General features: G+C 42.7%; 1 protein-coding gene across 7 annotated transcripts; it reads left to right on the top strand.

Moving 5' to 3' along the window:
• The first annotated feature begins 31,712 nt into the window (after nt 1–31,712).
• Nucleotides 31,713–60,989, top strand: PRPS2 (phosphoribosyl pyrophosphate synthetase 2). 7 transcript variants are annotated; one of them, XR_004960632.1, is made up of 8 exons: nt 37,271–37,489; nt 38,701–38,884; nt 45,892–45,990; nt 46,885–47,009; nt 56,550–56,723; nt 57,702–57,861; nt 58,718–59,527; nt 60,881–60,989. XR_004960632.1 is itself a non-coding variant. In XM_036271337.1 (8 exons), the coding sequence occupies exons 1-7, from the start codon at nt 37,365–37,367 to the stop codon at nt 58,808–58,810; spliced, it is 960 nt and encodes a 319-aa protein (XP_036127230.1). In that variant the 5' UTR covers nt 37,271–37,364; the 3' UTR covers nt 58,811–58,853; nt 59,407–60,869. The 7 variants fall into 7 exon arrangements, 6 of the variants coding, with proteins under 6 accessions (XP_036127231.1, XP_036127232.1, XP_036127233.1 ...); XM_036271337.1 differs by lacking the exon at nt 60,881–60,989 and having other exon boundaries at nt 58,718–58,853; nt 59,407–60,869; XM_036271338.1 differs by lacking the exons at nt 37,271–37,489; nt 60,881–60,989 and adding an exon at nt 31,713–31,932 and having other exon boundaries at nt 58,718–60,869.
• Nucleotides 60,990–61,580: the final 591 nt, after the last annotated feature.

Raw genomic sequence — 61,580 nt, 5'->3', positions numbered from 1 at the left:
CGAGTTTAACAAGGTATAAATTTGGTGTATGAAATCTCACAGCCATTTACTAGGATCCTTATTGATGAATTAGTTTTGATTTGGCAGTTTTTGTTTTTCCATTTGTGGGCCAGTAATTTTCCCTCAGTCCTCCAAGGTTTTCACAGGCGATGTATGAATAGTGGGTAAAGGATAAAACAACCCATTCTGCTCTTTCAGCAATTGTGAGAGGAAGCCAAATACCTCACTTGACAAAGGTAGCAAAGAGAGTCATTCCTTGTCAGGGCCTTGGAACTGTCGTCATGGGAGCCACAGAGACCTGGGTTCAAATTCCAGTGATGCCACTTTTCAAGAAGCCACTTAACCACTCTGAGGTTTAAAATGGAGATCATAATGACTGTGCAACTAGATTGTCATGTTGATAAAAAGAGGGAATCACATATAAGCCTGGTGCCACTGTTACTGGGCCCTGTGGTATTACTTCCCTGAAATCAAATGACTACAGAGAAGGAAGGTACTGGGTGGGGTTTTCCACTCGGCCCTGCATGGGTCTCCGTGGGCTCGCTGCAGAGCCCAGCAGGAGGATGTGCGGCTTCGCCTTCCAGGTCACTGCACATCCAACCCAGAACAGTGGGCCGGCTCCTTGGGAGAACCTCAGTAAATGGTTGTCAGATAAATTAATGGGACTTGTCACTACACTCTACATTCTTAAGAGGGAGTGTTGTATTTGGGGGATGATCGAGAGGCAAGAGCTAGGAAGTTGATAGCAGAAGTAGCTAGAGCACAGCCACTTAATTAACCCAGTCACCATTAAGGTTGCCATTAGTCCATGTGACATCTTTGTGCAAATTAGAAAAAGAAATCTCTTCCTGGAGATACTTTAGGTGTTGGACATTTGCTGAAATAGACTGAATTTTTTTTTGCCAAGGCAATTTATTATTGTCTGCTAGGAAACTGTCATAATAAATATATAAATTAATTATATCTACCTTGTGCATTGTAGATAGCAGTGGTATTTACTTTTTGTAGCAATGACTAGATATTCAAAGTTGACACACATGTACACACACACACACACACACACACACACACACAGTCTTGCTCAAGAGTGAAAGTAAAATTTAATTCATGACCTGCTCTTCCCTGAGCAGCTGAAAGGTATAAAATCTCAATCCCAGTAAAAGAGATTTGGGGCACCAAATTCAGAATAAAAAATAAAAAAAAGCAAACTCAATGTTAAAAAAAAAACCCTGTATTTTTTATGAAATTATTCTTTCTTGAACCTTTTTTGTGCACAGACAAGCATTTGTCCCTGGTTTTATTTTTAACCTTCCTGAAAAAAATACATTTTAGTTTTTATTCCTGTTAAGCTGTGATCATTCACAAAAGACAACAGAAAGTAGCCTAGTCTAATCCAGTGGTTTTCCCAAGTGACTAAACATCATAATCACCTGGGAAACTATACAAAAAAAAAGCACAAGAAAGAAAAAAATGCACAGGCCCAAGCTTCTCACTTCAGGTAGGTTTGGGACCAATTGGTGGAATCAAAGAATAAAATATGAGGAGAAAAGCCCTGGTCAGTTCAGTTCAGTGGTTAGAGCATTGGCCCATGGACCAAAGGGTCGAGGGTTTGATCTCCAGCCCTAGTCGGGGTCATGCAGGAGACAACCAATCTATGTATTTCTCTCACATTGATGTTTCTCTCTCTCTCTCTCTCAAAACTCTATCTAAAGATCAATGGAAGAAGATCCTCTGGTGAGGATTAACTACACAAACACACACACACACGAAGAGATAAGATGGTGATGTCAACTGGAGACATTGAGTCCTTCTTCTCCCAACTCCCATTCAGTTTCCTCTCTAGAGTCAGCAGGCTGCTGCAGAACCAGGAAGAGCCAATGTCCCACTTCAAAGGCCAGCAGGCAGAAAGAGCCCATGTTCTAGTTTGAAGACTATCAGGAAGAAGAATCCTCTCTTATTTGGAGGTGGGTCAGCCTTCTGTTCCATTCAGGCCTTCAAGTTGTTGGATGAGGCCCACCCACATTAGAGAGTGCAATCTGCTTTACTCAGTGCACCCATTTAAATGTTAATGTCACTCCCCAAAACACCTGCACAGAAACACCCAGAGTAATGTCTGACCAAACGTCTGGGAACCACATGTCCCAGTCAAGTAACTCATAAAATCAACCATCATAAGATGCTGTGGGCAGGTACTGAGAGCCCTTCCAGTGGAGTTGCTTCCAGTTACATCACTTCCATTCCCAGTGTCAAATTTAAACTCCTGTGATGGCCATTTTTAATTGCTTCTCCTGCCATTGTTAGTCCTACTCCTTTCTCAGCCCCATGAGTGACCACAGTTCAAGTCCTGCTGTCTCTCACTGAAAAGTGAGACTAAAAAGAACTTATCCATAAACATTGGGTTAAATTTTTCAATCGCCTAAGTGGTTTGGCTTATTTTAGAGCTAGCTTTTGCAACATTTCACACAACTTTTCTTTATCAGGAACAGAGTGTACATACTATGTTCTAGCAGAGAATGCAGAGGTAGTAAATGTAACTAAATCTTCCAAGGTAGCTGGTGCATGGATACTCCCCAGGAAGTGTGTTATCTGCCTCTTTGTATTAACCTAGGGAGACCTCTGACTCTTCTCCCAAAAGCACAGTTAGCACTAGTTGCACAGTTGAGCCTATGTATTCCTATGCCTGAGATGAGGAAAACAATGAGACAGTAGGCAAAACAACCATAACAACTGCAACTAGAAAGAGCTGAGAGCAGAAAGGTTTTCTTTCCCAGTAGCTTACCTGAGGATCACGTTATCCCACAGAAGAGGCGATCTGACTGCATAAGATGAACTCTCGGCAAATGGAGCCCAGTAACCAGGGAGAGGAAAACCAAACAGAAGTCCTAGATCAAGTAGCTTCTAGTGAACAAAAATAGGTGGAAGAGACATACCACCTCTAACCGAAAAGAAAATGAAAGAGAAGACTTAAGGGAATTCAATGTTAGCATTAGAAAAAGACTTTCTGGAACTAAAATAAAACAAAACGGGATTTCCAAGTTTTAGAAGAAAATGTGTATGTTTTGTTCATTGCTCTATGTCCCTATTCATTCCACATTTACACAAGTATTCAATGACTAGATAAAATTCAACAGATAAAATAGAAGAGACAATGGGAACCCATGAGAACAGAATTAGTGGCCTCAAAGTGGATTAATGATACTAAATTAAGGGAATGAAAAGCAAAGCCACAATGAGATACCATTTCACACCCATTAGGATGGTGGCTATTATTAAAAAACAAAACAGAAGATACCAAATGTTGCTGAGGATGAGGAGAAATTGGAAATCATCTGCATTGATGGTGGGAGCATAAAATGGTACAGCTACTTTGGAAAACAGTATGGGGGTTCCTTAAAAAATTAAACATAGAACTACCATATGACCCAGAAATTCCACTTCTGGGTATGTAACCATAATAAATGAAGGCAGGGATTCAGTTAGATATACGTACACCAATGTTCAGAGCAGTATTATTCACGATAGTCCAATGGTGGAAACAACCCAACTGTCCATCGACAGATGAATGGATAACCGGCTGTTATCTGATTGGATGAGGCCCACCCAAATTAGGGAGATCATTCTGGGTTCATTCTCTCTATACAATGGAGTATTATCTAGCCTAAAAAAGAGGAAAAATATAACACATGCTACTACATGGATGGACCTTGAGGAAGTTACACTAATTCAAATAAGCCAGACACAAAAGGGCAAATACTGTATGATTCCACTTAATGTGAGGCATCAAGAATAGTCAAATTTATAGAGACAGAATGTGGAATGGGGCTGGAGTTGAAAGGGATTATTGAGAAGATGAAAATGTTCTAGAGAAAAGATACCAAAGCAGAATTTGAAGAACAAGATAAGAAACATGAAAACAGGAGATTGGGGAAAGCTAATACATAAGTAACAGGAGTACTAGAAGGAGTAAAACAACAAAAGGGAGGTGAATAATTAAAGAGATAGTAGAAGGATGATTTTCCTGTTCTGAAGAAAGACAAGTCTGCAGATCGAAAGGGCTCATGGGGTCCAGATAGGATTAATGAAAAATGAAAGGCCCTTGCTTAAACAGCATCTTGATGATATTCTGAATTCCAGAAGCATAGAGAAAATCTTATAAGCATTGTTCAGACTGAAATAATACATTACCTACAAAGGCAAAAGAATCAGACAAGCAACCAAGTTCTCATAAACAACATTAAAAATTAGAAGGAAGTGAAATAGTATCAATGGACCACTAACATAAAAGAACTACAAAAAAAGAAATAAGTAAAGAACTACAGTTGAAGAACCCAATAGCCAGCCAAGATGGCATAGCAATAGGTATATGAATAGCAAGTATGCTGACTGACCACTTCTATGTTCCAGGTACTCTTGCATCAACAGTATAGATAATACTCATTTCAGCCTCACAACAATCCTATGAGGTAAATACTTTTACCATTCTACCATTTCTAAAATGAGTTGTCTTTATGAGAGGTAGAGAAAGGGCAGGAGAAGACAGGTTTGCAGAGTGGAGCATTGTGGAAGACCAGCAGATGGAAGAAAATGCATGTTGTAATGTACATAATATATATCAAACATAAAGCATAAGGCATTTTACTGCAAATGTATAAAAACTGCATATACATATTGGGAAGATTTGATCTTGACCAGTCAACAAGTCATTTTATTCTTGGATTTCTGTTATTTCAATATATTTTCGGTAATCAAGAGTTCAGAAAGAACAGAATGCTGACTTGGGTGACAGACTGCTAGGTTCCAATTCTAATTATAGTTACTTAGTTGCTGAGTGATCTTGGGGCAGCTCTGAGGTATAAATTCCATTTTGGAGTGTGTTCCACTTTGAAGCAAAGGATTTGGGTCTTCAGACTCCTGCTACCATCAGTCATTAGCAGTGGCTTCAGGAGAGACATATATGCTATGATGTCTCTTGTGGTCAAGCTGTTGGAGCTCCAGTAGCCGTATTGGTATACCTCAAAAAGAGTTTACAGGTGTCCATAGTTAGAGGCAAGGTGCACCAAAACTGGAGAAGTAGCCTTTAGAACCAGGAATGTGTATCCAGTGACATTTGAGCAGAGTACTAAAATATCCATGTTATTTTTCTCCCATAGCAAAAAAAAAAAAAAAAAAAAAAAGACAGAGGGAAGCTGTTGGAAGAGTGAAATTAGGGGGTGCTAATACTAGTGAGAAACAAAGTAATTTCTACTTGGTGGCTCCTCCATGCTTAGCATGTTAGCTTTTTGCTTTAGGGGTTAAGATGCTGCTCAACCTCCAGACATAATGTGCATGTTTCAAACAAGAAGAAGTAGGAAAGGGTGACAGTCTTCCAAAAGGTCTTCCCTGCTAAGGCTTTTATGCTTCTGTACTTTGTTTTTGTATGGAAAATGAGATTCCCCCTTTCAGCTCATTAGCCAGAACTGGAAGAAATGCTTACCCCCAAAGCAATCACTGGCCAAGGGAACAAGATCTGCCAGGAGTCCTAACTTTTTGAGATCAAGGGCTGCCACCAGTGACCTGAGCACACCACTGTTCTATCAGCAGCACTGATGGCTGATGGGTTGGCTCTCAGCAGTACCAGCCACCTCCCTGTACCCTGATTGAGGTCATGTGAGTCAGGAGAATTATCTGATCCATATAAAGGGCAAAGAGTAGAAAGAGAAGAGGATGGGAGCTTGAGGAAGCAAGCTATGGAGAGATTGGCAGAGGAAGAAGCTCCCATGGAGGAGTCTGGAAGAGGAGCCACAGAGAAGGAGGAGAACCCACAAAGTCTGATCTCACAGGAGCTGAGGGACAAAAAATGTCCCACTGATGTTGTACAACAGACCACTCAAACTTTGTGCCTTCAATCAGCACGCACTTAGTATTACAATGTCTCCTGGTTTGGGGAACTAACTGGGCTCAGCTGGGTGGTTCTGGCTGAGGTTTCTGATGTGACTGCAGTCAGCTTATGGCTGAGGCTGGAGTTGTCTTAAAGGCTTCCTCACTCCCCATGTCTGGTGCTGGGGCTGGGAAGATGCAAACAGCTGGAGCCTGGAACAGCTGAGCAAGCATCACTCTATCTCTATGGTCTTTCTACAGTGTCTCCTCCTTGTGACTGCTTCACAGTAGTTCAATCTCTGACACCTTCCCCAGGTGTGTTATCCAAGGTCATGTCACCTTTTATGACCTAGCCTCAAAAGTCATGAAGCATCACCTCCTGTTGCATTCTCATGAGAAGCGAGCGACGAAGGCCTACCTCTATTCAATGGCTCTTGATGGGAGCCAAGGCAAAGGATTTCCAGGCAAGTTTTCAAACCATATCTGAGTCACTTTTGTTTTAAACTACTGCTTGCTTGTCAAAACAGGGCAAGGATACAATTGCTGGAAAGATCCCAGGCCAAGAACACAAATTTCTTCAATGTAACTACAGGGATATAAAAAATCCATGAGTAATCTACCCACAGGAGCCCAGGCACACCTCCCACTGGAGGGATTAGCTTTGCTGAGCTTTATTGTCCCCAGAGTCACCCAGCTGATCACTCAGTCCTGAAGTTCAGGTTTGCCATTCCCCCAGGGTTTTTCGTACCTTCTAGCTTGCACCCCTATCTCACCAAACATTCTGGAGTCCTACCCAAGCTGCCCAGCTCTCGGGTGCAAGCTACTGATAACAACCCTGCACACTGTATTTTCAGCAGTGTTGACAGCAAGCCTGAGTGATCGAAGGTCACTCCTCCAGCCTAGTTTCTGCTAACTGCCCCTGGCATGGGAGCTGCCTACAGCCCTCCCAGCACCGTCTTATCTAAAATCCATACCCTGCCTGATTCCAAAGGTTTGAGACCGCTCCCATGATCAAGCAAAAGGCACAGAAGGGTAATTAGAGAACAAAGACACCCATGTAAGAGGACAAAGGGAGCTGAGAATTATCCTGCAGCTCTGAGTTTCCTGATAGTGAAGCCAAAAAGGCAAATCTTGGCTTCTGTATTTTTTTCATTCTTCAGTGACAAACTTTTTCCTTAAGTAAGCTCATTGATGACAACAGGGTAATGAGTAGCGAGCATTTGGTTACAAAGTCCACATAACACCTTTAACTACAGTTATGCAAGAGTCATTGACTGTCTGAAAGATGGATTAGTCTATTGATCCTTTATAAAGATTAAAGATATACCATGCCCATTAGGCTGTCTCTTCCAATATTATGTGTTTTAAATGAGTCTTAGGTTCCTTCTCTGAAAAATTGACTGAGCATCTTCAATCTGTCAGAAACTGTGTCGGGTGCTACAATAGCAGTCAATTTATTCTGGAGTCCTTCCTCTAAGATGGTACTTCTCAAACTTGAGTGTGCAACGGAGTCTCCAGGGAGCTTGCTAAAACTCTGGGCCCCATTCTCAGGGTTTCTGATTCCCTAGGTCTGGGGGGCCCAGGAATTTGAATTTCTAACTCGTTCCCAGGCGATGATGCTGCTGGTCCAGGGACCACACTTTGAGAACCACTGCTCTGAGAGTCACTGTACAGATAGATAGTCCAAAATGGTTTTGAAGTCTCTTATATGCTTTGGAGGTGAGATTTGAGAGGGAAGGAACAGTAGACCACACATGCATCTGAGAAAGATTAAGAGTCAGTCTTTATTTCCAGCTACAAGGGATCTCAAATAACTTCATGAAAAGCAAGGGAAATGGTGGGGCACATTGTAGGAGGTGTGGGAATCTTTCTCAGCCAAGAATTTGGAATCTTTTTACAAAATTTTTAAGGTCCTAAAGTTACTGCCAAACAGAATGAAAGAGATGCTATTGGGGCCTAAAACCATTTGAAACATCTGTTTCCTTCTCATAGCTTAGTCCATATAAGAACTCCAGTGTTGCCTCTAAGAATATTCTAGCTTTATGAAGAATATCATCTTGATGGATTTGTGAGACTGAATTGAGTGCAAAATGCTGTCAGAAGCATGTGGAATTGTCATGTTAGGGTGAAAGACAAGCTCCTTGAAGCTTCCAGAGAGGGAAAGCAGAGAATAAACAACCTCACACAAAAGAGCAGGAATTGAAATAGTTTGAAAGGCTTGACAGCATAAGGGAAGCTAGAAGTATATAAAACAAAGCCTTGAGCCCTGGCCGGTTTGGCTCAGTGGTTAGAGCGTCGGCCTGCGGTCCAGAGAGACCCGGGTTCGGTTCCCACTAAGGGCATGTACCTCGGTTGCAGTTTGTCCCTGGCCCTGGTCGGTTGTGCGGGTGGCAGCCACTCGATGTGTCCCTTTCACATCGATGTTTCTCTCTCTCTCTCTGTTCCTCTCTCCCCCCCCCCCCACTCTACCTGAACAAAAAATGGAAAAATGTCCTTGGGTGACGATAAAAAATAAAAAATAAATCTTTAATAAAAAACAAAACAAAACAAACAAAAAAAAAAAACAAAGCCTTGAAGATGTTGAGACAAAACAGCTTCCATTCAAGAATTCTGCAGCCAGCCAAGTTGAAGTAAAGCATAAATGCATGCTAAAGACATTTCTAGACTTGCAGAACCACAAACGCACTTTCTATGCCCCATTTCTCAGGAAGCAACTGGAAGAGAGGCTCCCCACAAATGAAGAAGAGAGTCCAAAAGAAAGAGAAAGAGATGTGGTTACAGGAACATTTTGAACTGGTGATAAAGGTGAAGCTGGGAACAGGAAGACTGGGCTTAAGACAAAGCAGCTGCATTTTTAAATAATATTCTTCATGTATTTTAAATAACTGAGAACGTCTCTGGAACCGGAGTCTCAAACTTTCATGTGAATCATCTGGAGGCCTTGTTGAATCAGTGCAAGCTACCTGGGCAGAGATTGTACAGTATCAGTTGTTGAGAGATAATGGAGGTTAATTCTGAAAAAAAGGGAAGCATTGAAAGGTGTTATATCTAGGGAGGAAAAATGGGCTGGGAAAGGTAGGGACTTGGAGGGGAGGAGTGTGCAGTGTAGGACACGATTGTAACTAACTAACCATTGTAGGCAATCACAGAAGATTTGGCCCTTGAAAGCAGGCATCAGCAACTATGGCCAGACAGCCAACTGTCTATTCTTGTAAATAAGGTTTTATTGGCATGTTCTTGGGCTACTTTCCCACAACAAGGGCAGAGTTAAGCAGCTGGGACAGAGTCCCTGTGGCCTGCAAAGACTAAAATACATACTAGTTGGCCCTTTACAGGAAAATTTGGCCAACCTGTGTTTTAAATCATCAGTGTTTAACTGATAAAAATAAACACTAAATGAAAAAAAGTAAATACCGCCCGGCCGGTGTGACTCAATTGGTTGAGCATTATCCCATGCTCTAGGAGGTTACTGATTCGATTCCTGGTCGGGACACATGCCCTGATTTCAGGCTCGATCCCCAGTGGGGTACATGCAGGAGGCAGCCGATCAATGTTTCTATCTCTCTCTCTTCCTGATCACCAGGAGAGATGGAGCTTGAAGTGGGAGCAGTAGAATAGGGACGCAGACACCAAGGTGGGGTCTGGCTATACGTGATGGGAATAGAGCCACCCAAACAAATAGGAGAAGGCATAGGAGTTGAGGGGGCACAGTGTGTGAGATTAGTGGGGGGAGGAAAGAGGGTCTCTTTCTAGGGGCAGCAAAGATAAACTGCACTTCCCTTAACATACTAACCTAAGCCTGTCCAATTCTTACCTAGGGGCCATTTATTTTTGTCCTCAGAATACTTTGATTTAGTATGAGCATTGGGTTTATGTTCATTTTGATTTACAAATTCCTGCCATCTAGTGGCAAAATTATAACGTATTTTCTCTTTTAAACATGCCAATATTTGCTCAAGACTCAATGATCTGATCCTTAAAATGTGAATTTTTAATAAAATAAATGCCTTATGCAGCCCTGGCCAGTTTGGTTCAGTGGTTAGAGCATCGGCCCACAGACTGAAGAGTCTCGGGTTTGATTTCAGTCATGGGCACATACCTGGGTTGCAGGTTTGATCCCCAGCCCCAGTCAGGGTCATGTGGGAGGCAACCAATTGATGTGTCTCTCTCACATCGATGTTTCTCTCTCTCTCTCTCTCTCTCTCTCTCTCTCTCTCTCTCTCTCTCTCTCTCTCCCCCCTCCCACCCCCCCCTTCCACTCTAAAAAAATCAGTGGAAAAATATCTTTGGATGAGGATAAAAAATAAAAATAAATGCCTTATGAAGAGGAGATGTCTGAAAATATTTGATGCAAAAGTGAAATGTAGTTCAACCAAAAATTTCAAGATCTGGTACATGACACACACAAGAAAATGAAAGAAAACAGACACCAGACAAAATTGATGGCTGAGCTCTATTGTCAGTGTGTTATCATCCAATTAGGTTCTCTCCTAAGAGAGAAGGGCAAGTATCATGAATGATCTACGCACTGTCATCATTATAACTATCACCTATGAGAAGGGACCAATGACATATCTTTTTCCATCCCTTTACTTTAAGTCTGTATCTTTTAATATGAAGTGAGTCCCTTGTATATAGCATATGTAAGGGTCTTGTTTGCTTATCCATTCTTAGCCACTGTATGTTTTTTTATTAAAGCATTTGATTTATGTGCATTTAAAGTAATTGTTGGTAATATGTATTATTGCCATTTGATTATTCATATTTTTATCTTTTCTTCTTTTTTAAAGTTTTATTTTTTTATTTTTGGAGAGATTGGAAGGGAGAGGAATGTGAGAGAGAAACATCAATCACTGTCTCCTGCATGACCCCTATCAGGGGTGGAGCTCCTAACCCGGGCATGTGCCCTGACTGGGAATCAAACTGGCAACCCCTCAGTGCCTAGGACAGTGCCCAACCAACTGGGAATCAAACTGGCAACCCCTCAGTGCCTAGGACAGTGCCCAACCAACTGAGCCATACCAACCAGGGCCCTTCTTTTTCTCCTCCTCCTCTTCCTCTTTCTTCTTCTTCTTCTTCTTCTTCTTCTTCTTCTTCTTCTTCTTCTTCTTCTTCTTCTTCTTCTTCTTCTCCTCCTCCTCCTCCTCCTCCTCCTCCTCCTCCTCCTCCTCCTCCTCCTTCTTCTTCTTCTTCTTCTTCTTCTTCTCCTTCTTCTCCTTCTTCTTCTAGAAGACCCTTTAACATTTCTTATAATACTGATTTAGTAGTAACAAACTCTATTAGCTTATACTTCTCTAGGAAGCTCTTCCTTCAATTCTAAATGACAGCTTTGTTGGATGGAGTAATCTTGGTTGTAGATCCTTGATTTTCATCACTGTAAATATTTCTTGCCACTCCCTTCTGGCCTGAAAAGTTTCTCTTGAGAAATCAGCTGACAGTCTTATGGGAACTCCCTTGAAGGTAACTAAATGGTTTTCTCTTTCTGCTTTTATGAGTCTTTCTTTATCTTTAACCTTTTGCATTTTGATGATGATGTGTCTTGGTGTGGGCCTTTTGGGTTCATCTTGTTTGGGACTCTCTGTGTTTACTGGACTTGTATGTCTATTTCCTTCACCAAGTTACAGAAGTTTTCTGTCTTTGTTTTTTCAAGTAGGTTCTCAATTTCTTGTTCTTTCTCTTCTTTTTCCCATGCCCCCATGATGCGAATGGTGGTACACTTGAAGTTGTCCCAGAGGTGCCTTAGGCTATCCTCATTTTTTTTTTTTTTTTAGATTCTTTTTTCTTTCTGTTTTCCTAATTGGGTATTTTCTGCTTCCTTATTTCCAAATCACTGATTTGATCCTCTGCTTCATCTACTCTACTATTGATTCCCTGTAATGTATTCTTCATTTTAGTTAGTATATTCTTCATTTCTGACTGATTCTTTTATATGTTTTCTATCTCCATTTTTATGTTTCTTATCTTATTGTTGAAGTTCTTACTAAGTTCCTCTACTCTTTCCCTAAGTTCCTTGAGCATCCTTATAACCAGTGTTTTGAACTCTGCATCTGGTAGATTGCTTGTCTCAATTTTGATTAGTTTGTTTTCTGGAGTTTTGTTCTGTTCTTTCATTTGGAACAAGTTTCTTTGCCTCCTTATTGTGGCTGACTCCCTGTGTTTGTTTCAATGGCCACTGGACTTGATAGAGTAGCTTTATGTAGTAGGTGTCCTGTAGGGCCCAGTGGAACAGCATCCCCAGTCACCCAAGCTGGGTGCTCCAGGTTCTCCCCTGCCCCTCCCATGTGGGTTGTGTACATGCTCATATTGTAGTTAAGCCTTGATTGCTGTTGGCACGTCAATGGGAGGGATTGACCCTCAGGCTGATTGGTTGTGAGGACTGGCCATGACCACTGGAGAATCTGCTGTGCAAGGGCTAACCCCACTGAGCAGAACTCACTTCAGTGGGGCTCAGGTACTCATCAAGTCCACTTCTTGAGTATGTCATTTGTAGAGGTGGTTGGGAGGTGATTTGACATAGTCTGAAGCTGTCCACTGGATGTGCTTGCTCTGGGGTCTCCCAGGAAGTGCAGGTCGAGGTCAGCTGCCACCTGTGCTCTGCCTGGGGGCACCTGGCATGAGCTACAGAGATCTGCAGATGGCTGCTACTTGTGCTGGGCTTGAATGTGCTCAGGAGAGGCCAAGCTTCAAACCAAGGCTGGCTTCTGCTAGTGCAGGGCCTGGGGCCACTTAGCAAGTGGTACAGGGCACACCAAGGCCAGATACTACTTGTTTGAGAGATTTTAAGAAAGTTCGTAGCATGAGCCAAGACAGGCTATTTGTATAAAAAAGCCACTGGAAATAGCTTGGGTGGGCCCATAGTTGGGGGAGTGGGGTCTCAGCAAATCACCAGGGTGGGGCAAACAGTGTGAGCCAGGTTTATGAAGTCTCAGTTATGGCACCTGCCTACTGGCTCTGTAGGGGAAGGGCTCTTCAAAGAAACATGGTCTCTGCCAGCAATTCTGTCTGGGAGAAAGCTGCCCCTCCAGCTCTCACCCTGATGCCGGGCAATCCAGTTCCCCCCAGTATGTCCCTGGCACCTTTGGAGCTGCTGCCCTAATGCTGGAGCTCAGATTGAGTGAGTCTGAGTAAGTCCTACAGGCCCTTTAAGAGGAAGCCTGGGACTCTAGAAGCCCTCTGTCTCACTCAACCACAATGCCTGCTGGTTTTCACAGCCAGAAGTTACAGGGACTTTTCCTCCTGGCACTGGGACCCCTGGTGTGGGGCTGGGACACTTCACTCCTCATAGTGGACCTCCACAGCTGAGATATCCCTCCCGATTTTTATCTGCCACATGTGGGTGTGGGACTAGACCATTCTGCATCTCCACCCCTTCCACCAGTCTCAATGTGGCTCTTTATGTCCTTAGTTGTAGAACTTCCATTCAGCTTTATTTCAGGCAGTTGTGAATGATGATTGTTCTGTAGTTTAGTTGTAATTTTGATGTGGTTGTGGAACAAGGTGAGTACCACTTTTACCTTCACTGCCGTGTTGCCTGGAAGCATCTTGACTTACTTTTATATATTTTAAATTAGGCAGTTGAAAGACCCAATTCTACATTCACCTACTTTGCAATCTCCTTTTTTGGTTAAAACTAAGCACAATGAAATATTTGTCCAAGTCACTTTTATACTTGTCCATCCAGCAGACAGTAAAACAGAAAGAGCAACTTTCCAAAACCTCTGTCAGGTCTGCCCTGTACAGATGCATAGGTTGTGCACTGCGCAACTCCAGGAGGTCAGGTTGCATGGGCAGTGGTGTGAATCACAGCCCATTGTCTGTGCAACAGGGTGGGGCTGCCCTGACACTAGGTGTTGCAGAAGAAGTAAAGATGCCTGAGATGTATGTGAGAGACATGAGAGTCAGTGACCCACCAGCTCAGTCTCAGAGGAGCCCACAGCCAAACCTGATGGTGGTCACTTCAAAGCCAGTGCTTCTTCTCCCGGGATAGCTTTATTCTGGTTCTAGGTCATTTCTCAGGCATTTCATTTTTAAAAATACATTCTCTGAGAACATGTTGTTGTTGTTGTTAATCCTTACTCAAGGATATTTTTCCATTTTTTGTAGAGAGTGAAAGAGAGGGAGAGAGGGAGAGAGGAAGAGAGGGAAAGGGAGAGAGAGAGAGAGAGAGAGAGAGAGAGAGATGGATGTGAGAAAAAAACATTGATTGGTTGCCTCCAACAGGTGCCCTGACCAGGGCTGGAATCAAACCTACAACCCAAGTATGTACCATTGACCGGATTTGAACCACTGAGCCACACTGACCAGAGCTGAGAACACTTTTTAAAAAGATTTGTTTCAGCTCCTACATATTCAAGAGACCTTTATGCCTTGTACTCAAAACACGAAGAATTCAGCTAATAGATCTGGTTTACTCCTCTGAACATATACCATGACCCTTTATGGATCTCCAGCGTCATTTTACCCTTATTCTTCTGAGCAAATATTGATTCCCCTTCTATCCAAATACAAGTTTGACCTCTTCTCAAATATATTATTGGTTTTGTTTCAAATGGCCCTTGGAGTATGGTTACTTGTGAGCCTAAGCCTCCCTCAGCTGGGCAATCACAAAGCAGGTCCTGGGAGGAAAGGTGGGGGCACCTTTCTTGCTGGCATGGATCACTTGGCTTCCGATGGAATAGAGAACTCCTACCCTGGCTGGTTTGGCTCAGCAGTTAGAACGGTGGCCCACAGACTAAAGAGTCGTGGGTTCGATTCCAGTCAAGAGCATATACCTCAGTTGCAGTTTGTCCTGGTCTTGGTCGGGTTGTGTGGGAAGCAACCGGTTGATGTGTCTCTCATATCGATGTTTCTCTCTCTTCCTCTCTGTTCCTCTCTCCCTCCCTCCCACTCTATCTGAAGATAAATAGAGAAATGTCCTTGGGTGAGGATTAAAAAAAAGAGAGAACTCCTAAAATTGATGTTTTCAGAACAGAGATGATGAGCTCCTTCAGCTTCTGGCCAGTGGTCTTTTCATTTCTTCCCACAACCAGGTCTTCAGTAAATGTCAAAAGCCGTCTTTCAAAATCCTGAGTCTGGGGCTCTCCCCTGGCCCATCCCGTGTTCCCCTGGGAATCTTCTACATTACTTTACCTTCTTTGCCTCCCTTGGCTACCTGGTAGCTCAGAGCTATTTGAGGTTTCAAATATTCTCTTTTAATTTGGCTCACTAAAGCAATTCTTCCAAATCTATTAGGTCTTTCAAATCATGTGTTTGTATGTTTCATTTTATTATTTATGTGCTTTTTCTCCTCGAACTGTCCCAACTCTTCTTAGGAAAGGGGAATATCGGAAACAAATGAGTGATTTGGACGAATGCATTTCCAACTCTGAGCCTTTGAGACCTGGTCAGGAAGCAGGTGTTTGGGAAACCAGAGGCCAGGAGACCCCTGAACCCTGCTTCCTGCTCATGGAAACGGCAGGGGTGGCTGGGGACAAAAATCTGTGTTTGTTCTCCTTTCTCTTAACATGTAGAAATCACAGGACATAAAGCCATAGCAGTAAGCAGGGACAATGTCTGTACTGTAGTTTAGGTGACTGGCTCTGGTGATCGGACACCCTTGAGTTCAAACCCCCGCTCTGCCACTTGCTGCTGTCCATCACGCAGCACCCATCATGTTACTTATTCTCTCTGCTCTTCAGTTTATTCATCTATAAAATGGGGATAGCAATTCATACTTCTTCAGCCTTTGTGCAGAGTAATTGAAATCACAAATGCAAATGCTTAGCACAGTGCTTGAAGACTATATCATATGGGCTTAGTATGTATTTAACCAAATACAAAAAGTATAGTTTTAGCCCTGACTGATTTGACTCAGCGGTTAGAGCATCAGTGGAAGGACCAAAGGGTCTCAGGTTTGATTCCCAGTCAAGGGCACGCACCTGGGTTGCAGGTTTGATCCCTGGCCCTGGTTGGGGTCATACAGGAGGTAACCAATCGATGTGTCTCTCTCACATTGACATTTCTCTCTCTCTCTCTCTCTCTCTCTCTCCCTCTCTCTCTCTAAAAATCAATGGAAAAATATGCTTGAGTGAGGATTAACCAAAAATAAAGTATAGTTTTATCATTTTGTTTCCCATAGAAAGCTGGATAACAGTTTGTGACTGGCTAGTTTGCTAGTCATCATTCTAAATAACTGGCACAATTCAAATTGTTCTCCTTTATAAAAAGGTGTGGAAGCGGTGGAAAGAAAAACTTCTAGGAAAAAACTTATTTCTCTCTTCAGAAGTTTCCCCAGGGTTTTTCACAAATTTTTGTATCTTTATAAGGTAACTGTTCTCAAACATGAGTTTATTTAAGAGAGTTAAAGTTTTGATTCGCATACAGTATCTTTGATTCCCAACAGAAAAATGCTATTTCTTTGGAGCTTTTATTTCTAATTTAAAAATTAACAATATACAACCTCAGCACACATGTCCATAAAATAGCCAAGACCTTCATCTGTAAAACGGAAATAACAGTAGCAGAATTTAAATGGAAAACAGTCATAAGTCAGGAAGCATTAGTTACTATTATGCAGGGCATGTCTGAAGATTATTCTCATCAACTTCCTGGTGTTCTCCCTGCCCCTGGTCTTGCCTTCCTCCACATCAGAGCCAGAGAATTTGTTTTTTAAGATGCAAAGCTGGTCATGTCCCCTACATTCTCTGTATCCAAACCAAACAGCTATGTGTGACCCTTTGCATTGATGTCAGTAAAACCATCTTAAATATCCTTCTCTGTTAGAAAAACAAGTTTGCTGGAAGTTACTCTGCTTCAGAAAGTAAAAGAGTGAGTTCTAATTCCTTTCTTTCTACCTGCTTTCTACCATGAGACCTATATAATTTCCATATTTTAATTTCTTCAAATTGTATATAAAATGCACAATAGAAACTTTAAAATATTACCAAAGTAATAATGATACCATAAAAGCCTTTCTCTGGAAGACAATGAAAATAGAAACATATTTCTAAATAAGTACTAATGGGAGAATTAAGCTAAACTTGCAAATCTCCTGCTACATATGCATACAATTCAAATGAAAACGAAAATTGGTGACCAATAGTATCTGAAACAAAATCTAAATTTAAATCTAAAAGTCCACTTTACTGGTTATCTTAGGCATACATTATTCATTGTAAAATCAGCTCTTTATTTATATCTCTAAAAGGGTAAGGCCTGGGCAGATCCTTTGCCATGAGGGTCCCAATCATTTCACCTCACCCCCGAATACAAGGTTCTATGAGGCAAATGCAGATTCACCAGTTTAAGAATACATTGCATATTAAGGCAGCATTTCTGCAGATCTATTCCATACGCTCTTTACTGTTTTGTTTTTGTTTCTTTTCCTTCAACAGTGAAAGCACACTTCCTCTCTACGAGGCTAATTAAATTTCTCTAGGTACATACATGTCCTGAGCAGCAGGCCCAGGATAATTGGAGGCAGCCAGCTATTCGCCCTCTAATTTAATTGGTCCTAAGGCTTAGAGGTAGACAAACAAAAATCAGCCACGTGCAAGAGCTGAGGCAGCAGTGCAAATGTGTGACGAGGGCATAAGCACAATCTTGACGAAAAGTGACAGTTGACATTTGGCCTCCCTGGGAATAAAATAGAGACTGCTGGGGGAAGATGGCAGAGGAGAGGTCACTGCCCCCCAAAAAGGGGACAGCCTCAACTCAGGGACAAACAATTGTGTCTCAATGCAGAAGAAGGACAATGCTGCCAGATCTTTCGATTTTTTAAGAGAAGTTAAGGCTCTGTCTTTTATATGACTATATATATATATATATATATATATTTATATATATATATATAGTGACCCAAAATATGCATACACACTTTGAATAATTATAAAGCCCATGTTTATTTTCAAAATGCAATAGACTCTACAGACATCCTATATGAATTTTATAAAATCTATATTTTAATTTTTATATCTTTATTGATTTTGGAGCGAGAGGAAGGGAGAGGGAGAAAGAGAGACAGAAACATCGATGAGAAAGAATATCGATTGGCCACCTCCTGCATGCCCCACACTGGGGATCGGGCCCACAACCTGGGCATGTGCCCTGTCTGGGAATTGAACTGACGACCTCTTGGTGTATGGGTCAACACTCAACCATTGAGCCATACCAGCTGGGTGATGAAATCTATATTTTATTTTATTATTTTTTAATAAAGAATAACTCTATTATTTATTTATTTATGTATTTATGTATTTATTTATTTATTTTTATCCTCACCCAAGGACATTTTTCCATTTTTCGTTCAGATAGAGTGGGAAGGGGAGAGAGAGAGAGAAACATCGATGTGAGAGAGACACATCGAGTGGTTGCCACCCACACAACCCAACCAGGGCCAGGGACAAACTGCAACCGAGGTACATGCCCTTAGCAGCAACCAAACCCGGGTCTCTCTAGACCGCAGGCCAACGCTCTAACCACTGAGCAAAAACCGGCCAGGGCAAAAATCTATATTTTAAAAGGTAACAACTCATTCACGTGAAAGGCAACAACTCAGCCATCTCACTAGGACAACCAAGGGAAACAGAATACAAGATATCGGTTTCCTCATTTTGGCCAAGAGTATGAAGTTTTCTTCAGGGCTGCATTTCCCCTTCAAACATAAACTGAGACAAATGCTATTCTTCTATCTAGAAGAGATCTTAAAGAAAAACACACACACACACTAACTGCAATGTGGTGTCCTGGCTTACACACTGGAACAGAAACAAACAAACCCCCCAAAACCATGGCGGTAAAGTAGCAAAATCTAATCAAGTCTGGAGTTTAGTTAGTAGCCTTGGACCAAAGTTAATTTCTTAGTTTCAAAAGAAAATGGTGGTTCTGTAAGATCTGAATGCAATGAGAGACAGAGTGAAGGGTGTACAGGCACTCTCTGTAGGAGCTTGGTAACTTTTCTGTAGATCTGACATTATTCCACAATACAAAGTTCATTTTAAAACATGTGTCCACCTGGCCGGTGTGGCTCAGTTGGTTGAGAGTTGTCTGTGCACCAAAGGATTGCTGGTTCCATTCCCCGTCAGGGCACGTGCTCCGGTTGTGGGCTCAATTCCTGGAGGGGGCGTGAGGGAGGCAGCCAATGGATGTTTCTCTCTCATTGATGTTTCTATCTCCCTCTCCATCTCCCTTCCTCTTCTCTAAAACATCAATAAAAAATATTTAAAAAATAAAAGTAAAGTATCATTTGAGAAGGCTTGGGATATACGTGAAGCTTTAAAAAAATCAATCAGACTTCCGGTCAAGATGGTGGCGTAGGTAAACACGGTATCACGTCCTCCCACAACCACATCAAAGTTACAACTAAACTACTGAACAACCATCATTCAAAACCGCCTGAAATCAAGCTGAATGGAAGTCCTACAACTACAGAATTAAAGCAGCAGCCACATCCAGACTGGTAGGAGGGGCAGAGGCACGAGGGCCGGTGGCGAGATGGGCTGGCCCCACACCCACGTGTGGCCGATAAAAATCAGGAGGACACCTCAGCTGGAACGGTCCTTCCTGAGGACTGAGGGGTCCCCGTCCAAAACCAGATGCCCCGCTCAGGGTTCCAGTTCCAGGAAGAGAAGTCTCCATCACTTCTGGCTGGAAAAACCAGCGGGAACTGAGGCTCAGGGAGGCTGAAGCAGCTGGAGCCCCAGGCAGCTCCCTAAAGGGCCGGTGCACAAAATTATCGGACTCTCTCCCTCTAAGCTTGGAGGGGAGGCAGCTCCAGGGGCGCCAGAGACATACAGGGAAGAACTGAGCTGTTTGGCACTGAAGCGAGGGCTGCAGAGGGGCCTTCTCCTGGACAAACGTGCTGTTAGAGGCCTTTGTTCCTTTGGTGAGCCCTTCCCTGGGGCGGCAGACAGCCGCCATACCTGGGACTCCAGCAACCTGGCTCATACTGGTAGCCCTGCCCTGGTGACTCCCTGAGCCCCCCCCCCCCCCGCCCCACCCAACTTTCAGGCCAACCCAAACTGTTGCCAGTTGCTTAACCATAGGATTGGCCTGTCTTGGATCCTGCTTCAGGTTTTTCCTAAATTCTTTCAAACGAGCATCATCTGTTCTCAGCGAGCCCCATACTTCTCATAAATAATACACAGAAACAAACACAGGGAGGCAGCCAAAATGAGGAGACAAAGAAACAGGTCCCGAATGAAAGAACAGAACAAAACCCCAAGAAAAGAACTAAGTGAAATGGAGATAAGCAACCTAACAGATGCTGAGTTCAAAATACTGCTTATAAGGATACTCAATGAACTCAGTGAGAACCTCAGTGAACTTAGTGAGGGCCTCAAGAGCATAAAAAAGGACCAGTCAGAATTGAAGGAGTCATTAACTGAAATAAAGAATAATTTACACAGCTTCAATACTAGAGTACGTAAATCCAAGAAGCAAACCATCAATTTGGAATATAAGGAAGCAAAAAACGCCCAATCAGAACAGCAATAAGAAAAAAGAATCCAAAAAAATGAGGATAGTGTAAGGAGCCTCTGGGACAACTTCAAGTGTGCCAACATTCACATCTTGGGGGTGCCAGAAGGAGAAGAGCGAGAACAAGAAATTGAAAACCTGTTTAAAACAACAATGGCAGAAAACTTCCCTAACTTGGTGAAGGAAACAGACATACAAGTCCAGGAAGCACAGAGAGTCCCAAACAAGATGAACCCAAGAGGCCCACACCAAGACACATCATCATCAAAATGCAAAAGGTTCAAGACAAAGAGAGAATCTTAAAAGCAGCAAGAGAAAGGCAGCTAGTTACCTATAAGGGAGATCCCATTAGACTGTTAGCTGATTTCTCAAAAGAAACTTTGCAGGCCAGAAGGGAGTGGCAAGAAATATTCAGAGTGATGAAAAGCAAGAACCTACAACCAAGATTACTCTATCCTGCAAAGCTGTCATTCAGAATCGATGGCCATATAAAGAGTTTCCCAGACCAGAAAAAGTTAAAGGAGTTCATCACCACCAAACCGTTACTATATGAAATGATGAAGGGTCTTTTTGAAGAAAAAGATAAAATATATGAACAAACCAAATGGCAATGAATACATATCTATCTACAATGGAATCTACAAACAAAATGAACAGGTAGATCAGAAACATTCTCATAGATGCAGACATTTTGTTGGTTGCCAGATGGGAGGGGGTTGGGGGAATGGGTGAAAAAGGTGAAGGGATTAAGAAGTACAAATTCATTGCTAGACTGACAAACCTCAAAGGGAAAGGGGTTGGGGGCTGGGAAGAAATAAACCAAAGAATTTATATGCATAACCAATGGACACAGACAATAGTGTGGGAAAAAGCTGGAGGGGGGGCGGGAGTGGGGAGGAGGGGGTCAATGGGGGAAAAATGTGGAACATCTGTAATACATTCTACATTCAACAATAAAGATTTTTTAAAAATAAAATAAAAAATCAATCAATCAATCAATATCCAATCAATTAATTCATCAAACACATATTGAACAATTTAGTTGTCCATGAACATCACTGTGATCAGTGTAGGATGTGTGTAGGAAGTAAGGATGAATACACAGTTGAGTTCAGGTATGGGGTGTGTAGGGGAGAAAAAGTAAAAATGCCAGAAAGAACAAGATACCTTAAGACAATTGGGTAAACCAATGTGGGTGGGTCAGAGGGTCTGTTAGGTGAGTATTTAGGTGAAAAACCTGACAGAAAATGAGAGCAAACTCTTATTGTCCCTAATTCCAAGTAGACACAGTAAACAATGGCATTATTCATTTGTTTTCTCTTAAATATTGTTTTAAACACAGTAAGAGTTCTTTATTTATCTGTGGTCTACCAATTTCCTAGCTTCCGATCCTCAATTGTTCTTTTTTATCATGTTAATGAAATATAAGGTGTGTTCTTGTAAAGATTAAGCACAAATAAAGGGCCAGGAAAAGAAGAAAAAGGTATCAATCTAAGCTGTGTCAACACATACACACAGATGACCACCTAGTCTATGAAGTCACCTACAGCAGGGTTTCTCAGACTCTGTGCCATTGGCATTTTGGTCTCGATCACTCTTTGTGGGGGGCTGCCCTGTGCATTGGAAGATGTTTAGAAGCATCCCTGGTCTTTTCTCACTAGATGCCAGCAAGAGCCCCTAAACTGTGACAAACAGAAATGTCTCTAGACAGTGTTACATGTCCCCTGGGAGAGAAAATTGCCCCTGATTAAGAACCACTGGCCAAGAGAAAGGCGTATTTATCTAAATCAAGGGGTATATTCCACAGGTATACCCCTGTACTGCTATTCAAGTCATCAGAACTGTCAGGAGGAGGCACATGGCACTGCTGTTTCTGTACATCAAAAATGGTTCAGTACCAGCGATTTCATAAGTTTCAACCTGAAATTGTTGTACTTCTATGTTAATTGGTAAATAGCAAAATAGCAACTGCTATTAGTGGTAAAAATAATGAACAACTTGCATTCTAATATAAACTTGTTAGTGCAAGATAATTTCAATGTCATGATAACTCATCATCACGATGGCTGTGTGAGTTGGTAAATTCTAAGATGTTAAATATATCAACATCCCAGCTAGAACCGGTGGCTGTAAAATGTTTTCATTAATTGTGGGTTTATTTGAAGCTAAAAGTGACTTCAGCACTGAAAATAATATCATTGCTGTTATATATTCTCTGCTAATTAGTTAAGAGGTTGCTCAATAATATGGCTTTCTGGCAGCTTCAAAGGCAGGCAATGGGACATGGCAGGCAGTGCTGGTTTAGGGTTTCTAGCAATGGCATTGGAAAGGGGGAGTCTAGCACACTGGAGCAGGGGTGTTGGTGGCCCCTTGGTCCACACCATTAGAAAGCTGTAGTTTCCACAGGCTCAGCCAGCTGAATCTGGGGAACCCAGCCTGGTTGCCCCTGAGCTCCAACAAATCTGAGAGCTGGCATGGGGGCCCTAATGACATCCATTTAAGGGGGACATCATTGGATGAGTTGGATGTTGTTCCTTGTGTCAAATAATGGCTCAGACAAGGGCATCATTTAACTGGTCATAGCTGCATCAAACAAAAGATCAGCCCTGGCCGGTTTGGCTCAGCGGTTAGAGCATCGGCCTGCGGTCCACAGAGACCTGGGTTCGGTTCCCGCTAAGGGCACGTACCTTGGCTGCAGTTTGTCCCCGGCCCTGATTGGGTCGTGTGAGTGGCGACCCCTCGATGTGTCCCTTTCACATCGATGTTTCTCTCTCTTCCTCTCTCTCCTTCCCGCTCTATCTGAGTAAAAAATGGAAAAATGTCCTCGGGTGAGGATTAAAAAAAAAAAAAAAAAGATCACATCAACAGCCCCACTGCTGGTGTGACTCAGTTGGTTGGAGCATTGCCTTGTGCACGAAAAGGTGGCAGTTCGATTCCCAGTCAGGACACATACCCAGGTTGTGGGTTTGACCCCTGGTTGGAATGCGGGCAGAAGGCAACGAATGGATGTTTCTCTCTCATATCAATGTCTCTTTCTCTTTCCCCTCCCTCCCTCTCTCTAAAAATCAATAAAAATTTTAAAAATGATTTTAAAATTATAAGAGTATTCACTGAGAAATATGCTACCACTTAGATTACTTGGTAAGCAGTTTTGGATTGATGTAGCTTAGTTTATTTAGAGAATAAAAGGTTTGGAAATTATAAGAATATTTAATGAGCAAAATGCTACCACTTAGATTACTTGGTAAGCACTTTTGGATTGATGTTTATTTAGAAAATAAAAGGGAGCACATTTATAATTTTATATATATATATATATCGATTTTTATGTTTTCATTGCAGTTGTAAAATGTGTTTATTTCACTGGTGGTCTATCATCAGATGCCTAGAATCCTACTGGTTCCCAAAGGACAGCTCACCGTATCCAGTATTGGAGAGTTAGCGATTATCTTCTGTGTTTCAACATAGAAAAATTAAAAAGGTATAAACAGAACAGAGAAGAGAGCTTAAATTCCTGCCTACCACCGACTTAGACACCCTATGCACTCTCTCTGAGCCTCGGTTTTCTCATCTGTGTCATTGGAGCCAAAGCCACTGTGGTCACTTTGAAAACTAAATGGGACTCATATTCCCTTCCACACTTCCCACTAATGAATTAATGAACCAGAAGCCTTTTCCTGTATGAAACGGATATGATTTGTGCCTAATGCTTGTCATTTCACACAATAGGGATGTTTATTAAATGTGTCTTATTGACTTAATTTAAAGCACCGGGAATGTAAGGGTATAAATACTACAAGGAGTGCGTCTGAGCTAAAATTCCTGGTTGTGGCTTGTTACAGCTCTTCTCTTACCTATGATAGTATAACCTTGAACGAGTGCCAATGGAGTTAATAATTTACAAAATGCGGCTTTCCCCGCAAAGACATGAACTGAGGCTTTTTCAAGTCTGAAGAAGGTCACATTCTGATTATAAAGATCAAGAAAATCACAGTGTGCTTTGAGGGCTGGTATGTAGATAGTTGTTATTGTAAGTTGGCATTCAAAAAAATGATTTTTTTGTTGTTGTTAAAAAGCTGTGTTTATAACTCACATTCTTATATATGATAAACCTTCTGAAAGTACATGCTGAACTTTTTTTTTTATCTCCTTTACAGTTCTGCATTGGAAAAAGGTTTTCAAAAAATATTCATTTTCTTTTTTTAAAAATGTTACTTTTTAAAATAAAGTTTTTAGTTAAACAGTTTGTATCTTTTGAACTGGTACCTCTGAGCCTGAGGAACAAAATGTCTTTCACATGGGAGAATAAATAGAAATGATATGACCATTCCAGCCCTAAGGACCCAAAGAGTGGTAGGAAAAGAGAATGGTAGCCTAAAGAACCAAGTTTAGAATAAAATGACTACGACTCTGCTCATTTGGGTGCTAGTCTCAAGTTCATTACCAGTTCCTCCAAGGAAAAGTATCTCAATATTATGGGGAAAGAGAAGAAAAGGATGATACAATTTAAAATCCACAGGGACAAAAAGCCAATGGCAGAACTAGAAAGATTAGGGGTGTGCGTGCGTGCGTGTGTGCATGTGTGTGTGTGTGAGAGAGAGAGTGTGTGTGCTCCTTATACAATGATGAGAAAGATGGGCTTTGTTAGTTCTTCCTCATGACTCTAAGAAGTTTCTAGGGGTCACTTGACACTAATTCCTATGTTGTCACTGGAGTATTTATCAGAGTGGCTGTGTCTGCACAGCATAAAAGGGAAGTGTCTCTTTAGAAAAATGCCAAATGATGAAGGTACTTTTGGCTGCTGCCTACATTGATCATGGCAATTGCAAAATAATTGCATTTTCATTTAACCATGTGTTGTGCCCTCTCTGAATGCAAATGTAAAGGTTCTTGGTTGGAGAACATCTCTCATTTTTAAGTTCTTCCCTGCGTGTCTTCTTTATTTCAAAAAATGGGGTGGGGAGAAAAGAAAAGAATTGTGAGAATTGCTGAGCATTGTGCTAGATGAGGGATTGGCAAACTGCTGATGGCCTACAGGCCACATCTCACCTGCCTCCTGTTTCTGGAAAAAGAAGATACACACACACACACACACACACACACACACACACACACCACAAATATTATTCAGCCAAGAGAAAGAAGGAACTCCTGCTGTTTGCAGCAACTTGAATGAGCTTTGAGGGCATTATGCTGATTGAAATAAGTCAGACAGAGGAAGACAAATACTACATGAACACGCGTATGCAGAATGTAAAAGAAACTGAACTTTTAGAAACAGAGACTAGAATAGTGGTTGCCAGGGGCTGGGGTGGGGATGGTGAATGGGGAGATATTGGTCAGAGGATACAAAATTCCAGTTATAAGATTAACGAGTTCTGGGGATCCAACATACAGCGTGGTGATTATAGCTAGCAATACTGTCTGCTATACTTGAAAGTTGCTGAGAGTATTTTAAAATTGTCTTCATTACAAAAGAGACACGGTAATTATGTGAAGTACTGGAGTGTTAGCCAACACTATGGTGGTAATCATATTGCAATACGTGTGTATCAAGCCAACACGTCATCCACCTTCAACTTACACAATGTTATATGTCAATTATATCTCAGTAAAGCTGGAAAAAGAAAGAGTTCTCAATGGAGAAGACCAGCTTTTTCTGCCAAGGACCAATTAGTAAATATTTAGGCTCAAAAGCCACGTGCTTTCTCACAATTCCTCAATTTTGTGACACAGAGTAGCCAGAGACAGTGTGTAAATGAATGGGTGTGTGAATGTGTAAAACTTTATTTACAAAACAGGCTGGGAACAGAATTTGACCTTAGTTTAGTTAGCCAGCCCCTATTGTAGAGTTGATGATGTTCACATCTAGCCCTCAGGAGTGAGGTCCGAGCTGGAGATGTAAGCATGTAAATCCTCAGGATTCAGTCATGGGCCTGGATGACAGCAAGGAGAGCTTGTAAAAAGAAGAGAGAAGATGAGAGAGAGCCCAGGATTATGTTTGGGGGTATCCCAACAACATTCCAAGAAATGTTGGGTGAGCAGGATAATCCTTATCAAAATTGTAGGATTATTTAGAAGTGGGAAGCATTATCATAAGGAAAAATGCTCTTTCTATACCCCACATTGATCTCAAATGGAAAGCCTCTTCAACTGCCCCCACTTCCATGGTGGAGTGAAATAAGAGTTAGTAGATGCAATAGTAAAATCTGTCTGGTTCCACTATTCAGCTATGTGACCTTGGGCAAGTCACTCAATGTCTCTGTTCCTCAGTTTCTCTACCTATGAAATGGTGATGAGAGTAATAAGACTGACCTCATAGCTTTGTTGTTAAGGTCTGTCATGCATTGAGTGCTGTATGCATGCACGATATGATTATTTCTTCTCTCAATTGCTCCCTTATTCTAAAAGGGATTTGCAGCAACTTGTTCTTACTGGGTCTTAATTTAGACTCTACATTGCTTTATCAAGCTCACACCAAAATGAAACTCAGTTTGACTTAACTGACTCCTCTCATCTGAACATTACCATTCCTCCTCACAAGCATGCAGGTCCTCCATCTCCTTTAAGAATATTCTAGGTTCACCATTATAAAACTTGCTTAGGCTCCCATCTATACCCTGGTGGGGAATTCCTGTGCCGCTTATCTTTCCTTGATTCCTCAGCTTGAATTATTTATGCCATATCCAACACTCTGTCCATCTTTGATCTGATTTCCAGGACTGACTGCTGTGGCCCACATAAAAGGGACATTTCCCTAGGCGGTATCAGATTACATGTAATTACCCAATTCCACCTTCACCTTGCCTCTCAAAAAAGTTTACTCTTTAATGATCGATTTTCACGGGAAGGAGTTACTTTATTGATTTCTTCTTTTAGAGAGAGAGAGAGAATCATTGATGTGAGACAGAAACATCAATCGGCTGCCTCCTGTACACTCCCTATTGGGGATCAAGCCTGCAACCCGGGCCTGTGCCCTGACCAGGAATCCAACCAGGACCTCTCAGTCCATGGGACCATGCTCAATCCACTGAGCCACACTGGCCCTGCGGGAGTTACTTTAATATCCACCTTCATTGGAGTCAACTGAAGTCTGCTTTTTTTCCTGTTTTAATTTTCATGAGTATTGTTAAAGACTCACTGATTTTTATACATTTGGTACATTTTAGGCAATTATAACTCCATGAATTTTTGATGTTCACACTGTCCTATTTTTGATAAATAGTAGCCACTTTAAGCTGCCTGCTTTATCCTCCAGCCATACTCCTCCTCCCCTTTGATACAGCCAAGGCAAGATGTCCCAGACCTTGGATCTGCCCTATCTCCAAGGAGCCCTGGATACTTTTGGTGAGAGGTAGCATTTACACAAAAAACTCCTGCCCTGGCTGGTTTGGCACAGCGGTTAGAACGTTGACCCACAGACTAAAGTGTTGTGGGTTCAATTCCACTCAAGGGCATGTATATGGATTGCAGGTTCAATCTCAGGCCCTCGTCAGGGTCATGTAGGAGGAAACCAGTTGATGTGTTTCACAGTGATATCTCTCTCTCTCTCTCTCTCTCTCTCTCTCTCTCTCTTCCTCCTTCCCTCCCTTCCTTCTTCCCTCCCTCTAAAAAAAATCCTCAGGTGAGTATTAACAAAAATAAAATAAATAAATAAATACACACAATAAACAGTCCTTACTCTGCAAATTGGTGATTAAAAGAAAAAAAAAAGAAACTTTTGTCCTGATTTCCAGTACAAACTGTATCTGAGTAACCAAGTAGTTCCAGAAGATTAAGTTATACTCTTCTTTACTGGAAAATTCCGCTGATATTTGTAGACAAGAAGGATGATAGAACTAGAAAATTAGCATTTGCAAGGGTAGAAAACAGTCTTATAATGGAGGAATCAGACCATCCTCACCTGAAAGCAATGATTGATCTCTGTATCACTAATAGCAGGAGACCCTGACATGCTAATATCTTAGATGTGATCATGGTATTGGATTCATAAAGAAAAAAGTGTCTTTATCTTTTGTTAAAACAGCTCTTATTGAGATATAATTCACATACCATTCAATGCATCCATTTAAAGTGTAAAATTCAAAGGCTTTTAGTATATTCACAGAGTTGTGCCCCTGCCTTCACAATCAATTTTAGAACATGCTCATTACCACCCCCAAGAAATCCCATACTCCTTAGCTGTCATCCTCTAGTCCCTCCATCCTCCCTCCCTCAGCCCCAGGAAACCCCTAATTTACTTTATGTCTATAGGTTTGCATATTCTGAACACGGAATCATGCATTATGTGGTCCTTCGTGACTAGCTTCTTTCACTTAGCATACTGTTTTCAAGATTCATCCATGTCACAGTATGTATCAGAACTTCATTTCTTTTTACCACTGAATAATATTCCATTGTATGGATAGGCCACATTTTATTTATCCATGCATCAGTTGATGGACACCTGGGCTACTGTGAATAGTGCTGCTATGAACATTCATGTGAACTATTCATTTGAGTACCTGTTTTCAATTCTTTTGTCTATACACCTAGGAATAGAATTGCTGGGTCATATACTGTTTGAGAAACTGCCAGGCTATTTTCCAAAGCAGCTGCACCATTTTAAATTCCCACCAGCAGTGTATGAAGGTTCCAATTTCTCTACATTCTCACCAACATCTGCCGTGTGTCTTTTTAATTATAGCCATCTGAGTGGGCAGGAAGTGGAATCTCAGTGTGGTTTTCATTTGCCTTTCCCTGATGACTAATGATGTTGATCATCTCTTCATGTGTTTATTAGCTATTTGTGCATCTTCTTTGGAGAAATATCTATTCAGATCCTTTGCCTACTGTTTTCATTTCATGGACTTTATTATTTTTTTTAGAGCTGTTTTGGGTTCTCAGCAAAGTTGAGTGGAACGTAGAGAGTGTGCTCACATACCCCCTGCATCCACACACACACAGACTTTCCACTATCAACATCCTGGACCAGTGGGGTACATTTGTTACTATTGATGAACCAAAATCAATGCATCATATTGACCAAAGTTCATAGCTTATATTAAGGATCACTCTTGGTGTTGTATATTTCTATGGGTTAGGACAAATGTATAATGACATGTAGCCACCATTACAATATCATACAGAATAGCTTTATTGCCCTAAAAATCCTCTGTGCTCCTCTATTCATCCCTCCTTCCCCATAACCCCTGACAACCATTCATCTTTTTACTGTCTCCTTAGTTTTGCCTTTTCCAGAATGTCATAGAGTTGGAATCATAAAGTAGGGCCTTTTCAGATTGGCTTCTTTCACTTAGCAATATGCATTTAAGGTTCCTGCGTGTCTTTTCATGGTTCCATAGCTCATTTCTTATAGCACTGAAATATATTCCATTGTCTGGATGGACAAGTTTATTTATCCATTCATCTATTGAAAGACATCTTGGTTGTTTCCAAATTTTGGCAGTTATGAAGACAGCTGCTATAAACATCCACACACAGCTTCCTTTGCCCATTTTAAAATTGCCTTTTTTTTTTTTTAAGTTGTGGTCACTTTTATACATTCTAAATATGAGTCTCTCATCAGCTATATGAATAGCAAACATTTTCTCCCATGCTTTGTGTTGTCTTTTCACTTTCTCGCTGTTAATCTTTTGAAACATAGTTTTTAATTTTGATGTTCAGCTTATCTATTTTTTTGTGTCACATGCTGTTGCTTGTGCTTTTGGTGCCATATTAAAGAAATCATTGTCTAATCCAAGGTCACAAAGATTTATACCTATATTTTCTTCTGAGAGTTTTATAGTTTTAGCTCTTACATTAAGGTCTTTAATCCATTTTTAATTAATTTTTGTATATGATGTGGTATCCTTATCTTTTTATAGATGCAGACTAAAGAATTTAGTGATTTAAAATACTTCAGAAAAGCAGATGAAGCAAATATGGCAAAATTTTGACAGCTGCTAAGTCTAAGGTGATCAGTTTAGGATGCTCATTATACTCTGTATTTTCTTTTTAATCCTCACCCGAGGATGTTTTTCATTGATTTCAGAGAGGGGGGGGAGAGAGAGAGAGAGAGAGAAACATCAATCAGGTTGCCTCCCATATGTGCCCTGACTGTGCCTGACCAGGGATGGAACCCACAACCTTTCAGTGCACTGGACGATGCTCCAACCCACTGAGCCACACCAGCCAGGGCTCTGTATTTTTGTTTGTTTGTTAATTCTTTAAATAGAAAGAAAAAGGAAAGATATAGAAATAAAAATCAGAAAAATTACCTGATTTATGAGTGAAAAGGTAACAATAGAAAAATAACTTACATCTATTTTAACTTATATTTTAAAGTAAATTATTTATAAACTTTAGCATTTTATAGTGAGTTGTCAATTATTTGTCACACTGCTAATAAGAACATACAATAGACTAAATGAATCAGTGTGTCTTGGCACTGCTCTTAGGGACCAGTGTCTAGAGCTTCTCACTCTAATATGGCAACTCCTGGCCACATATGGCTGTTGAACACTTGAAATATGGAGCATCCAAATTGAGATGTGCTGTAGGTATAAAGTATACATGGGCAAATTTTGGCTCAGGAGTGGATGGTAGATAATTCAGGCTTTGTGGGCCAATAGGTAAATGGTGAGGAAATTATGTAGGTACTTACATAATGAGAGAAAATTGTTCACAATGTTTTTATTAACAAAATCCCATATATAGTAATAATCGAGTACAATTTTTTTGCAGTACACACCCATGAGAGGAAAGGAGTTGTTTCTTGAGGGGGATATTTCTCTTAATGGGAGTTCAAAGGTAGTGGAACATTTATCACATAGATTGCAAATGCTCACATGTGAAAACAAGGCTTGGCTCTCCGGTTTAAAGAGGCAGCGCTGTGCACCTGGCCCTGGGCCACAGTTCGCAGACCCCTGTAGTCGGACACCAGTCATCTGAAATGAGTCTGAGGATATTCTAGGTTAAGGGAGCGCTCCTGGCACGTCCATCGCCTCTTCCAGCACCCTCCCTCGGTGTCCACTTACTGGTTCGTTGCCTTCCCCCCACGAGGCAGGACCGAAAGGTCAAGATCTGAGAGTCTGGAGCTCTCCCAGAGAGGAGACACCTCAATGCTTCAGGACCACCCAGGGCTTCCAAGCCTACCGCCCTTCGCCTGGCATCAGCCCCTGCCTCCCAGCACCCTCCGGCTCTACTTCCACCCCTCCTCCCCCACCCTCTCCGACTCCCTTCTTCCTCCTCTTCTCACCTGGCTCCGCCCCACCATCCAGGCTCCAGCGCCCGCTCCAGCCGCCGCGCTTTCCCGCCCCTCCCCTCACCCCTCCCCTCACCCCTCCCCTGGCCCCGCCCAGTCTCGCCCCGCCCCTCCAGCTCCGCCTCCCGCAGCTCCGCCTCCCACGGCTATTCCCGGCGGTTCCTCCGTCGCCCGGCAGCGCGCTTTCCCGCTCCTGCTGCAGGCTCTGGTGCCACCGCTGCCTCCGTCTCCACCGCGCACCCGTCGAGCCTCAAGATGACCAACATCGTGCTCTTCAGCGGCAGCTCACACCAGGACCTGTCCCAGCGTGTGGCCGACCGCCTGGGCCTGGAGCTGGGCAAGGTGGTCACCAAGAAGTTCAGCAACCAGGAGACCAGGTGGGGACCCCGCCGGGCCGGGGAGGGCGCCGGGCGCTCGGCTGCGGGGCCGGACGCCCCCCCTTCCGGGGCGGGCCGGTCACGACGCGGCCTCCGCGCCACCGCCACGGCGCCCCAGAAAGCCGAGGAGGGCGGCCCCAGCCCGGAAGGGCGACCTGGGGGCGGTCACAGCGTCTCGGGGCGCGGTGGGCACAGCCGGTGGAAACCGCCTGGGTCAGGGTACGCGGGGAGGGCCGCCCTGGCTGTGCTCGGCCCGGTTTCGTGTCCCTGCCCGGCTGATCCCCAACCCCGCGTGCTCGGGAAGGTTCCGCCCACGCTCGGGCTGCGCACTGGATTCACCTGAGGCGGTTTAATACCCCGCTTCCCCGCCCTGCCTGGGAGGATCTGAGTCCACAGGCTGGGGAGCAGCGTGGTCAAAGCCACCTGGTGACTCGCCTGAGCAGCCAGGGTGCAGTCTTTTGGGTTAACCAACGGGTGTGGTTGTGTGGAGAGTTTAAAAAGCGTGGGAACTCCAGGGCGCACGTGCTAGGCTTCCCTGTGCTTTCTCTTATTTTTTTTCTGGTTCAGATGATGGACTTTCAGCTCCTCCGCAGTTCTGAGACTTGGCGGTGTCCTGACAGCAACCAGGCTATGGCTGGAGTGTCAAGTGCCACCCATGCCTCAGGTCTACGAGAAGCGCTTGCCTCTGCTTAGTGAGGGCAGGCTGTGGCCCCCTCAGAGACAGGTCACGGGCTCCTTTTTACACCTGCCTCAGTCCTCAAAGCTCTTGGACTAATTTCAAGTTGGTCTCATCCCCCACCCCCTTTAAATGTCTAGCGCTGCACCCGGTTACTGATTATTTCTTATCTTTGGCCAAGACCCACTTCAACATTTTCATCAAATGGTGCTGGAACAAACTGTTGGTGCCAGCTGTAAAAAAAGAACCTCTATCGCACTTCCCGCCATTTCAGAAATTAACTTGAAATAGATCATAGACCTAAATGTAAAACCTAGAACTAAAAATTTCTAGATGAAAACATGGGAGAAAATCTTCATGACCTTGGGTTAGGCAAAACATTTCTTAGATACTGAGGTGTTATATTAACACACATGGGGAAGGCAGTGTTTGTTGTCAGCTTTTTAGGAGAGGTGAATCCCTTCTTCCCGGTTGGAAATTATAATTACACAGCCCTGATGATAATATAAGTGAAGGTATTTGTGACTGAGAAGCAGGTGGTATTCATGCTAGGAGTCCTTCAGCTAAAGAATTAGTCTTTGCAGAGTTGAATCAAGAGGACCAAGATGATTTCAAGGGCTCAGGGGAAAGATAGCATAGCTAGGTTTGAATGTTGCATAATTTTTGCCAGTGTTATTCAAGTTTGTTAAGAACAGGAGAAGAATGGGATAACAGTGTTAGTTCAGGAGGTGGTGTCATATAAGTAAAGGAGAAATTTCTGGATGAAGTGCATTTTGAAAGAGAACATATTGCTCTTACGTGTTATCTCAGAGCAGCCCAATCTTTTGCTGCTAGAGAAGATGGTTAATCTAGATCAGAAGTCCACTGTGAAGTCAGAGTTGGATTTTTGTTGCGTGAAACTCAGACGCTGAAGTATTAAAGCAGATTCAATTGTATTTGCTTTTGAGTATTTATAACTACCACTTGAAATTAGAAATCCTGAAGTCTCAAAAACCACTCTGCATAAAGTCTTGGAATTGCTTATGTAATTGCATTTTACATTTTTAATATCCAGACTCTACAAGGTTAACTTCTTGACTTTTCTTTCCCATGAACTGTGTAGGTCCTGAGGTTGATTTTTACCAACAGTACCAGGTACTGTACTAGTGATCTACTTTTTCCTGTGAGCTCCTAAGACCAGAAACAGAAGGACGAAAGGAAGAGAGAATTGATTCAGTTCATGTAAGAGGCCCCTTCCTGAATCTCTTACTGAGCCAGGACCAGAAATCTTATTTACTGTCTGCTGGTCATTATGACTCCCATTCCCTGTTTTTCAAACACTACGGAATCGGACACAGAGCTTCCTGATTTTACCTTATTATCTCTAAATCATTTCACATACGAGGGAGATGTCTGTCCCAGCTTTACTGTAGATCACTGAAATGCTATGATGATATCCTAGCACAGCACTGATGATGAGTTGTAACATTTTATCCTGGTCAGTTAACCTGCCCGCAGGGTCATTAGCTATGTTTTAAGACCCAAAGTTCTGGTTATCTTGCTGTGTCACAAATCACCCCAGAACTTCATGGCTTAAAACAATATTTGACTCTCACAGCTGCAATTTGGGCAGGGTTCAGAAAGGAATGATTGTTTCTGTCCCATTTGGTGGCATCTGGGACAATCAACTGGGGCTGGAGGAGCCACTTTTTTTTTTTTTAAATCCTCACCCGAGGACATTTTTCCATTTTTTGTTCAGACAGAGTGGGAGAGAGAGAGAGAAACATCAATGTGAAAGGGACACATCGAGTGACTGCCACCCGCACGACCAACCAGGGCCGGGGACAAACTGCAACCGAGGTACATGCCCTTAGCGGGAACCGAACCCGGGTCTCTCTGGACCGCAGGCCGACACTCTAACCGCTGAGCCAAACCTGCCAGGGCGGAGGAGCCACTTTTAAGATGGCTTACTCATGTGGCTGGTAAGTCTAGTACTAGCTTCTGCCTGGAAGCTTGGTCAAGAACCTCAGTACCTCTCCATGAGGCTGCTTGAGCTTCCTCCTCATGGCATAGAAGCTGGGTGCCAGGAGCTACCAGTCTGTTAAGGCCTGGGCATCATCATTTCTGTCACATTCTCTTGTCAAGCAGATCCAGATCCTAGAGTAGTCTTGATGGGAAAAGCATGAAAGAGTCTGAGGCTATCTTTTAATTACCACATCCATTCCTTGTTGCTCAGATAAATTCATCAGCCTTCTTATTTCAGGATCAGTTAAGATCCTTTATCTGAAGAGCAAATGGATGCTACCTTCTGGCCACAATTTGAAAAAGTCCTAGAATAGCCCTGGCTAGTGTGGCCCAGTTGGGTGTCATACAGCACACCAAAAGGTTGCTGGATCAATTCCTGTTGCAGGGTCGATCCCCAGTAGGGTGCATGCAGGAGGTAACTAATTGATGTTTCACTCTTACAACGTTTTTTTCTCCCTCCCTTCCTCTCTCTCTAAAAAATATCAGTAAAGCCCTGGCCAGTTTGGCTCAGCAGTTAGAGTGTCAGCCCACAGACTGAGGGGTTGGGGGTTTGATTCCTGGTTAAGGGTACGAGTACCTGGGTTGCAGGTTCAATCCCTAGCCCCTGTCCAGGTTGTGTAGGAGGCAACCAATCGGTGTGTCTCTCTCACATCATTGTTTCTCTCCCTCTCACCGTCCCTCCCTTTCTATCTAGAAATCAATGGAAAAAAATATCCTCTGGTGAAGACTTTTAAAAAAATCAATAAAAAAATTCAATAAGACTTTCTAAAAAAAAAAAAATGTCCTAGAATGAAGATCAGTCATGATCATCTTTATGAGTAGAAGCAGGAATAGCTTTGGAGAAAAAGTTGCCATGGTAATAGCATCTTCTGTCTTCCCCTGGACTGCTAGTCATATGAGGATGGAGGTTCCTGAGGAAAAATAGGCCAAAGAGGGTGATAAATAGTTACCACACCAGGAATTGGCAAACTTTTTCTGTCAAGGGCTGGAGAGTTACTCTTTTAGGCTTCACAGGCCCCTGTCGTCTCTGTAGCATCATGGGTCCATATGGGTCACTGTTCTTTCTGGAGGCTCTAGGGGAGAATTCGTTCCCTGGCCTCCCCCAGCTTTTAGAGGCTACACGCATTCCTTGGCTCTTGGCTCCTTCTGTCTTCAAAGCCAGCAACGAAGTAACTCTCTGACCCAGCTTCAGTCTTCACTTTTTTCTCTGACCTCTTCTGTCTCCCTCTTCCATGTTTAAGGACCCTGTGATTACATTGATCAACTAGAACAATCCAGAATAGTCTCCTTATTTTTTAAATATGTTTTTATTGATTTTTTTAGAGAAAGAGAAAGATCAATGTGAGAGAAAAATATCGATCGGCTGCCTCCTGCACACCCCCTACTGGGGATTGAGCCTGAAACCCAGGCATGTGTCCTGCCCTGGAATGGAACAAATGGAACCGGGACCTCTCAGTCCATGGGATGACGCTCCATCCACTAACCCACACCAGCCGGTCTAGTCTCCCTATTTTAAGATCATCTGATTAGTAAACTTAATTTCATCTGCCACCTTGGTTCCCCTTGCTATGTAAACTAACAGATTCAAAGGTTCAGGGGATTAAGACAAAGATGTCTTTAGGAGGCCATTGTTCTACCTGTTACATCATTCTCAGCCCATGGACTGTAGATCGTCAGCCCCAGAGCTATATAATACTCTGACTTCCAAATTGACTTCATCCCACACCTGATGTGATATTCACAAAGGAATTCCATTTAGCTCCTTTGTACTCGAGATAGGAGGGAGTACATAGAATTCTGTCCCTCTCATCTTGAAGTTGGTATTGTACAGTTTTTATCCATAGCCGAGCACATGCAAGAATATGACCCACTGTTACCAAAACTCATTTTCAGATCATGTCAACTTGGAAAACTTCATTTTTGTCTTCTAATCTACTTGAGGTTGAGTTAAAGTTTCTGTTGATGCAGGTAGGCTACTGTACGGTCTCCCCAAAATCACTTGTTTAAAAAATTTATAAATCCTACAATAAATATGACACATTATGTTGAAAAAGACCTGCAGTTAGCTTGATGAAGTGGGTCTCGGAATGGTTGCAGCTTGAATTGTGAGGAATTTGAAGGAGGGTGATCTGAAAGGGTGGGGGAACATTGTGACAGGTGTGGGTGGGTATGGCTGTTGTTGCAAAGGGGGTGTGTGTGTGTGGAGTATTTCTCAATATCTTCATTTTAGCTGGGTGCAGACTTCTGCATTCTCATCTCAGGATGAGAGGTCCTGGGAAAGCAAATGCGAAATTCATGTTATGCTCAAATTGTTTCTAATATATCCATCACTGGAACAGATTTGCCTTTTCTGTTTTGTTTTGTTAATCCTTTCCCGAGGATATTTTTTCCATTGAGTTTTTTTTTGAAGGAAGAGAGGGAGAGAGGAGAAGAGAGAGGGAGAAAGAAACATACATCTCTCATGCCCCAACCAGGGCCTGGAATGAACCTGCAACCCAGACACATGCCCTTGACCAGAGATCGAATCTATGACCCTTCAGTGTGCGGGCCAACACTCTAACCACTGAGCCACACCCGCCGGGGCCAAATTTGCCTTTTGAAAACAAACACTGGAGCAAAGCTGACGATGTCCTAGGTTCTCAGCAGCACTCTGTGAAGGACAAGTCTGAGTACACAGAGCGATTTTGCTTTCCGTCCTATGGAAAGCATGTGCCAGCAATGGGCAGGCTGCCTCTCAGGGTGAACACTCAGAATGCTATACCTGAAATACATTTTCCAACATGCCGTTTTTAGAGACTTTCAAAATTCCGATTCACTCTTCTCACGAAGCTACCACAGGGTGCCAGTCAGCAAAACAAGGAAGTACACCAAGAAAGGGTACAGAAAGTGGGAAATGGGGTGTGGCGGAGGGGTGGATGGAATCCCCTGGGGCGGGGGCAGCTGGGCACTGGCTGAAAAGGCCCATGTCAGGCAGCCCTGGGCAAGGTGAGGCAGGGCAGTGAGGTAGATACCACACTTGAGGCCTCTGACCTTGTGGGATTTAGATTGTTAGCCAAGTGTTTAGAATGGAATTTGAATTGAGTACTTAGAACACTTAGCAGATGAAGAGATAGGATAATATCTCCTCCAGGGAAAACAAACCGCTAAAAATTGTGCATAAAAGGGAAATATTATAAACTTTGCTTTAGGTTTACTAGACAGGCTCAGCTCTGAGCATTATTTACAGTTACAATGTAGTGCTCCTATTTGGCTAGAATATTGGTCTATGTTGGGATGACGGCCAGATGAGGTGGGGAGGCTGCATCAGAAGCAGGTGATGGGACAAAGAGGAAATAGAGTTAAGTCCTCATCTTCATAGCGAGGTGTCAACACATGATGCCTAAAATAAGAAATCAAGATAAAGCCGTGCAAACATTAGCTAAAGACTTGAAGATAAATATCAAAAACCGTATCAAGAGTTGAAATTGGTTGCCTCTGGGCTGTTTGTTATAAGCCTTATGGAATTATTTGAATTTTTAAAGCAATGTGCATATGTAACTTCAGTAAACATCAATAATGAAATATATTTAGCAGAAGAGCATAAACAGCAAGACCGAGACCAATTTCTAAGGAGCCTGTAAGAAAAGGGCCTGCTTGCTAGGTGGCCCTAGGCTGGCCTCTGGGAGCTTAGCTTTTGCAAGGGTTTCCCGCGTTCCCTGATAGGAGGGGCTTACTTCGAGAACAGTGAGGTTAATGCTGAATGCCTGGGAGTCGAATTTTGGTGTGTTCCAGGCAGAAGGTTCCTAAGTGACCAGCTCCCTGATAACCCCCCCAGGCACTGAGTCTCCAATGAGCTTCCTTGGTAGATAGCAAGTGCTTCACACCAGTTGTCACAGCTTATTGCTGGGGAAATTAAGCTCAACCTGTGTGACTTCATTGGGGACAACTCTTGGAATCTTGTGCACTGTATCCTCTTGCTGTAAGAAATCATAGCCCTGAGTACAATTCTCTGCTCAGTCCTGGTCAGTCGTCAACCCTGAGGGGTCTTGGGGAACCCCCACAACACAAATACACTTTAGTATTAATGGACGGCATTTTTCTTCTCCTAGCGTGGAGATTGGTGAAAGTGTGAGAGGCGAAGATGTTTATATCATCCAGAGTGGCTGTGGAGAGATCAATGACAACCTGATGGAACTTCTCATCATGATCAACGCCTGCAAGATCGCATCGTCGTCTAGGGTGACCGCGGTGATCCCGTGTTTTCCTTACGCCCGCCAAGACAAAAAGGACAGGGTATGAGAGCTGCTTCCTGTTGGAGGAACCTGCTATGGGTTAACGTTGACATTTTTTTCTCACTACCTTAGAACAGCTAGAAAATGTTTGCCTTCTATTTTAATGATCAAGTAAACATGCTTTTTCACCTTGGCTTTTTCAAAGGTTTGTCTTTGAAGCAGCTGTCTTGTTAACATTTGTAGATATAGAAACAGATCAAGGCCCGGCCGGTGTGGCTCAGTGGATTGAGTATCGTCCCATGGACTGAGAGGTCCAGGTTTGATTCCCGGTCAGGGCACATGCCCGGGATGTGGGCTCAATCCCCAGGTGGGGGCATGCAGGAGGCAGCCGATCAGTGTGTCTCTCTCACACTGATGTTTCTATCTCTTTCTTCATCTCTCTCTAAAAAAAAATCTATAAAAATATTTAAAAAAAAAGAAACAGGTTAATCATATTTTTGCAGGTATTAAAATACCATTATAATCCTATAGCAGCCATTTTCAACCTTTTTCATCTCATGGCACATAAACTAATTATAAACTCTCTGGCACACCAAAAAATATATATTTTTTTGCTGATCTGACAAAAAATAGGCATAATTTTGATTCATTTGCATAAGATGGCCATTGTATTGGCTGTTATTTTTTATTTGACAGTCTAAGAGGAAACAGGTCAGTTGCATGTATTAAAAATTCTTGTGGCACACCAGTTGAAAATCGCTGTCCTATAGTGATGAAGTGGTTGTATATCTTTGTGGCGGTGGATATAACTAAACACCCACTCACATGCCCACTCAGTGAGCACAAAAAAGTGGGGGAGTGGGAATCAGGTCACTGGACTGGATCAGCACCAGTATCCTGGCTGGGATATTGTACCATAGTTTTTCAAAATGTTATCATTGGGAGAAACTGGGTGAAGGACACATCAGATCTCTACATTGTTTTTTTGTTTGTTCGTTTTTGTTTCTTTTTTTTTCTTAATCCTCAGTGAGAATATATTCTTACTGATTTTTAGAGAGAGAGGAAGGGGAAGAAATACTTATGTGAGAGAGCAACATTGATCAGTTGCTTCCCATACATGCCCTGACTGGGAATCAAACCCACAACCTTATAGTGCACAGGATGATGTTCCAATCAACTGAGCTACCCAGCCAGGGCTGCATTGTTTCTTATCATTATCTCTTTATAACCTTTCAAGAGAATGAAGCTAACGTCATTGAATTATTCTTTTAGCATCACTAGCATGATAAGAGTGGCCTGTGGAAAAATTGGAGAAGTTGGAGAGGAATTTTAAAGGGGATTGTATTAGTCTCCTAGGGCTGCTGTAATGAATTCCCACACGCTGGGTGGCTTAAAAGAAAAGAAATGTATTCTCTCCCCATTCTAGAGGTTAGACGTCAGCAATCAAAGTCAGGGCAGGGTCACACTCCCTGTCAAGATGCTAGGGGGAATCCTTCTTTGCCTCTTCTGGTCCCTGGTGGTTCCTGGCATTCCTTGGCTTCTGCTGACATCACTGCCATCTCTGTCTCTGTCTTCACATGGCCCTCTTCCCTATGTGTCTCTGTGTGTTCTTGCTTGTTTTATAAAAGAACAGTCATTGGATTTAGGGCTCACCCTAATCCAGAAGGATCTCATCTTGCTCTTTACCTTCGTTATATCTGCAAAACCCCATTTCTAAATGAGGTCACATTTCGAGGTTCTGGGTGGACATGAGTTTTGAGGGATACCATTCAGCCTGCTACAGGCATCAGTTTTTTGTTTGTTTGTTTGTTTGTTTGTTTTAATTTCTTTATTGATTTTAGAGAGAGGGTACAGGAGAGGAAGAGAGATAGAAGCATCGATGAGAGCAAACATCAATTGGCAACCTCCTGCATGCCCCCCACTGGGGATTTGGCCCACAACCTGGGCATGTGCCCTGACCAGGAATCAAACCGGTGACCTCTTGGTGCATGGGTCGGTGCTCAACCCCTGAGCCACACTGGCTGGGCCAGGCATCAATTTTTAAGCTGTTCTCTGCTCGATAGCTTATAAATGGATGTGCAGTCAGGTTCCACACGAATCCTTCCAGTTTATAAGACACACTGCTCTTCTGTGATGTGGTGGCTAGTTGTAAGAAAGCTTTTCCCCATTACACCTCCATTTATCTTCGTAATTCATGTTCTGAAACAATGCAAATTTCTGAACAGCACACAAGATCCCCTCATGTATGAAAAAATTATCTTTCTAAATTTGAATTCATATACCAAGGTGGTTGGGTTTCCATACCCAATGCTGAACACAGTTTAGTTAATTCTCAGTGGAATCTTGATCTCCGTTCTGCACTTGACGTACAATTGACCACATATAGATTAGAAGGGCTCAGCAAGCCTTTTCTGTTGCTGCTGAATTTCAGTTTATTAATTTTGTCCCATCAGTGTAGTCTGAACTGTTCCTCCCATCTGTGTTTCCACTGGATGATTTAGCACCACATCCTTGGCCATGTCATAAAGGAACTAATATTCTGCGTGAGGTTTCGTCAGTTGTTGATCCTGTCGTTTGTAGTCAGGTTCTCCTTGCACCGCTAGTAGCTTTTGCATTTGGGGCTAAGATACTTGCTAATTTTATCTTCTTGAAGACATTTTTTTTTGTTTTATAATTCCAAGGCCTGTTCCCACTGTACCGTAACTTTTTCTTTAACTGATAAAAGTAGAGAGACTCCCACATTCTTTGTTCGCAAGGTTGCATTTTCAAGCTTTGTTTCTTCCGTGCATTCACAATGCGGCCTTTGTTGTATAGAGAATCTGGCCTTGGCTGGTCTACCTGCCTGCAGGGGATGTGACGCTCTCCTGGCCTGTGGTCACTGATGGCCAGCAGTGGCCCTTGCCTCTGTACTGACAAAAAGAGCCCCACAGAACCCTGAAAACCCTAGTGGGTTAGCTGTCCTGTGGCACTGTGTCGTCTGACTGGCGCTTTACCCGGTTTCCCGTTGTGGGACGTGTACATGGGTTTGCCATGTGGAGCCATTTCAATCACCCGTTTCTTTCCTCCCCTTCCCCCTTTCTCCATCACTGGGCTGTAATTGTGCCTCCTGTTAGAGAAACTGATGGCAAGGAACGAATCATGGAGGGCTGTACGAATTGCCTGTGGCTGCCATAATAAATCACCACAAACTGGGCAGCTTAAAACAACAGAAGGATATTCTCTCACACTTTGGAGGCCAGAAGTTGAAATCAAGGCAGGGAAGGGCTCCATCCAGAGGCTCCAGGACAGGGTCCTTCCTGTCCTGTTCCAGCTGCTGGCTTGAGGCCACATGGCTCCCACCTCTGCTTCCATGTTCACGTGGCCACCTCCTCTTCTCTCCATCACATCTCCTTCATGAAGGACACGTGATAGCATCCCAGCCCTGTAGGATAATTGCCCTGTCTCAGAACCATTGACTTAATCACATCTGCAAAGACGCTGTATTCAAAAACGGTAGCACTTACCCAGGTTTCAGGGATTAGGACCTGATGATGTCTTTGGGGTCACCATTCAGCTCACTGCAAGACCTGTGGAAGGAAGTCATTGATGTGTTAAGAAGTGAACATTTGAAGGACAGTTCAAGTCTTGCGATAGTGTCATTATTGTATCACTTATCATCTAAGCCAGGACACGTGACAGCTTGAAAGGAGCTCTCCGAATAATTATACCAGGGAACGTGTCCACCCTGGCTGTCCCGGGTGATTCTGACACATAGCCTCCCTTTTGTAGGCCTCTAGCTTTGGGACTGACCTTGGAGTTGGCCAAGACATATAGATACTTCTGGCGCTTCTGTCTGCCATGTCTGTGTTGTCAGCGTGGCTTATGTTATAATAAATAGATAGTTTCATTCTTTCACCAGATGGGTCGAAAGGGCAATTCTGACTTTTGTCTGTCATTTGAGGCATGCCTTTGTCTTTTGAACATTGCTGCTGATAGCTGTTCATCATTTTTTGAACCATTTCTTAGATCAGATGGATTGGCTTTGTATTGGGAAAGGATATCAAAGTGGGGTAACAAGGGCTTTAGTAAGAGCTTGAGAGAAACGACCTGAGCCTGTGAGCACACTTCATTTACCTGGAAGGGTGAGCAACGGGGAGACCCCAAGTGATGGGGGAAACACTTCCTTTTTTTGGCTTCACTTAGGTAGGCTTAAGGTCATGTAGTGTTTGAAGGTGATGGGAGGGCATGGGCTCAGAGAACTGGATTGTCTGTGACGTCTAAGCCAGAGAAGCTCCAGGCGCTTGATCTACTTAGAGTTATCTGTAAAGGAGTCCAGAAAAAGCTGGAGCCTTCTAACCATATTCAAAGCTTGTTTTATCATTTTTCAACCTCACTGGTTCTTTTTGAGCAAGCCCAGCACACCTACCAAGTTGTATTTTTGGTTTTATTTATATGTGCAAGAAACCAGGGCCCAGTTCTGACAGTGAAGGAAGGGTCGGGTGAATGTGACACTTCAACACAATGTCACACTACCATGGAAAATGGTGACGACTGGTGTTAATTGCAGAAGGTATGGTGCAGGGCGGTTTGAGCTCTGGCCTCCAGCATTGGAATCGGGTGGACTTGGGTGTGAATTTCAGCATTGTTATTCACCCACTTTGTGCTTCAGAAGAGTAACTTAAATCCTTTGGGCCTTTACTCTCCACATCCGTAAATTCAGGATGATATTTGCTACTATTTATAAAGTGCTTAGCAGACTTATTTCAAAAAGAACCAGGTGTCAAATGTTTTAGGCTTTGCGGACCACTGAGTAGCGACAGATGACTCAGCTCCACCGTTTCCACATGAAAGCAGCCATATATCATATGGACTGAAGGGGGATGACTGTGTTCCAGCAAAACTTGATAGACATAGAAATATGAATTTCATGTACTTTTCAAATGTCACAGTATATTCTTCTTTTGATTGTTTTTCAACCGCTTAAAAACATAAAATCCATTCTTAGCTCACAGGGTATACAAAACCAGAGCATGAGCTTGGCCCATGGATCTGGATTTGCTGACGCCTGCTCTAGGGGACACTCAGTAACTGCTGGTTTCTTTTCCTAGTAAAAGCAGTATGACATGGACAGAGTTGCAAATAATTACTTCAGAGGTGATAGAAGACTTGTAGTTTTGTTTTTGTTTTTTAATCTTCACCCAAGGATATTGGTGAAGATTATTGATTTTAGAGAGAGGAAGGGAGAGAGAGAAACATTGATGTGGGAGAGAAACAACCATTTGTTACCTCCCGTACACTCCCCAACTGGGGATTGAACCTGCAACCTAAGTATATGCCCTGACCAGGAATTGAACACCCAACTTTTGGTGTATGGGATGATGCTCTAACCAACTGAGCCACCGGCCAGGGCAAGACTTGTAGCTTTTTTTGAAACTATTTTCAAGGTTCGGTTGTCTTTTCAATGATGAAATTATGTCTTTTTCTTTTTTAACTGAAAAAATTGAGGACCGTTGTCCTGACATGAATTTCTACAATCTTGTCCATTTTTCAAGATTGTCAAATCTGTACTTTTAGCAGGCTGGCATCTGCTACATTGAATGAGATCTGAAGTAGCCAGAGAGTCTTTGTCATGGTTGGGCTGGCCCAGAAAACATTTGGCCTTACTCCGTTTTTCATTAGGATAGGCGAACGTTTTATATTTGATTACTGTACTTTGACTCTACCGTTGTTGAAATGTCACACTAGTTTTTCTCTTTATTGGCTATAAAGTCAGTTAACTTGTAAATCATGTTTTCTGTGAGATTCAGTTCGGTATTGAGCCAAATAATGAAAAGCAGTGCAAAAACCCAACTTGTACACGAGATCCTGTGGTTTTGATCTCAGAAGTGAGAAGTGCTCAATGCCACTGTGAGAGATGAATGGTGTAATCCTTTTGCCAGTTATAAAATTACAGGAAGTGCCCCAAATTGCCTAGTGTTGCAGGTCCGATTCTGTTACAAAGAAGTCCCCGTGATCAGTTTATCCTTTTAATTATCCTGGGATTTTGTTAAACTAAATAATTTTCACAGCCAGTGACGCCAATGGTGAAACCTTGGAGACTTGGTGTTCTAGAGCTTCTACTATGAAATATTTATGAAAGATAAATACCGTGTGCAAGGTACAGAGTTATGTGCTGTTGGTGTGAAAATCTCCAAAACCAGTTCTTTGCTCTTGAAGACTGCATGGTCTAGTTGTGAACTCTGACATCCTTGTATGTAATATCTTCTCATGTCAGTCTTTCAGCAGGTGGTCCCAAATGGCAGGGGTCAAATGCTTAGCTAGTGCTGAGTCCCTTTAGAAAGGACAGATCATTTCTTAAGGTGTTCTTTCTTCCATCTGTTTTTTGTTTAATTTGTAACATTAAACATTAGCTCCCAGCTACAGGCCATAAACACATCTTTAAGAGCTGGCCTTGGACTGCAGGGCTGGGCAGGATGGAGCCCTGCCTCCCCGTCCAGCATTTGCACACTCCCCTGGGCCACTGCCTGTGACCACACTGGACTTCGTTCAGTTCCTGGATGTGATCTGCCAGCCTGGGTGATGTCACCCATGCTACTCTTTCCAGAACGCTGGTGTCCCTGCCCTTGCCAGCTTTAAAAGCAGCTTCCTCAGGGGACCTGTCATACAACCTGCCTCTTTAAACTTGATGTCCTTCGTGCCATTGTCTCTCTCAATACCTCTGCTACACTCCTGGCACAATGTGAATGGTTCAAATTGTCCTATTCCACGTAAACAGTTGAATTGTTGGCTTCTTTGACATTGGTTCTCTATCCCCAGTGCCAAGCACATTGTTTTGCAGTAGTATATGTAAATAGTAAATATTTGGCGAATAAAGTGGAATGAATGCTGTTTGTTGGCACAATATGACGTTTTCTTCATTATTATTAATTAAATAATTTAATATTTTAAAATTGTTAATTTTCTTTCTTAACGTGTTGTAAATCGGGTGTGATTTATCTTTCTCTTGTAAACCTTAGTGAGAGGAATCTAAAAGTATCCTTCTCTTCCCTTCCCTTTTCCTGATATAAAATCCATGTCTTTATGTTTTAGAGTCGTGCTCCGATTTCTGCAAAACTTGTGGCCAATATGCTGTCAGTCGCTGGCGCAGATCACATCATCACCATGGACCTGCATGCCTCTCAGATCCAGGTTCTGGCTTTTTTTTTTTCTTGCCCTTGGTTGTGATTGGAGGCTTAATGCAAGTGCTTAAATCCAAACTGTTAAGTTAAATAATTATTGTTGTTGTTAATCTTCACCTGAGAATATTTTTTCATTGATTTTTAGAGAGAGTGGAAGGAAGGTGGGGGGGGCATCGATGTGATAGAGACACACTGATTGGTTGCCTTCTGCACATGCCCTAACTGAGGCCAGGCATCGAACCTGCAGCCCAGGTACATGCCCTTGACCAGGAATGGGACCTGTGGCCCTTTGGTGTTGGGGCCGACGCTCTAACCACTGAGAAATATTGGCCAGGGCAAGTTAAATAGTCTTTGAAGGAGGGTAACATGACTCATGTTTGAGTTTGTATATGACAACTCTCGGCTTTTCATCTTTACTGAACTTGGAAATATAATTTCATGTTGATATCACCTGTCTCTACCACCCCCTATCTCCAGGCAGTTTTGGGAAAGTAGGAATGTCTACTTGGTAGTAAATGCTATATTTCCATCTCAACTTTGGGGAAATAATTAGGATGGCAGAGTCATAATCTGTTTGTTAACCTCTTCATAACTTAGTTTCTTCATCTAGCAAACAGGCCAGATTGTCCCGTGCCTACTCTGTGAGATAGAACAAACCTCCCCCACTGCTCTGCACCCATTCTGTATTTATTCCTTAGAATATAGGCAATCATAAAGTAATAGAATGTGTCCCCACAGATCACAGATGGAACTGAAATATGCTCCTAGAACATGTGTCTTTTGGTTTAACTCTGTTAAAATGAAGAAAACGGAGATCGTTAAAAAGGCTTCCTTTGGATTAAAAAAATTCAAATTTTATTTATCTTCAAAAGGCATGCGGTGTGACACGCACTTCTCCCCACAGGGGTTCTTTGATATTCCCGTGGATAACTTGTACGCGGAGCCTGCGGTCCTGCAGTGGATTCGAGAGAACATCAGCGACTGGAAGAACTGTATCATCGTCTCCCCTGACGCAGGCGGGGCCAAAAGGTAGGCAGGATCTTTCAATGGGGGGAGAAAATACGCACCCAAGAGACTTCAAAGCGAAGGTCTGTGCCACATGTACATGTGTGATAGGATATCCCCTCTCTCCATGGTGCGGGAACCACTACAAGGAGAAAATTCTCATTAAAATTGGTCCCAGGCTGCAAAGCTGCTACAGAGAGACAAGTCTACAGGCCCAGTGCCTGCTGATCCAGGTCACTGGGCAGCAGAGAGTCAGCTCTGTGGTGATGGAACAGTTACTAGCTACATGAGTAAGTTGAACAGAAACTGACATTGCAGCGTTAGCATCAGAGTGCAGGCACAATGAATGGCATAAGAAAGCGGTACTGAGCAGCAAATGGAAGGTCTTTGCAGACTCAAGGAGTTAAGGAACAATCAGTACAGGGAGTGCTCTATTGCCTGGGGCATGGTGACGCAAGGTGACCTTGTAGAACTGTGCCCCTGCCACCTGGGAAGGAAGCAAAAGTAGAATGGAGTTTTAACGCCCAGGTAGATGCTTCCAAGAAGGGAGAGGTAAAAGAGACCTCTGTCCCCAGCCCAGTGAGAAAGCCAGGAAGTAAAATGTGCCACAAGAGACCAGTGGCCATCAAGCTTTGGGACATCTTTCAAATGCAGATGCCCACCCTCATTGGGCTCCCTCATCTACCTGCAGCCCAGCTAGGGACCTAAAATTAAACTTCAAAGCTTTGGAGTAGTTCAGAAAGTGAAGGTCCTGATTCTGAGAAGAGCCCCTTTGTGCAAAGCTGCTGTTCACTGCTGTGTGGGTTCCCAGCACAGAACAGGAGGAAAAATGGGGCACAGCTGGAGAAGGGTCTCTGGCAGCAGCAGGAAGTGGTCATTGAAGGAGGTCACAGATATGTAAAAGACAGAAGCAGAAAGTTGATTTGCAAAGACCCCAGCCAGGCAGCACCAGGGTGGGGAGCAGCACCATGTTGTGCCCCCAGCCAGGTCCTCCAGGTATAAGACAACTATGAGTGTTGTCTGCTTTAGAAGACAGGGAAGCCCTGCCAGTGTGGCTTAATTGGTTAAGTGTTGTCCTGTACACCAAAAGGTCGCAGGTTCGATTCACAGTCAGGGCACATGCTCAGGTTGAGGGTTCGATCCCTAGTAGGGGGAATGCAGCAGCCAGTTGATTGATGTTTCTCTCTCACATCAATGTTTCTATTTCTCTCCCTTCCTCTCTCTCTAAAAAATTTTTTTTAAAAATTAAAATACACAGTTAGTGGTTTTCATTATATTCACAGATTTGTGTATCACTACTATCTAATTCTCCAGAACATTTTTATCATCCCTGAAGGAAACACTATACCCATTAGCAGTTACTCCCCATTCATTCCCTCTCCCTCCAGCCCCTGGCAGCCTCTCATCTACCTTCTGTCCATGGAATCGCCTCTCTGGACATTTCATATAAGTGGAACCACACAATATGTGTCATTTTTTTTAAAACAGAAAAAATTACTTTGGCAGCTAATAAGTCAAAAGAATAATAGATTCCAGCAACGTTGGTGGCCTTTTCCTATCGCAACCCCATTTTTTAATATATAGTCTAAAAATAGAATGCTCTTAGCAAACATTCAAACAGAGTAGCATCCCTCATTTCCCCCTCTTTGGAGACCTCTTTCACATGTCAAAATTACATTATTCAAACATGTATCTGTCTCCCTTTTTATTTCACACACATGGTAACATGGCGTACTTCTTCACTGTGCTTTTCTTAAAACTTAATTTGCTCCGTTGTTTTTGGTACATCTGGGTAATATTCCACTGTCTGTGAATTATCATTCCTTTGACCAGTTTCCTCCATCCCTCACTCATTAGGTGGTGGTGTTTGTACTGTCATGCATCACTTAATGTGGGAAATATGTTCTGAGAAATGTGTCTTTAGGCCAGTTCGTCATTGTGTGAACACCCCTTACACAAACCTAGATGGGCTAGCCTACTACACACCCAGGTTCTATGGTCTAGCCTGTGGCTCCTAGGCTCCAAGCTTGTGCATCATGTTACTGTACTGAATCTGTAGGCTGTTATAACACCGTGGTATTTGTGCATCTCAACATAGAAAAGGTATACTAGAAATACAGTATGAAAGATGCAAAATGGTAACCTGTACAGGGCACTGACCATGAATGGAGCTTGCAGGACTGGAAGGTATTCTGGGTGACTCTGTGAGTGAGGGTTAGTACATAACAGGGCCTAGGGCTACTGTAGTTTACTGCACACTTGCACTGATTTAAAAATATATTCAAGCCCTGGCTGGTTTGGCTCAGAGGTTAGAGCGTCGGCCCACAGACCAGAGAGTTCCATGTTCGGTTCCTACTAAGGGCATGTACCTTGGTTGCAGTTTGTCCCCGGCCCCCAGTTGGGGTCGAATGGGCGGCAACCAGTTGATGCTTCTTTCTCTCCCTCCCTCCCTCCCTCCCCCTCTCTCTCCCTCCCCCTCTCCCTTCCTCCCCCCTCCCTCCCTCCCCCTCCCTCTCTCCCTCCCTCTCTCCCTCTCTCCCTTGAGCTCTATCTGAAGAGAAATGTAAAAATGTCCTCAGGTAAGGATAAAAAAATATATATATTTTTTCAGTAAGAGATTAACCTTGGCTTACTGGAATTATTTTCCTTTATAAACTTGAAAATTCTTTTAAATTCTTGGTTCTTTTGTAATAACACTTAGCTTAAAACAGACACATTATACAGGTATATAAAAATATTTTTTATATCCTTATACTAGAAGGATTTTACTTTTTTTAAATTAATTTGTTTTTTACTTTTTAAAGTCTTTTGTTAAAAACTAAGACACAAATGCACACATTAGCCTAGTCCTGCTCAGGGCAAGGATTGTCAATATCACTGTCTCCCACCTCCACCCATGCGCCCGCTGGAAGGTCTTCATCTCATGACAACAATGCCGCCTTCTAGAACACCTCCTGAAGGACCTGCCTGAGGTTTTCTTGAGGAGATGTCTCTTCAGAGACATGTTCGAGGTGGTTGGCTTGGTTTATTTCTTTTTTTTCATCATAGACTTGCTTGTGGGCACATAAAGCACCATGAACATTCGTCTCTATCACTGAAAACCTTTTGATGCTGGGTTGCTGTTGGTAATCAGGCATGTTGATTTTCAATGAAGGTTTGTTCTTACCTTTTGCCTATGGTTCTGTTGACTGGAGGCCTTTTCGTTTGGCTTGTGAGGAGAGCCACACAGGCAAGAGGTCACACCTTTGTTTCTCATGTGTGTGGGGATGGGGGGTGCAGATACTTCCCCAAGTTTTTATTTCTTCCCTTTGTGTATTTTTATTTTCTGCAGGAGTTTTGTTGTTGTTGTTGTTAATCCTCACCTGAGGATATTTTTTCACTGATTTTTAGAGAGAGGAAGGAAGGGAGGGCGAGAGAGAAACATGGATGTGAGAGAGACACATGCCAAGGTTGCGGGCTCGATCCCCAGTAGGGGGCGTGTATGAGGCAGCTGAGTGATATTTCTCTCTCACATTGGTGTTTCTCTCCATTCCTCTCTCTCTAAAAAATGTCAATAAAAACATATATATATATATATTTTTTTTTTTTTTTCTCACTCGAGGATATTTTTCCATTGATTTTCAGATAGAGAGGGAGGGAGGGATGGCGAGAGAGAGAAACATCAATGTGAAAGAGACACATCGATTCATTGCCTCCTGCACAACCCCAACCAGGGCCGGGGATCAAACTGCAGCTGAGATACATGCTCTTAACCTGAATCGAACCTGTGACTCTTTGGTCTGCAGGCCAGTGCTGTAACCACTGAGCCAAACCGCCCAGGCTAAAAAGACATTTTTAAAAAGGGCAGAATCAACTATCAGAGTAAGTAGGTGGCATGGAGATGCTATTTGCTCAGACCCCTTCGGAGCAGTCCCACCCCTGCTCCCCCTGCCAGGAAAGGCAGAGGTTTTCAGGGGTGATTCTTTTGTCACCTCCTTTTCCCCTTTCCCCAGTTTCTGCTGCATATTTTTATCCTCATATTCTGGACTTAGCTGTTTCCCAACTGACTGAACAGCCTCACAGGTAACACATGATAATGTGCAGTTCACATTATCTGTGGCTTCTTTGCTTGATGCAAAAAGTCATATTTTACAAAAGAAAATACATATCTAGCTCACAAATTGGAACTTACTGCCTTCGAAAAAGCTTTGAGGGTTGATTTGTTACCAGTGGGAAAAAAAATCCTTAATGGTGCCACAGGAGGTCACTCTTGGGTAGTTTTTGAAGCTTGATTCGCTTGACAGCTAAAAACAAACCTTAGAAGGAAGTACACCTGCCACTGTTGAGATAGTCAGTGTTAACTAAAACTGGTACAGGAAGTTGGTGAAGCTAAGTAATTTAGATTTCATTTTTAATGGTTTTCTATTTGAAAGAATGTAAGCACGTGTCCAGAAGGAATGGAAGTCAAACTATGAATTATTTTTCTTCTAGCTTTTTCCACTTAAGATTTCTGTGTGATAATGTTGTCTCAACATTATTTGTTAGGATTATGTATTAAGTCTCAGTTATATACATGCAAAAGATTTATAGGCTCTTTAGGAATAGAAATGTTCTAGCAACCCAGGCTGCTTTTTGCAGGGATATTTTCTTTTATTTCCTGCTTCTGGCATTAGCATTGGGGACCTGAAGTGGCTGGGGCTCCCCACTCATATCCCATCCTTACCCCCGTTCCCACAAAGCCACATAGCTCAGCTTCTTTCCCACCCTGACTCTGGTCCCCCAGCTGATCTGCTTGTTCACAGGGTAGGAGTGTAGGATCACCTGGCAGAGGTGTGAATGCAGGTTATACTTGGACTTCACAACTGCATGGGTGTAGAACTTAGGCCACACTGGTGGTGGGCCATGGACTGTGTCCTTTCAAATAAACCATCAGTCACTTGCCCTGTCTCTTTTGGCTCAGCGGTTAGAGTGTCGGCTCGCTGACCAATGAGTCGCTGGTTCAATTCTGGTCAAGGGCACGTACCTCAGTTGTGGTTCTTCCCCGGCCCTGGTTGGGGTTATGCGGGAAGTGGCCAGTCTATGTGTCCCTCTCGTGTCGTACAGTGATACCTCGGTTCTCGAACGCCTCGGTTTTCGACCAAATCGGTATTCGACCAGGAGATTCGAGAAACTTTTGTCTCGGAATCCGAACAAATATTTGGAACTCGAACTTCCGAGATGAGCCGAGTTGAGCCGAATGGCGTTCATTCGGCCCAGCGCGCCTTGCTTGCGTCATCAGCGTGAGTGCAGAGAGAGAGTCACGCTTTGTGGAGTCACGCTTTCCTATTGGGTTTCATTGCTTCGGTTCTCGAACAATTCGGTTCTCGACCGTCCTCCTGGAACGAATTATGTTCGAGAACCGAGGTATCACTGTACTTTCTCCCTTTCTCCTTCTCCCTCCCTCCCTCCCACTCAATCTGGAGATAAATAGAAAATATCCTCGGGTGAGGATTAAATAAAATAAAAATAAATAAATAAACCAACACTGTAATATATATACACATTGTATATAAGGTCTTCAAGAGTCTTTTCTTGGGAAAATCTGTCTTATTTTCTGAGAAACTTGCTTTCCTGAATTAGAGTTTAAATGACTTTTATGAAATTGGCATATAGATAGTAGTATATGTTTTATGGTGATTATGGGGCAAAAGTATTCAAAATTGCTTTTTGCTCAATTAAATCCTTAAGCTGGGAAACCCGCGGTAAATAGATTTAGAAATTGAAGGGTGGAGCTACAGCAACCTGGGTTTCAGTTGATGTAGGAAGAACATGGACCTCATCATAGTAATGCTTCCCTTTGTTTCATGGACTTTGGCACTCTGAAATTGGTATTGTCTCAGGAAATCCAACAGTCTTTGTCTTTAACAGAAAAAATTGGTCCTTTTTCTGTTATGATTACTGACATTTTGTGCTTTAAAGCTGCTGTCCACTTTATTTTTTTTTTTCTTTTCCACAAATTAGACATCATTTTTGAGGTTTCATATCATCAACATTTATTTAGATTTGTCCACATATGGAGTGATGTCTTTGCTTACCTCCCTCCACATCCCTCCATGGCGTATATCTGTCATTATTTCCTCTTCCTTGGAGTGCTACCCTAGAGTATCACTTTGAATTAAATTATCCACTTGTGGGTTTTCATCATACACAACATGGAAATTTGGATGAAGAATCTTAATTTAAGAGTGCCTACATGTAGTTTGCAACTCTTGAGAGAGAACTAGCCCCCCCACCCCCTCCACATACACACACTTAGTATGGAGTTTGACACAGACATGCAAGCTTCTTGTCCCCACCTGGGCAGCAGGTTTACTTTTTACTCATTCTTCCAAAGAGATAACCTTCAGCATCCCTGTGTTACACAGGGCCACCTTTTCCACTCTGGTCTCAGCTGAGCCCTAGGCTTTCTCTCATCCCTCATATCTCCACCATCATTCTCTTTCATCCCCCATATCTCCACCATCAAACAAGCTCAAGATCATTTAACGCTCCTTAGAAACCCTCAAGGCAAGAACTTAGCTTCATACCAGCTTCTCAAGATAACATACTTTTACATTCTCTACTTCTGAAGGTCCCTACTACTTTTCCAGCTCAGTGGTGCAATTATAAAGATATTCCCCTTTGTAATCTAGCATTGTAGCTATTTTCATCATGGAGTAAAGGTGGCCTCACCTTAGGTCTCATTTTCATTTATGTCCCTTGCTGCAGGTAACAGGTCTTCCTGCTCATTTCAATATAGAAAAAACATGAAGATCTGGAAAAGGTGGCTGTAGTCTCTGATCAAGTTGGAAGCTGGTAAAATACTGGCCAAATAAGTTATACACAGTTACTATATGACCCAGCAATTCTGCTCCTATGTATGTACCCACAAGACTTGAAAGCAGGGACTCAAATATACTTGTGTGCCAATGTTCATAGCAGCACAATTCACAATAGCCAAAAGGTAGAAACTACCCAGGTGCCCATCAGCACATGAGTGGATAAACAGAATGTGCTCTATCCTTACAATGGAATATTATTCATCCACAGAAAGGAATAAAATGCACGTGCTACTATACTGGCCTGCTCCTATCACTTTGTCCTGATTAAACAAACAAAAGGCCAACTATGAAGCTTTCAGAGGCAACCTGAGGAAGTACCGGCTGGCCTGATACTCCTCTAAATGAATGTGTCCTCTAGGAGAATTTGTTCATTTTTAGAACTTAGAAAATAAAATGACCAGCAGGATAGATGTGTGCTGACCCAGTTCACCCAGTTCCCTTCCGCCTCAGCTCCCTCCCACCTTTGTTCCCTCCTGTTTATCGCTAACTGCCTCCACCTCTGTACTTGCTTGCTCTCCCCCAAGGCCAAAGAGAAATGCCAGCTGCAGAAGTTTGTAACAAACCCCCTTTAAAATAAAAAATCATCTGAAAGTCGGGGCTGATCTCTGAGAACTGGGGATCAGTCACCGGCTGGCTTTGCTCTCTATTTGGCTTTAATTTGGCTCTGGTGGTGTCTCAGTTCTCTCGTGCCACAATAGCTACAACATGGACAAACCTAGTAAACATTGCGTTAAGCAAAAGAAGCCAGCTGTAAAAGGCCACATGTTATACGATTCCATCCATATGAAAAGTTCAGAAGTTAATGCATAGAGATGAAGTAGATTCATGGTTGCCAGGGCCTGGAGGTGGGGGGAGTGGGGAGTGACTGCTTAATGGGTACAGGACTTCCTTTTGCGGGGATGAAAACGTTTGGGAAATCAGAGATGGTGGTTGTACAATATGATGTGTGCACTTAATGCCACTGAATCCTACACTTTAAAATGGTGAGAACAGTACATTCTACTTCATATGTATTTTACCACAATTAAAAAATTCTGGTCATTGAACATTCTCTGAAACAGGCAAGGAAAACCTGGGGTACAGAGACTTGCCTGCTCTCTCCTTGATCAGAGCAGCAATGGGTACCATTCCTGGTTGCCATCCGAGGACAAGGCAGTGAACAGGCCCAGGACTTGAACAACGTATGGAGGTTGGGTCCTCCATTCACTGCATGCTAAATTGGGGTGTGTTGAGTATATGTGTATTGGTCCCTCAGTAACATTTTTTTTTCAATTGAATCATATAACAATTGTTACTATAAAAAATGCAATAGGTGAATCTTATGTCATGTCACATTGTATCTGTGGCATTATTTTGTGGTCATTTTTCATCATTTAAGCCCCACTTTTTTTTTTTATCCTCACCCGAGGACATTTTTCCATTTTTTGTTCAGGTAGAGTGGGAGGGAGAGAGAGGAAGAGAGAGAGAGAGAGAAACATCGATGTGAAGGGACACATCGAGTGGCTGCCACCCGCACGACCAACCAGGGCCGGGGACAAACTGCAACCGAGGTACGTGCCCTTAGCGGGAACCGAACCCGGGTCTCTCTGGACCGCAGGCCGACGCTCCAACCGCTGAGCCAAACTGGCCAGGGCAAGCCTCGCTTTTAATAGAAAGAATCCAAAATATCCTGGGCTCACTGACAGCCCGGGCCTGTCACCTTCTCTTTCTGTGGCCAGCTCAGCCCTTTCTGAGCTGGTGGCTTTTGAGCATGCCCAGTTGATGGGCAGAGGAGCCAGACCCACGATTTATAGTCTCCCGAGGCCTTGAGTATAGTGGAGACTGTTTTCCTAGGCCTACATGTTCTGTGGCTGCATTAACCAGGACTTTGTCCTCACTAGCTGCACCATTAATGCGCAAATGGCAGTTTCCAAGTAGCTTGTGCCTGTGATTTAAAACACCACCATGCAGTCCTGGCTGGTTTTCTCAGTGGTTAGAGCGTCGGCCTGCAGTCCAGAGAGTGTGGGGTTCAGTTCCCGCTAGGGGCACGTACCTCGGTTGCAGTTTGTCCCTGACCCCGGTTGGTTTCTCTCACATTGGTGTTTCTCTCTTCTCTCTCTCTCTCCCTCCTGCTCTACCTGAAAGATAAATTTTAAAAAAATGTCCTTGGGTGGGGATTGGGGGAAAAAAAATACCACGCAGCCCTGGCTGGTGTGGCTCAGTGGTTGGAGCGTTGGCCCTCACACTGCACAGTCACAGGTTTGATTCCTGGTCAAGGGAAAGTACCTGGGTTACATGTTCAATCCCTAGCCCCAGTCAGGGTGTGTGGGAGAGGCAGCTAGTCGATGGGTCTCTCTCACATTGATGTTTCTCTCTCTCTCGCCCTCCCTTCCATTTTCTCTGAAAAAATCAATGTAAAAAATATCCTTGGGTGAGAATTAACAACAGTAACAACAACAAACCACCATGCAGCAGTAACAAATTGAATATCAATTTCTTATCCAGTAGCTTTGTCCAGTGGTCAGGCACCCTGACATTCATCCCCAGTGGCTGCAAATGCAGGGCCACATCACTAGCACATTTCTCCCATGGGTTGCTCAGGCATGTCCCAAACCAGGCATGGCATTACAAGTGACACCTGATTCTTTCATTATCTTGAGTGAAATTGGTTACTACATTCCTAACATACAACTAGAACGAGATTTTTTTTTAACCATATTTAACAAGTCCTTTTGTGTCTGCGCAGGGTCACATCAATAGCGGACAGGTTGAATGTGGAATTTGCGTTGATTCACAAAGAGAGGAAGAAGGCGAATGAAGTGGACCGGATGGTCCTGGTGGGCGACGTGAAGAACCGTGTGGCCATCCTCGTGGATGACATGGCTGACACATGTGGCACAATCTGCCACGCTGCTGACAAGTACGAGGGGCAGTTTGGGAAAGTGTTAGGATATCTCATTAAGAAGGGGAAAAATGTCCCTGGCCGGTATGGCTTAGTTGGTTAGGCGTCCTCCCATGCACCAAAAGGTTGCCGGTTGATTCCCGGTCAGGACACATGCCCAGGTTACAGGCTCGATCCCCACTAGGGGTGCATGCGGAAGGCAGCCCTTTGATGTCCCCCTCTCACATCGATTTTTTTCTCGCTCCTCCCTTCCCCTCTCTAAAAATCAATAAAAACATATATTTTTTAAAAAGAAGAGGAAAGTGTCAACTTTTAAAAACAGGACCTATGTTTCCTAATTATTGCTGTTTGCTTAGCAGTGGCATTTCAGACCGAAAGAGGTTATAGGCCCATTTTTTTTTCCCTCAGTAGAAAGAAAACCATGGTCCTTTGTGGCCTTGTTTTCATTTTTAAGGTTGAGCTATCAGTGGATTTTATAGAGTCCTAGGAGGTTTGTCCCCTGAAATAGCACAGAAGGAAAGAGACCATCTTGTGGGTTTCCTTGGGCCCCCACTTCTGTTCGGCCTTCACTCCAGCCTTCAAAGACAGTACAAAACAGAGAACATAAAATCTCTCAATGGCTTTTTATATTGGTATGTCAAAATGCTGGTATTCTGACTGTTTGGGTTTAAACCAGTGGCTCTCAACCAAAGGCAGTATTACTCCCTGAGGGGACATTTGGCAGTGTCTGGAGACATTTTTGGTTGTCACAGCTGAGGGGAGGGAAGAATTACTCCACTGTAATCCAGAGGGTGCAGCACACCAAAGAATTCCCAGAGCCCAAGGCCCAGGTCAGTAGGCGCGGATTTAATGGCACACAAAGGATGTTGCCAACACGTAGCTTCGAGATCCTGTGAATGAAATTGGTTTTGTGTTTTCCTTTATGGAACACACTTTTTGTTTTTAAAGTCACACTAGGAGGAGACTGTTGTTTTTGTTTTGTCTTCTGTTTTATAGGTTGATCTCGGCTGGAGCCACCAAAGTCTATGCTATCCTCACTCATGGGATCTTCTCTGGGCCGGCTATTTCCAGAATAAATAGTGCCTCCTTTGAGGCCGTTGTTGTCACAAACACAATTCCACAAGAGGACAAAATGATTCACTGCTCCAAGATCCAGGTATTGTCTTAGATCCCAAGAAATAGCATCGAGTCTTCTGTGTGAGACTGCTCACTAAGGCAAACGCCAGCCTCGGCTGCCACTTCTCATGTGTGATGGCCTGATTGCCGTTAGATCTCTGAGAAAGGCTGGCAGAGGTCCAAGCAGAAGCAATAAGTGAATAAAACCATAATAGAAAACCAGTAAGAAGCAGGCTGTGCTGAAGCTAAACAGAATTAACACATGACCCACCAAGTCCACCTGATTAGCCACAGTTGAGAGTCTACAAGCTATGACCCACTATCTGCTTTTGTAAATAAAGTTTTATTGGAACACAGCCATACTCATTCATTTATATATTGTCTACAGCTGTTCTCACACTACAACAGCTGAGTTGTGTAACCTACAAAATAGAAAATATTTATTATCGAGCCCTTTACAGAAAAAGTCGTTTGTTGACCCCTGAGTTAGAATGATCGCAGCAGAACTCTTAAATGATACAGTCACTGCATTTTTCTGAAACCGAGAGAGAAAAACGTAACATATAATTGAATAAAATTAATTTAAAAACAACAAAAGCCCAAGAATGCGATGTTTCTGGTTAGTAGTGATCCTGAAAAGCCTTTGAGTATCTGTACCAAAAAGCTTGCTTCTGGGACCCCACAGGGGTTTGATTTCACAGGTGGTAATTTGAAGATCCATCTAAAGCTATCCTCTCAAAAGAAATGGTTGTGGGAGGTCTTGATAGTTGCGAGTCTTGCAAATAGAGAAATTGTAGGTTTTCTGGTTTTTAGGTTTTTAATTAAATATGACTGAGATGCTGCACTTTCCTCACCCCTTTTCTGTTTTGTTTGTTTGTTTGCTTTTTGGCATTTAGGTTATTGACATTTCGATGATCTTGGCCGAGGCGATCCGCAGGACCCACAATGGTGAATCCGTGTCTTACCTGTTCAGCCATGTCCCGCTATAAATCCAGGATGGGAGCATGGAGCAAGCCTGCTGGCTTCTGACTAGTGTGTTTGTATCTGATTTTGTAGCTTTAGGACTCAGCAATTAGAACGCAAAAGCATCAGATCTTTGTATCCTCCAAGATCCACTGTTTCTCCTTCTATAGCTTGAGATCATTTATTTCCAGTTTGGGGGGAGGGCGGTGGTTATTTGATTTGTGAACGGTCATAAATCAGAAGTATTTTTGTCATCTTGACTTATTCTGATAGGTGACTTTTTCCTTTGTCTTGTCAGTATTTTGAGGTCACAACTTTTGAGTATATAAATGCCAATGTGGAAGTTCATAATTTATATATTTCAGGGTTGCCAAAAGGTGACTCTAGGATAAAGACTTCTATGTAGATATATAATGATAATGCCTATGGACATTTGGGTAAAACACTGTATAAAATGAGTCCTTCTAAGAAAACTTTAGAAAATTTATAATACCGTGATTTTTTGTTATTGTTGTTATTGTGCTTAATTTGGACCAAATTTTATGTAGTTTAAGATGACCACTCACACATTTTTGGGTAAACATTAGACATCACCTCTTGTCCTGTTGTCTTATTATTTTAGGTGACGTTTTTAGCTCTACCTTTTACTTTGCCTTTTTCCCAATATTTTCACATTGTGGATTTCCACCAAAACAAAACTGCTACGTCTTCTCAAACTGACGTAAATAAAAAGGTGGATTTTGGTGAGTTATACCAAATGCATATTTAAACAGCATTAGTTTTTATTTCTAGTGTTCTTTTTCTTTTTGTAATCAGAAGTGGCAAGTCTAGGCAACTGATTAATTCAACTAAAGCCACTATTTGAAAAATGTGGGTAAGAAAGGCCTACGAAAAAAGGTCAAATAAGTAAGCATTAGTTCCTTCATTAAAATAAAATTCAAATAGGGGCCCAAGAGTGAACATGGAGGGGAACACTGCTTTCTCCCCAAGATGGCCCTAATAACATCCCCAGAAGAAGAGAATTTGCCTGCATAGAATGGTAAGCAAGTCTCTCTGCTGAATCTTAAAACTTGAAGATCAGAATAAATTCTTTAAATTCTGCAGGTGAAACAGTAAAACCTGCCGAAGTCATTAACAGGGAGCAGTCTAAGGTTTCGAGCTCCATCCACTGCAGCAGCGGTGGAATCCCAGTTAGAAACTGACCTTTTGGTCATCACAGAAGCGAGCATTAGTTGTACCTTAAAATGGTTTTTGAGATAACATGATACAGCCTGATCATGATAAAGCCAGCTATGCAATACAGACTGACAATATCTAAGAAGAGTTGACTTGAGATGTGTAAAGAGTTTATTTAGATGCTATGTAATTTTAATTTTTGATAAATGAGTGATACCTGTATTTCTTGGCATTTCTATGCATAGAGAAATGAAATGTAGCTATGAGCACGCAGAAGTAGGCAGCTTGGCATAAAAGTGCATGCACGTTGACACAACTAAAACCAGTTGATTTGAAGGTAATCATTTCATCTAACATTTCTAATAAAAGAATTTCAAAAGAATGATATGAAGATTTTTTTTAAAATGTTAGAAAATCTATTGTAATTCTCTGAATGAAAACTGTTTGTTACATTATTTAGTGTCATGTGTGTGTTTTAATGTATTTCTAATACACTGGTTAACTAATTAGACTAGACTTAGCCAGACAGAGTGGCAGTGTGGACCTGAGCTATTTGGTTTCAGTTCAACATCTCATCCCTGTACTCATGCTTTTATTGCTGCTGGTGTGGAAACTTTGAAGTGAAACCACCGAAGATGTTAGTCCTGGGCAGCTAAAATGCAGGCAGACTTGGTGGTCTAGCCAAAAAGAGAAGCCAGAGAAATGTGAACGTACCAAAGCCACTCAGCCTCCAACTTAATTTATACTAATCAACTTACAGATATTCATGTGATAACTGTCCTTTGTTAGGTAAGATGTCAACTGGATCCAGCAATTTATCACTGGCAGTGCTTCTATTGGTTTAGAATGTAAGATTTTAAGATCTTCCAACACTGTACTAAAACATTTCAATAAAGTCCTACTACTACTTTCTCTCATAGTGTGTATCATCATTGTGGAGTAATATGTTTTGATGGCGTGATATGTTTTATGGGGTATCTGAAAATGCATGCTACTTCCCGACTCTAGCCCACCATAGAAATGGACAGAAAAGCCAGAAGTTTTTTTCAAGTCAGCTCTTCTCCATTTTGAAGGTATTTCTTAAGGACCTATTAGCAGTATCCTTGCCTCAAAGCCTAACAGCTGTGTTGCATAAGGCATCCAAGTTGATCACTTTAGATGTTTCCTATTCAGTTGCAGATTACACAGTGTGTTCACCCAGCAAAGGAGTTAAGTTCAGTATCCAAAGGTGGAGCAGACCAAACTTAAACATACATCTCACAGGTCTCACAAGTGCCAAGAAGAGTTTCCTGCTCCCGAAAAACAACTACCTATTCAGTAATGCTTTAAGCTACCTCAGGGGTTGGGGGGCGGGGGTGCCAAAGTAAATTTATAGTTGTTTTCCCAGTAATGCTCAGCTTCCAAGTGTAGGTAGCTGAGAGTGGCAACCTTCTGTTTTAAAGCCCCAGTGAAAAATAAAGAACTAAAACCAAGTCCATCGGGGAAGATCTGTTTAAGAGAATGTGATGGTATGTACTAGAAGGAAGGGGGTAAAGGAAGGAGTGATGGAAACGCCAAAAGCATTTTAATTCCACCTAATAGTGCTGTCACACAGCTTTGGGAGTGTTTTGTTTCATGTGG

The sequence above is a fragment of the Molossus molossus genome, unplaced genomic scaffold, assembly GCF_014108415.1.
Source record: "Molossus molossus isolate mMolMol1 unplaced genomic scaffold, mMolMol1.p scaffold_m16_p_2, whole genome shotgun sequence".
In the NCBI taxonomy this organism is placed as follows: domain Eukaryota; kingdom Metazoa; phylum Chordata; class Mammalia; order Chiroptera; family Molossidae; genus Molossus; species Molossus molossus.
This window is presented reverse-complemented; position numbering and strand designations above follow the sequence as displayed.

Excerpts from the sequence above, each read along its gene's own strand:
- PRPS2 (XM_036271337.1), top strand. The coding sequence starts at position 37,365 with ATGCTATACCTGAAATACATTTTCCAACATGCCGTTTTTAGAGACTTT. Across the intron at positions 37,490-38,700 it reads AGGAAGTACACCAAGAAAGG|CGTGGAGATTGGTGAAAGTG; the intron begins GTACAGAAAGTG and ends TTCTTCTCCTAG. Across the intron at positions 38,885-45,891 it reads GCCAAGACAAAAAGGACAGG|AGTCGTGCTCCGATTTCTGC; the intron begins GTATGAGAGCTG and ends TTTATGTTTTAG.